Source organism: Diceros bicornis, unplaced genomic scaffold (genome assembly GCF_020826845.1).
Source record: "Diceros bicornis minor isolate mBicDic1 unplaced genomic scaffold, mDicBic1.mat.cur d_74_multi, whole genome shotgun sequence".
NCBI classification, from domain to species: Eukaryota; Metazoa; Chordata; class Mammalia; order Perissodactyla; family Rhinocerotidae; genus Diceros; species Diceros bicornis.
Window position 1 is genome coordinate 1,451,676 of NW_026690930.1, and position 72,089 is coordinate 1,523,764.

A 72,089-nucleotide genomic window follows, 5' to 3' on the forward strand; every position below is an offset into this window, starting at 1 on the left:
AAAGGTAAGGACTAGTTTTCCGCTCTCTATCAGATAGCTCACAAGGACACATCTCTAGTCTTCAGAATGGTCTCATTGTTGACACATTTTGGCTGGACCTGGGTAGGAATCTTAGTATCAGTTGGTACAAAAGGTGAGCAATTCCTCTGGGAACTTAGAAGAGAGATGACTATGAACGGTGCCTGCCTGTGACTAAGATACCGGTGAGCAAGAGGACGTACACTTCAAAAGATTGGACATGCATAGCCAGAAGCACAGACTCATCAGCCAACGTGTTTATCATTTATGGTGACACAAGTAGATTAATAAATGTGAGCATTGCAGGAAACCATTATTTAACCACTCAGAAGGTGTGGATCACTACACCACAGTGGGATGCTTCTTTTATTCCACGTCACCACTTTTTTGATACCTACCATGGGAGTCTTTCCTTTGCACACCAGAACTTTGACATATCTGGATTTAAACACTCTCTATGGACAGTTAGCCCCTCTAAATACCAAGAAGACTTTTTCTTTACCAAATGATGCCTTGAACATTTCAACTGCTCATTTGCAGGAACTGAATGTGGAAATTTTTGGAGTGTCCATTCAATGCCTCCCTGGAGTCTCTGCCAAAGGAAACATTAAACACGACTCTGTCTGGATCCAGCTACTACATCTATGATGCTGTGGATGTGGTGGCCTGAGCCCTCCATGAAATACTTTTTATAAAAGCAGAACAGGGGTCCATAATGGATGCAGGCCAGCTCATGTTTTTCCCTTAGCAGGTAAAATTCTCCCTTAAATAGGATTCTCATTATTGTTCTTTTAGGATCCGAGAGTTATTTTATTTGGGTATCGAATTGTGATTGTCACATTGTCACAGGTCAGCAGTGACTTGTGCATAATGAATTACTGTTCTTTCTTACAGGTTGCAAGTAAACCTCTAATGATTGTAGGGTCTAATTAGCAACAGTGTCAACTCTTTTAACTAGAAATAATTGATTAAAAACTTTCACTGTGAGAGGTAAGTGTTCAAGAGAAAAAAATGACAATTCATCCCAGGGAATTAAAAAATTCAGGGATTTCCAAAATCTAGTCCTGGCCCTATCCCTTGATATCTTAAATGCTTCTGGGGAAAGGACAATTTATTTGAACTTCCTGCATTTTGCTAGAAAGGCTACTGATAGCTAAATAAATATTTCCCCATTGAAATTTAAAATGACTTTTGGAAGCAAGGAGTTTGATCCCCTTTTTACAGATCAGAACCCCAATACTATGAAATATATTTTAATTCCCCAAGTCCTTATCAATTCTATTTAGATGAATTTGTACATGAACCTAGACTTTTATAAATCCAAAACCTATGAATAATGTGTCATGAAACTCTTGCTTTCAGGTATGAGGAAGTGAATGTCATGTCAGATCTAAATACACACATTTGTTGTGAATATATATTTGTTCATGTATATATACAACCATATATATAGTTATGTATTATACAAATATCAGTTGTACATTTATATAGAAATTATATCAATTAATGCGTGAAGATTCTGTACTAGGAGCTTTCATCTCTTCTCTCTCATTTAATAAAATATTTTGTTCAAAGGTAGGAAGAAGCAGGCTGTCTTTCTTTGTCTCTTCTTGAGCTCGAGGAAACTCCCTAGCACCCCTAAAGCAAACCTCATTGCTCAAGGTGCAGCTCAGGTTTAGCCCCACAGCACTCCCTGGACGTGGAATCTTCAGGAATGGTTTAAAACTCACCATGTGCTCTCTGAGGGCAGACAAGAATGCCTGCTTCCTTAAGCGTGCAGAATAGTAAACACTCCCCAAATTGAACTTATTCAGAGGATGACTAATATAGAGGGGAAAAAATCTAATTGCTGGGCAACTCAGTATCCCCACCAGTTCGAATCTGGGTTTTATGCCTTCAATTTCCATGCTCATTTCATTTCCCAATTATGTCTCCCTTTTAGCTCCACCCATTCCTAAGAAACACCCAATTTAAAAAAAGCACTGGAGCTCACGTGTCACTGGATGAGAAAAGAAACTCTGTGTCACAGCATGTAATTCTGAACTATATGATTTTCCTAAAGGTCTTGGACTTCAGGTGAAAGTAAGGGAGTTTGTTCCCCAGGAACCACGTGGTCAAGGTTTCATCATACATGAGGAGCTGATAGACTGGGCCATGCGATTCAAAAAGGTTGCAGACAAGTCAATCTTGGATTAATCATCTACATCACAAGATAGAGAGCATATATGAAAATAATGGTGAAATCATTTAACTCATAACAAAATTCTCATTTGTTGATATAATTTTTCTTACTGTCCAAGAGATATTGAAAGGACACTTGTAATTAAAGAGATATTCCAGAATTTTGAAATGCTTTATACATTACAGCAGGACAGTGAGGCTACCAATTTAATAGGATGAGCTGATAAAAAATTGATTGAATTCCCATTTAAGCTGAAAAAGTATCAATCTCACGTGCTTGCAAATTTATTGCTCTGCATGCATTGTGCCCTGAAGATATAACAGATGCTGACGACCTAGACTTTTGATGATTTAAAGATACAATTCAAATTGTCTTTTGCCATACGCTTTTCTTCCAGAAAACAAATTTTATTCTCTTTAATGAAAATCAAAAGAATTGACATTGAGGGGTTTTTTTAATATTTCAATATTTTATTAATTTTCCTTATATTTCCATCTCTTCATCCCAACTTTATACATTCTTGTAGAAAAATTCACCATCAGAAAAAAAGATTCTTTTGGCTCCCAAGGAACTGCATTCTTCCTCTTCTTCAGATTTCCCTTTAGAACTCAGTCTTGTAAGCTATCCCTCAAGATGCTATATTATATCATTCAAGCCTGTCCCTGTGTCTTTGGTGTATAATCTACCTGACATTAAATACATTACTAAATAAATTCAATAATTACAATTTGTACTAATCAAACAATTCTCATATAAATGCATTGTATGAATTAAAATATTATTTTTTATTAAGGTAAAATCTGCTTATAGTTCAAAAAAGTAATCCTGGAATACCATATTCAGAATCACATTTGTTATTGCCAGATGCCCCATTCCATAAAACAAACAAGTGTCCTAGTCATTGAGATGGAAAATTTTTTAAATCAGTACGTATTTTCGTGTTGGGAACTCTTTTCTGCAGATTGACCTTGATTTTATTTTGCTTTGCCTGGGTGCATCAATCATGTCAAATCTTATAGGTGATCTCTAAGATAAGTTTTGAGATAATTTAAACAATATTATCAATTATTCAATATTATTAAATAAAAAAATATTATCCAATTATATAGTATTGTTCAGTATCATCAATAATTCTCTTCTTTCAAACTCCCCACTCTGGGTGTAGGACGTTCTGTCAGCCAGGATTCAGGAACATCCCTCAGGAAGAGAGAGCTACCTGCTGCTTTGTCTGTGTATTGTGCCCAGAGAGAGAAATATGTAATCAGACAAGTATGAACTGGCAAAATTACACAATCACTTTCTCTCACCTCTTCTTTGTCTCCAAATAAAATGTAAAGGATCTGAGAGTAACCAATAGCATCACATTTCTTCATTATTTTCTATTATTTCATTCACTCATTCAATACATTCATTTAGGAAATCAATACATCGTTTCCATGTTGGGAGTTACCTTGATCTGGCTTCCTTATACTCCAATTGTTAGGTTCTGCTGAAGCAGCTCTTCTCAAGGGAATACAACCCTTAAACCACATGATGTGTTAGGCAAACACTTAGAGATTCCGTAGCACCATATACTCATCTTGATCACAGAATAACACACATGGAATTATGATGGAAGTAAGTGTGGGTGTCTTTAGCACATGCCTCCTATTCATGTGTTTACACCCAAGGTGGCGAGCACTATGCCTTACACATAGTAGGTGTGCAAAAACCAGAACTAAAGATTCAATAAATGAATGGACATATTATATTATTATTACTCTAGTAGAAGACATAAACAATGAACTGAGCATGCAAACTTGATAAAGGCTCTGCTTTCCAAGAAATCATAGTGAGGTACATGTGAAAAAGAATAGCAGGGCAATTTGAAAAGTGCCAAAATAAAGGTAGTTAGAGGTTAGCAGAGTCAACAAGAGTAGATAGTGTTACTTGGATAAATCAGATAATTCTTCATGGAAAGCTTATGTTTGAGTTGAGCTTTTAAAAATATGGGGGGATTTTTCAGTTAAAGATGAAGAGGGCCTCTTGGCAACAGATGTTTGAGCAACAAAAGTTATGCAAGATTAAGAAGTTCTGGAGACCTACCATCCAACATGGGCCGATAGTTCACAATACTGTACTGTAGACTTAAAAATTTACTAGGAGGGTAGATTTATGTTAAGTATTCCTACCTCAAAAGAAAAAAAGTATTTTAAAAAAGGAAGTTAAATAAAAAAATTAAAGAGGACAGGAGGAAACATTTGGGGGTGATGAATAGGTTAAGGACTTGAGTAGTGATGGTTTCACAGGTGTATATTATCTCCGAACACATTAAGTTGTATACATTAAATATGTACAGCTTTTTGTATGTCAGTCATACCTCAATAAAGTTTTTTTTAAATGTTTTCATGTGGCATATTCAGACATTCAGAATATGACTAATATGACTGGAATGAGATGATAAAAGACTGATCATGGATGATGATGGAATAGGTAAATAATGAAAAAAAATCCCATCATATTTAAAGTACAATATTCCAGTCTTACCAAACAAAACAGCAAACAATTCATATATACTTATTACCAAAGTTGTCTCTACATTGCTAAATGTTCTGTCCAGTAAGATAATTCATGAAATAACATATTACAGAAATAATAATGGGCTGGAGGAGAGAGCATGTTTACAAATTATGTTTGTTGTTAGAATGCATCTGGCTATAAATTAAAAAGAAAAAACTCTAAAAGTGTCTTTTAAAAAATATTTATTATATTCCATAAAAAAGACCAGAGTAATTTACTACGATGATTCTTTGTGCCAGAAAAAATAAAAGCACAATTGTTGCATTATAAAGATGGAGAAGGAAATACGTTTCATTCCATTTGTTATTTACTTGATGAATGTTGTCATAGATATCACTTTTTACAAAAAAATAGTGAAAGAATTTATAAAAAGGCCAGAGATAGAATGACTCCAGGTTTAGGGAAAGGAATGAAGAAAAGCTATTCAACATCCAGCTACCTGTACAGTCTAAGGGTGCACGGAAAGCATCGCCTCCAGCCCCGCCCCTGGAGCTCATTTCCTCCCACTGTGAAGTCGGCCAGACTTATTCCAGCCCCACCCCCGCCTCTTCCCGCCCCTGGAACTGGTCTCCGCGGACAACCTCCTGGCCTGGTTCCGCCCGCAGCCTGGTCCCGGCTCATTGCCCCGCCCGCACCCTTGTCCCCCCGACCCCCGGGCCTGGTGTCAATCACACCCTTGTCCCCGCCCACAGCCCGCCCCTAGAACTGGTTCCCGCCCCTAGATTCCGTCCCTGTCCCTGGTGCTGACCCAGCCCGCGGCCCAGCTTCGCACTCACTCTAGACACTGGAGACCTCCCCCGAGGCTGGGGTGCGCGGCCCCGCCCCGCCCGCCGCCTCAACCCGGAGCCCCCAAACGTCCGTCCTCCCCGAACGCCCGCCCGAGACCGGAAGCGGAAGCGCGGGTGGCGCCGTGGATGGAGCGGCGCGTCTGCCCGGTGTGTCCAGTCTTCTCGGCGCGGACGGGATTCCCGTGGACGTTCGGCCTCAGGGGCGGAGCTCGGTGAGCAGCGGGCGGTCCCGGCTCCGGTCGCGGTCGAGGGAGGGGCCTGGGCCGCGAGCAGCCCCGTCACGGCCCGGCGTCCCTCCGTCCCCCCGGAGCCCCGTGTACCCCGGGCTGTTCATCAGGGCGCCCGAGGCTGCTGTTCCTCCCGGCTCCGGGCGCCGCCGGCCCCTCCTCAGAGTCCCCGTCACCGTCCTCCGTGTGATTTTGTCCCCAGGGGGCTTATCCGCGTCTGGAGGCGGTGTTTGGGTTGTTACTAATGGGGGCGCTCCTGGCATCTAGAGGGGGAGGCAGGGATGCTGCTCAGCGTCCTCCGGGGCCCAGGACGGCCCGACAGAGAATCATCCGGCCCCAGATGTCAATGGTGCGGAGGTTGGGAGACCTGCTCCAGGGCCTGAAAATCTCCCGAGCCCTGAATGAAGTGTGGGAATTGTTTACCAGTCAGCGAGCCGCTTACAGGGGCCATAAATGACAAGCTTGTTTAAAGGGTCCGGAGTCACCAAAAAGTCTCTGTCCAGCCAAGTGAGTTGAGCGAGTCAAGTGCACACAGCATGGAGCTGCTTCTCCCATCTTGGGGAGCAGGTGGCTGGACAGGAATCGGGAAAATCCAGTCTCAGCCAACAGTTACAGTTAAATAAGTAAATACGAAAAAGAAAAGTAAGTAGGGTGGGCTTTCCTTCCATCACCTGTATTACTCCCTGTAAAAGGCCTCAAAAGCAATCTTTGTTTTTTTTTTCCGTTAGAAAAGAAAAGTGTCTGGGGGGCTCAAGTTTGAGTTGAAACCAGGCTCAGGGTCCACCTGTCCTCGCTGATCCGTGGATTTCTGTGTGACCAGGTGAGTACCCTGTGGACCTGGTACCAACAGGTTCCAGCAGCCTCCGCTGTGCAGAAGACCTGCCAGTGGGCTTTCCTGGGCTCAGGTTGTCAGCACAAGGACTCACTGAGAGTGACGGTATCATGAGAAAAATTATTTATGTTTGATGGATTATATTCAAGGGAAAGATGGTAAGGTGTGTGAGGCTCTGTGTGTAAATAATTCAGAAAATACAGTTATTTGCAAAGAAGAACACATTAAACAAATATATGTAAATAAGTGTAAATATGTGTAACAGTAAAGAAATATAGACTTACCTGCATTCCGAATTCTCAAAAGTCAGGATTTCATATATAAATATAAATATATAAATGTTTTACATGTATATGTAGTATTACAAGACATCTCATTAAATATTAGCAGGGATGCTCAGCAACATTCCTCAGGCCTATTGAATTTGACTTCTAAAGACCTATAAATGCTCCACAAAGATTCAAAATCTTACAGACACCTGGAGAAAAATATGATTTGAACTTCTTTATGTTAGTAACAGAAATGGAAAGTTAAATTGACCAGCAGCCGGATTTATTTTCAGCATATTGTTGTTTATGAGATTTCAAATCATTTGGAGGAATATTAAGCAACACCTTTTAGATAGAAGGGTAGGGCACTAGTCTCCAAAAAGATTGTCCTCTCCACCTCACATTCTAAAGGGAATTAACTTTGCTTCTTGAGTCCTTTCTGAAATAACAGTCTGGTGATTCAGGTTGAAGACAATCTTGTTAAGTAATTTTATATATAATTGTTGGCCTCTCCTAATTGTGTGTGTATGTCTGTGTGCCTTTTTCATTCTAGCATTCCTGGGACGTTCTTGAGGGAATGTGTGCTTGTCATGCAGTAGATATTCTTTGAGTGCACAATTTATGGTGACCCACCATCCTCATTTATTCAGAACAGAGGGGTTTTCCAGGACACAGGACATTTAGCGTTCAAACCAGGATGGTTCCTCATCTGATGAGCCAGGCCCTGGGCCAGATGCGTGGGGACCTGGAGAACCAAACAGACCTTGTCCCACCTCCATGGGATTTATATTCTGTTAGGGAATTTGGATTGTAGACAGTTAATGATGAGAGTGATGTGGGAGTTTGGCACAAGGGGACTAAACCGGAGGGGGCAGGGAAGCGCTCTTGAGAAGGACTGATATTTAGCTTGAGAGCTGGAGTTGGGACTGGATTTAGGTGGTTGGAGGGTTAGACTGGAGTGAGGGTGTGGGAGTGTGTTCAAGAGAGCGTTTCAGGCAGAGGGACCCGCATGAGGACACCCCTGAAGCAGAGAGCCTGGTGTGTCCATGAACTGAGAAGAGGGATGGCTGAGCCGAGTCAACACAGGGGGAGGGGTGTGAGCCAGACCAGCGAGGGGAACAGGCTGGACCAGGTCAGGCGTGACTTTGAACTCTGTTCTAAGACCAGTGGGAAGACACTGGAGAGGTGCGAGCAGATGGGTGATGTGATTGGCGTTTGGTCTAAGCATGTGGGTTAAAATGGACTTCATGGTTAAGAATGTAGACTTAAGAGGCAGATAGGAGGTGTTGGGAAGAAGGTTACGAATAAGGTGATTGTTCCCTAGGCCTGGATGATGGCTGTGGAGTAGGAAAGAAGTAGAAAGAGAAGACCTTGGAGTGTAGAACCGCGAGAAGGTAACGGTACTTTCTTGCCTGGATGTGTCAGATGGCACAGGGCACTGACTGTGCTCCTCGCTGCTGTCCGTGCAGACCTGCAGGCGCCCCCTCACCCAGGTCTGTGTGTTCACCCCTCTTTGTCACTCACAGGCCTCCCTCCACATCTTAAAGGAAGTCAGGCCTTACTTGTGAGGGGGTTGTCTCAGACGGGAGACACCGAGGAGAGCCCCTCCAGGCATCAGAGCAGCCCCTTCAGCCTCTCGCTCAGGCTCCTCCCCCTCCACTCTCTCGCTTTCCACCCTCAGAAGGACCCCTGCTCAGTATTCCACGTCCCCATGTTCTTCCTCCCTCAGGCTTGAGAAGGGTGGGCAGCCAGTGGGGTGGACATCGTCTGTACCTTCCACTCTGACCCCCGCAGGTCCTGGGCTGGACAGAGAGCAACTCTACTGGGAGCTGAGCCATGAGAGCCAGGGCGTCACCCACCTGGGCTCCTTCATCCTGGATGGGGACAGCCTCTATGTCAGTGTGGAGGGGCTGGGCTACAGCCGTGCTCTCTGTCCCTATCATAGTTCTGTGTTGCCTCCATTGCTCTAAAGTGAGCTGTGATCCATCTCTGTCTCCTTCTGGTCGGGGTGCAGTCTTCTGGGGTGATGACTGAGGCCAGCCACCTTCCATCTCATTTCCTCCCCCCTGAACACCCCTCCACTCTTCCCCTCTGCTTTTCCCTAAGCTTTTCCCACAAAGCTCCCTATATCCTCCCTCTCCCTTAATCCTTTATGTTCACCCCAACTCTTGCTCAGCTCCTCTCACCTTCTCTCCACAGCTGACACCTATGGAGCTGTGGCCCTGACTACTACCAGTGAGTATTCCTGGCCCTCATCTCCTGGGTTCCATCCCCATTTGGGGTTGGGGAGCAGTGGTTCTCCTGCACCCACTGTCCTTGGTGAGAGAAGGACCTGGAAGGGCCCTAACTCATCCCTTCTCTCTCTCCCATGTTCTGGTGGAGAGTTCCAGCCCAGGGTGAGAAAGCCTTAGTGACAGACGTGTTCTCCACCACATTCTGACCCCACGTGGTTTTCACTTTAATTCTCCTGAAGCCCCGCCCTTGGTCCTCCTTTTCCAGGTGTCCCATCCATGTGTCCAGTGTTCTGCCCGTCCATGTGTCTCTCCTCTGTGTTCAGTCTCTCTTGTTCACCTATCTCACTCTCTTGGGCTCCTCTCATCCACAGGCTTGCTCATCCCTCTACTCACACAGTCACCCCTCCCCTCACTCTCATTTATGCTTCACCTGTGAATGGTGGTCCTGGGAAAGCCACTGCTGGAGCCCGGGTGAGCCTGGGGGCTCCTCCCACTCTGTCCCTCCCTGAGACAGCCCTCGCCACAGCTCCCGAGCCGGCCACCACGTCCCTGCATACTTGATCATCAACTGTGCCACCAGAAGCCACCACAAGTGTCTGGGGGCCCCTTTTCCTTCCCAAGAGAAGCTCTCCGGCCCCACTCCTCCACCAGCCAGTTGTGATCCAGGAGCTGGGCAGCCACAGTGTGAGATTCTGGTTTTGAGGAAATGGTGCTGATCACAAAGATTATACCAATGATTCAGTCTGAGGCCAGCCCTCAGAGAGCCCCTAGCCTTGTGAAATTAACACACCAATATAACACTGTGTGGGAGGTTTCGGGAAGAGGCACTGGCATAGTTTGCAGAGGAAGAGCTTGCTAGAGAAAGTTGCACCTGAATAGAGTCTTTAAGAATGAGCAGGAGGGACCCAGGCAGGTAGAGGATGAAGAGTTTTTCTGGCAGAGAGGATTCCATGAGCAAAGGCTTGCGCCAGAAACAATATGCCGAATGGGGAGAATTGAAACGAATTTGGGTTGCGTGAAGCATGAAGTTTAACCCGCAGTACATGGATAAAATGAGACTGAAAGGTCAGCAGCAGCCAGATTGAGTAGAGCCTTGAGTGCCAGGTCAAGAAGGTTGAACTAACACTGAAGGCCATAGGGAGCCACGGGTGGTACTAGAGCAGTGGTGGCCCTAGTGAGGTATTCATTTCAGAAAGATCCTTCTAGTAGTCCATGTAGAACATCCTTTAGACAGAGCATCCAGTGAGCCTGCTGGGGTGTTGGTCCGGGTGAAGGAAGTTAAGTCCCCTGAGCTGGGACAGGGATGGAGAGGGAGTGTATGTGAGGACCAGTGTTCAAGGTGAATGGGTGTTACTGGGAGGGAGGAGGAGCTGAGCAGATGTGCTGGTTCTGACTTGGGTGACCACACGGGTGGGTGGTGGTGCCCCTGAGAGAGAAGACGCCAGATGATAATGAGTGCAGGACTCTGGTGTGGTCTCAGGCCAGCTCTCAGTGATGGCCATCGCTCTCCCTCTCGTCTTGCAGCTCTGGGGCACAACCTGAAGACCCTCACAGTCACCTTCCCCATCTCCACCCTCCAGTATTCATCAGACAGGAGCAATGGCTCAGCCACGTTCCACTCCACTGAGAGGGTCCTGCAGAGCCTGGTGAGACCCTGGTCCCAGCAGCTCCTGTTGGGTTAAATCCCACCCAGCCCCTCCCCCAATCCCTGTCCCTCCTGCTCCTCCTCCTCCTCCTTCCTCCCCAGCTGGATCCTTGTTCAAGAAGAGCAGCCTGGGCCTCTTCTCCTTGAGTTGCAGACTGGTCTCCCTCAGGTGAGACCCTCCCCTGAGTATTTGCCCCTAATGACCACTTTTGTTACCACCCCTCTCTCAGTCTCCCCTCTGACCTCCCATTTCCTCCTTCCTGTTCTGGCCCCCACCCCAGAGGTTTCAGGACCTCTCTCTAGATTCCCCATGTACCTCTCTCCCCAGGCCTGTGAAGGATGGGGGAGCCACCTGTGTGGACGCTGTCTGCACCCACCACCGTGACCCCGTGGGCCACCATGCCTCTGTGCTGGGAGCTGAGAGTCTCCACCTGTCTGCTCTTCCTCTCGGTGGCTCCAGGCTCTGCACCCTGGAGTTTATGCATGCGGAGAGAATACCAGCTGCATTTCCGCAGCATCAGCTGGAACCACAGCAACCCGGAGCCCACATCCTCGGAGTATACCGCCCTGCTGAGAGTCACCCAGGACCAGGTGGGGTCTCCCCTGTCCCGTCTCTCCTTGCCCTGAAGGCACCCTCATTCCTCTGCCTGACTTACATCTGTTACATGGTTGTTTCAATCCTTCACATTCCCTGCGTGTCTGGGTTCTCTCAGTTTCCAGAGGTGATATCCTAGCTGCCTTCCCCATTTCTCACGTGGGTAAACTGAAGCTCAGAAAGGGGAGTATTGTGTCTAAGGTCACACAATGAGTTAGGGGCAGAGCCAGGATTTGAAGTCAGGTCTCCCTTGCCCCAAGGTCTGTGATCTTTCACTGGCTCCAGTGGGGCCCCGCATCCCCAGGAGACCTCCATCTCTCCCACTCTCCCTCCCGTTTGTTCTAGGTCACCAAGCTCTACAGAGGCAGCCAGCTATGAGACATATTCCACTCCTGCCTGGTCACCGACTTGATGTAGGTTGAGGAGATTGGAAGCATTGGCTGAGCTGGTGACTGATGGCTCTGAGCTCCCGTGACACATCCTTGATCTGGAAGTCACTGACATGGTGCCCATTCTCCCCCACATCCCTATCAGCTAATCTTACCATCTCCTTCCATAGGTTTTTCGGGAGTTGAGAAAAGCATTAACATTTGGGGCCACCAACCTCCAGCATCATCCTCCTCCTCCTCTTCTGGAGACTTTCAACAAATATCAGCAGTCTAACTGTGCTCTCCACTAGTGGAGCCGCTAACCACATGGGGCAATTGAAATTTTTTATACACCTGGTGGGATGCGATTCACATATTGTGTGTGTGTGGGGGCTGTATTTTTTAGGTTTTTCTATATACAATATCTTCTCCTCTGCAAAACAAATAGTTTTACCTCTTCTGTTCCAATCTGGGTTTCTTTTATTCCTTTTTCTTGCCTAATTGCCCTCATTAGAAACTCTAGTACCTGTGATTAACATATCAGATGAGGGAAGACATCATGGTCTTGTCCCTGGTCTTAGGGGGAAATTTTTAGTCTTTCAGCATTGAATATGGTGTTAGCTGTGGGTTTTTCATTGAAGCTATTTATAGGTTGGGAAAGTTTTTTATATTCCTAATTTGTTGAGTGTTTTCTTTTTTAGACATGAAGGGCGTTGTATTTTGTGAAATTCTTTTCTATGTATATGGTCGAGATTATGTGGTATTGGCCGTTATTCTATTAATATGGTGTATTACATAATTAGTTTTCAGATATTAAGCCACCGCTCCAACTAGAGGTGAGAGATTCAGACGTTTTCAAGTCTTTTCTGGGCGTGCCACATCCCTGAGCCCTTGTGGCCTTCCAGATGCCTACAAATACACTGGAGCTTTTCAAAGCCCCCTGTGGAGATCTCATTCCCCCAATTTTTCTTCTAAGTTGTCGGCTCACCTCTTGCCTGCCTCTCCTGGTGTCACTCCCTCAGGCAACTACAATAGAAAACAATTAGCGCTGATTGTTTTTAGCTAGTGCCTTGTGGACAGACTTTCCACCTTGGGCAAGCTCTGAGTCTAGTAACGACAAGCCCTGAACATGGGGCGTTTTCGGGGAGCTGCCAGGCAGGTCAGCTAGTTGCAGTTGGGTGGGGAGGGGTCTTTTCAGAGCTCCACACCCATTATGGCTGCTGTGCTGCGGGTTGTCTCAGCCACCATGGTTCTGAGACTGACGGTTTTCACAGTTATGGAGGATGTTGTGAGAGCAGGATGGGAATAGTGCAAGTTATAGTGCCACAAAGTTTCCTCCCTTTATCAAGATTCCACTGTGTGTCTTCACTAAACCCTCCTCAGATTCTTACAAGCCTTTGATTAATTTCTAGACTTCTGAAAAGATGATTTCGACCATTTTTACCAGTGTTCTCATTGTTTTTATGCATTTGCAGAAGTCCTTACTCCAAAGTTTGAAAAATGTTCTCCCTGTAGTTATTTATTTATAAATTAATTACTTGAAATGAAATTACATGAGAAATTCAGTTCCTCACTCACACACACTAGCCACATTTTAAGTGCTCGATAACAACATGGGGCTAATAATGAGTGTATTTGGTAATGCAGACAAATGTTTACATTATTGCAGAAAGTTCTCTTGGACAGGACCCAGAAGCAGGGAATCTAGAATCAGGGTAGAATTCCAGACACCCTTGATCATCCTTTGGGTCCTTCCAGGTCTGTCCCCCACAGTAACCACACTGGAGTGGACTCACTGTGTACCTTGCCGCCTTGGCACAGAGACTGGACAGAGTTGCCATCTATGAGGAATTCCTGTGGCTGACCCAGAATGGTACCCAGCTGCAGAACTTGACCCTGGACAGGAAGAGTGTCCTTGGGGATGGTAAGGCTCCCTGGTCATTGGGAAAGGAAGTGAGGCCATTCTGGGGACTCTGGAGGCCTAGGGCTGAGAGAGCATTGAACTTTCTCAGGCTGGCAGGAGGTGGCATAGTCCCCCAGTCTTTACCCACCGTTGAGAGAGAGAAAAGGACACCAGTGTAGTATGGGAGGCCCTCACCTTCTCCGAGACAGCTCTGTGACCTCAAGCTAGTCACCTCCCCTCTCTGGACTTTTGTTTCCTTATCTCTGCACTGAGAGCCACTGGGCCAGATGGTCAGTGAGGGCCTCCAGCTGTGTGTGAAGCAGACTTACAGGTTTGGGGGTGGTTGTGGTTCCTGGTCCACAGGCTATAGTTTGCCAAGTCCCGCTCTAGATGAGCACCAATGCGCTAGAACTTTCTGCAGTGGTGGAATGCTCTATCTGTGCTGTCCAGTGCATAGCCGCATGTGGCTGTTGAGTGCTTGAAGGATGGTATTGTGACTGGTCTTTATTGTTACTGATTTTTAATGTTACTGAGGTTAGAATTTTTATTTTGTTTAACTAAAATTAATTTTAATTCAAAAAGAGACTTGTTGCTGCTCCATATCAGACAGCACTCCTCTAAGAGGTTGTCTGGGTAGAGGTACAAGTAGGGGGACCTGCACCCTTCCCCCCATGCCCATTGGGTGCTGCGTTTCCTACCCTCCTGGAGTTTATGTTGTAGCTGGCAATAACAAGAATAGAGAATTGAAAATTATCAATTATTTGATGTGAACAAACTCATACTTGCAGGTGGAAATCAGAGAAGACTTCCTGCAGGATATTACATTGTAGGTTAATCCTAGAAAATGAATATTAAGCAAATAGATAAAGGAGAAGGGGATGAATGTGTTTGTAGGCAAGGAAGAACACTTTTGAGTGGGAATTTACAAATTTAGAGAGATCCCATAGGCTTGCCAACTGTGATGACACATTCTCCCCCAAGCCGTCCTAAGAAAGTCCATCTCAAATTCAGTCCTCTGTGCCCAGAGGTATGAATTTGGTTTAATTTATTAAACTTTTGTTCTGTAATAATGGTCTTGGATTTTGTAGCAAAGTGTGCTCACTTTTTAGAGATGGAAACTAAAATGGTGTGAAACATGATGATGTCTACTTGACTTTAATATTTCATTGAAAACATGGGATGAATCAAGGGTGGCAAGTGTTAATAATTTATACATTGATGAAATATTGTTTTAATTGAATGGAATATACATGGTTAAATTAGATGATGGATGTTTATGAGACTCTCCCTTTATTTTTCTGTGTCTAAAAAGTTTTATTAAAAAGAGTGAAACACACTCACATGCATTCTCCATTCCATTCACTTCCAGAATATTCTCCCAACAGAGATGACACCTTGACTGAGAAGCCTGGTAAACCTGCAGGAAGCCCCAGCCCACGGTAGGGGGCGAGTATCTTGATGCTGTGCCTCATCGAAGAGAACCATGCGCACAGGGTCTTGGATGATGAGGAAAGTTGGCCAACCCTTGTCAAGGATGGTTGAGGCACAGTGGGGTCAGCAGGAGCCCTGGGGCAATGACAGGAGGTGGCTCATCCCAGCACTTGTCTCCGCAGACCACCCCGTCTGGGCTCTCATCCTCATCTGCTTGGCGGGAATCCTGGTGCTCATCACAGGCCTCATCTGCTGTCTCCTGGTAAGGCATGACGTGTTGCTTGTCTTCTTACTATTGGGTTGTAAGAGCTCTTTATATATTATAAATACACGTCCTTTTCTAGGGATATGTTTTGCAGATGTTTTCTCCCAGTCTGTGTGTGGCTTGCCTTCTCCTTCACAACATGAGTCATTGGGGAAATGTAAGTGACAGTCATCCTGAGATTCCACCATACTTGAGAATGGCTAAAATTAAAAAGACTGACTATAGCAAGTGTTGTTGAAGATGTCAATTCACTGAAACTCTCATCGAGTGCTGGTGAAAAATAGCTTGGATGTGTCTTTAGTTATTACATACGTCTACCCAGCCATTCCTCCCCTAGGAATCCATCCAAGGGAAATAAACCCGTATGTCTATACACAGACTTGTACACACATGTTGATAACAACCAATTTATAGTAGACAAAAACGGAAAACAACCCAAATGTCCATCTACGGGTGAACGGATACACAAAGTGTGGTCTGTCCCCACAGTAGAATACTATTCAACCATAAAAAAGAATGAATTATTTTTTTTTCATTATTTTATTGAAATTCTAAAGCGTGTTAACATTGTGTAATTTCGGGTGTTCATTATTATTTGTGAATTTTTGTATAGACTGCATCGTGCTCACCACAAGTAGTCTAAATTTTATCCATCACCATGCATATGTGCCCCTTTAACTCTTTCACTCAACCCCCAGCCCCCATCCCCTCTGGTAACCACTAATCTGTTCTCTTTATCCCTGTGTATGTTTATCTACTACATATGAGTGAAATCATGCATATTTGTCTTTGTCTGGCTTATTTCATTTAACATCATACCCTCAAGGTCCATCCAGGTTGTTGCAAACAGAATGATCTTGTCTTTTGTTTCTGGCTTAGTAGTACTCCATTGTATATAATACATAGCACATCTTCTTTATCCATTCATCTGTAGCAGGGCATTTGGGTTGCTTCCATGTCTTGGCTGTTGTGAATAACGCCGCAGTGAACACAGGGGTGCATAAATCTCTTTGAATTGTTGATTTCAATTTCTCTGGATAAATACCCAGTAGTCGGATAGCTGAAAGGTATGGTATTTCTATTTTTAATTTTTTGAGAAATCTCCATACTGTTTTCCCTGGTGGCTGCACCAGTTTGCATCCCCACCAGCAGTGTGTGAGGGTGCCCTTTTCTCCTTATCCTCTCCAACATTTGTTATTTTTTGTCTTGGGAATTATAGCCATTCTGACAGGTGTAAGGTGATCTCTCATTGTAGATTTGATTTGAATATCCCTAATAATTAGTGATGTTATACATCTTTTCATGTGTCTGGCCTTCTGTATATCTTCTTTGGAAAAATGTCTGTTCATATCCTCTGCCCATTTTTAGATTGGATTATCTGTTTTTTTGTTGTTGGGTTGTTTGAGTTGTTTATATATTTTGGAGATTAACCCCTTGTCAGCTATATGATTTGCAAATATTTTCTCCCAGTTGGTGGGTTGTCTTTTCATTTTTTTTTTTTTTGTGAGGAAGATCAGCCCTGAGCTAACATCTGTGCTAATCCTCCTCTTTTTTTCTGAGGAAGACCGGCTCTGAGCTAACATCTATTGCCAATCCTCCTCCTTTTTCTTTTCCCCAAAGTCCCAGTTGGTGGTTGTATATCATAGTTGCAGATCCTTCTAGTTGCTGTATGTGGGACGCAGCCTCAGCATGGCTGGACAAGAGGTGCGTCTATGCGCGTCCGGGAACCGAACCTGGGCCGCCAGTAGCAGAGCGCGCGCGCTTAATCACTAAGCCACTGGGCCGGCCCTATCTTTTCGTTTTGTTCATCGTTTCCTTTGCCTTGCAGAAGTCTTTTAGTCTCATGTAGTCCCATTTGTATATTTTTTCTTTTCTTTCCCTTGCCAGAGTAGACATGGTATTGGAAAAGCTGCTGCTAAGACCGATGTCAAAGCCTGTACTGCGTATATTTTCTTCTAGGAGTTTTATGTTTCAAGTGTTAGATTCAAGTCTTTTATCCAGTTCGTTTTAATTTTGGTGTATGGATGAAGATAATGATCTACTTTTATTCTTTTGCATGTGGCTGTCCAGTTTTCCCAACAGCATTTATTGAAGAGACTTTCCTTTCTCCATTGTATGATCTTGGCTCCTTTGGCAGAGATTAACTGACCACAGATGTGTGGTTGTCTTTCTGGGCTTTCAGTTCTGTTCCATTGATCTATGAGTCTGCTTGTGTGCCAGTACCATGCCATTTTGATTACTATAGCTATGTAATATATTTTCAAGTTAGGATTGTGATGCCTCCAGCTTTGTTCTTTCTTCTCAGGATTGCTTTGGCTATTCGAGATCTTTTGTTATTCCATACATATTTTAGGATTCTGTGTTCTATTTCTATGAAGAATGTCACTGGGATTCTGATTGGGATTGCATTGAATCTGTAGATTACTTTAGGTAATATGGACATTTTAACTGTGTTTATTCTTCCAATCCATGTGCATGGAATATCTTCCCATTACTTCAGGTCATCATTGATTTCTTTTAATAATGTCTTATAGTTTTCACTGTATAGGTCTTTAACCTCTTTGGTTAAATTTATCCCTAGACACTTTTTTCCTTTTGTTGCAGTTGTAAATGGGACTGTATTCTTGAGTTCTCTATCTGTTAGTTCATTATTAGAGTATAGAATTGCAACTGACTGGGGTGAGTTGATTTTGTACGCTGCAACTTTGCTGTAGTTGTTGATTATTTCTAATAGTTTTCTGATGGATTCTTTAGGGTTTTCTATATTTACAATTATGTCATCTGCAAACAGCATGAGTTTCATTTCTTCCTTTCCAATTTGGATTCCTTTTATTTCTTTTTCCAGCCTAATTGCTCTGGCCAAAACCTCCAGTACTATGTTGAATGCGAGTGGCGAGAGTGGGCACCTTTGTCTTCTTCCTGTTCTCAGAGGAATGGCTTTAATTTTTTCACCATTAAGTATGATGTTGGCTGTGGGTTTGTAATATATGGTCTTTACTGTGTTGAGGTACGTTCCTTCTATACCCATTTTATTGAGAGTTTTTATCATAAATGGATGTTGGATCTTGTCAAATCCTTTCTCTGCATCTGTGGAGAGGATCATGTGACTTTTATTCCTCATTTTCTTAATGTGGTGTATCACATTGATTGATTTGTGGATGTTGAACCATCCCGGCATCCCTGGTATAATTTCCACTTGATCATGGTATATGATCCCTTTAATATATTGCTGTGTTCGATTTGCTGATATTTAGTTGAGGATTTTTGCATCTGTGTTCATCAGTGATTTTGGCCTGTAATATTCCTTCTTTGTGCTGTCCTTATCTGCTTTTGCTGTCAGGGTGATGTTGGCCTCATAGAATGAATTAGGAAGTGTTCCATCTTCTTCAACTGTTTGGAATAGTTTGAGAAGCATAGGTATTAAATCTTGTTTGAATATTTGGTAGAATTCTCCAGAGAAGCCATCTGGTCCTGGACTTTTGTTTTTTGGGAGGTTTTTGATGACCATTTTGATCTCTTTACTTGTGATTGGTCTGTTCATTTTCTCTATTTCTTCTTGATTCAGTTTTGGGAGGTTGTATGAATCTAAGAATTTATCTATTTCTTTTAGGTTATTGAAATTGGTGGCATGTAAGTTGTTCAGTGTATTCTCTGATTGTCCTTTTGATTTCTGTGGTATCTGTTGTAATTTCTCCTCTTTCATTTCTAATTTTATGTCTTTGAGCCTTCTCTCTTTTTTTCTTAGTGAGTCTGGCTAAGGGTCTGTCAATTTTGTTTCAATCTTCTCAAAGAACCAGCTCTTTGTTTCATTGATCCTTTCTACTGTTTTTTTAGTCGCTATTTCATTTATTTCTGCTCTAATTTTTATTATTTCCCTCATTCTGCTGACTTTGGGCTTCATTTGTTCTTCATTTTCTGGTTCTATTAGGTGTAGTTTAAGGTTACTTATTTGGTATTTTTCTTGTTTGTTGAGGTGCGCTTGTATCGCTATGAATTTCCTTCTTAGAACTGCTTTTGCTGCATCCCATAAGAGTTGTTTTGTTGTCTTTTCATTTTCATTTGTCTTCAGGTATTTTTTGATTTCTCCTTTGATTTGTTCATTGATCCAATGGTTCTTCAATCGTGTGTTCTTTAGTCTCCACATATTTGTGACTTCCCCATCTTTGTTCTTGTAGTTGATTTCTAGTGTCATAGCATTGTGGTCAGAAAAGAAGCTTGATATGATTTCCATCTTAAATTTATTCAGGCTTGCCTTGTTTCACAACGTATGGTCTATCTTTGAGAATGTTCCATGTGCACTTAAGAAGAATGTGTATTCTGCTGTTTGGGGAGGGTATGCTTTATATATATCGATTAAGTTCATCTGATCATATGTTTCATTTAATTCCACTATTTACTTGTTGTCTTTCTCTGCATGATTTATCCATGGATGTAAGTGGATTGTTCAGGTCCCCTGCTATTATTGTGTTGCTGTTAATTTCTCCCTTTAGGTCTATTAATAGTTGCTTTATATTCTTTTGTGCTGCTGTGTTAGGTGCATATATCTTTATAAGTGTTATGTCCTCTTGGTGGAAAGTCCCCTTTATCATTATATATCCCCCCTCTTTGTATCTCATAGTCTTTTTTATCTTGAAGTCGGCTTTGTCTGATATAAGTATGGCAACACATACTTTCTTTTATTTGCCATTTGCTTGGAGTATTGTCTCCCATCCCTTCATTCTGAGCCTGTTTGTTTTTAGAGCTGATTTGTGTTTCCTGGTGGCAGCATATTGTTGGGTCTTCTTTTCTAATCCACCCCACCACTCTGTGTCTGTTTGGAGAATTCAGTCGATTTACATTTAGACTGATTATTGATACATGAGGACTTAATCCCACCTAATCTATATTTCCATTGTTTCTCTTCCCTTCTGTTTCTGACTACCATTTCATTTTGGGGGTTTTCTGTGGAGGTTTTCTCTTTTTTTATGATCTATGGCTCTGCTCTGATTTTTTGTTTGGTGGTTACTGTGAGGTTTGTATGAAGATCTCATAGATGAGATAGTCCATCTTCTGATAACCTCTTATCTCCATTAATCTAAGCAGGTTCCATCCCCTTCCTCTTCTCTTTCTGAGTTATTGTTGTCACAAGTTATTCATTTTTGTGTTGTGCATTTGTGACTAAGCTGAAGTGTTTATAGTTACTTTTGATGCTTTCCTTCCCTTCTTCTTTTAAGTTATAATTAAGTATTTGCTACCCTGTTGTGAAACAGAGCTGTACCTTTCTGATTTTGTCTGTCTATTTATCTCTTTGCTCAAAGCTTTGTAGACATTTGCCTTCTTTTTGTTTCAGGTATGAGGGCATTCTTCATCATTGCTTGTAGGGGAGATCTAATGGCAATGAACTCCCTCAGACTTTGTTTATCTGGGAAAACTTTTATTTCTCCATTGTATCATAAGGATCGTTTCACTGGATAGAGTATTCTAGACTGAAAGTTTTTGTCTTTCAGTATTTTTAATATATCATTCCATTCTTTCCTTGCCTGTAAAGTTTCTGCCAAGAAATATGCTGAAAGCCTGATAGGGGTTCCTTTGTAGGTTATTTTCTTCTGTCTTGCTTCCCTTAATATTTTTTCTTTGTCATTGGCTTTTGCCAATTTTACTATTATATGCCTTGGAGAAGGTCTTTTAGCATTGATGTAATTAGGCATTCTGTTGGCTTCATGTATTTGTAAGTCTGGTTCTTCCCCAGGTTTGGGAAGTTCTCAGCTATTATTTCTTTGAACAAGCTCTCTGCTCCTTTCTCCCTCTTTTCTCCCTCCAGAATAAGTATAATTCTTATGTTGCTTTTATAATTGAGTCATATATTTCTCCAAGAATTCCTTCATTTTTTAAAAATCTGACTTCTCTCTCCTCGTCCACTGCAAGCATTTCTATATTTCTGTCCTCTAAATCACTAATTCTTTCATCCATAATATCAGATCTATTTTTTAAGGATTCTAGATTCTTTTTTATCTCACTAATTATGTTCTTCATATCCAGAATTACTGTTTTTTTTAATAGTTTTAGTCTCTTTGATGAAGTATTCCTTTTCCTCATTAATTTTATTTCTGAGTTCATCGAACTGTCTGAATATTCCTGAAACTTGGTGAGTTTCTTTATGACAGTTATTTTGAATTCTCTGTCATTTAGATTGTAAATTTCTGTGACTTCAAGGTTGGTTTCTGGAGACTTGTCATTTCCTTCTGCTCTGAATTTTTACTGTAGTTTCTTATGTTGTTTGATGAACTAATCTTTTGCCTCTGTATTTGTGGTAGTATCAGCTCACAGATTCCACCTGCTACTGCTGTGGGGGAAGCATGAGCTGTGTTTCTGATCCCCCCCATATGCTGGAAGTTGTGTGGGTACAGTGGGTGTTCCCACCCGCTGAGAAAGCATTCACACTGGGCTCAGAGCTCCCGCCACACGGAGGCACGTACCCACTTGTGAGAGCGCAGCACTACTATGGGTGTGTGTGCATCTGGGAAAGCATCTGCATGTGCGCGTATCTGCTGCTGCCTTTTCTCATGCTCATGGCAGCCTCTGTGCTTGGTGGGTGGGGCTTCTTCACGGGTCTGAGCATTGGCCGATCATTGGGACTCCAGTGGCATGGTGGGCTTTCCAGCCATCCAGGAAAGCATTCATGTGCGGGTCCAGGGCTGCTGCCAACACCTCCCAGAGTTGCACCAAGGCGCATTCCTACTTTTGGGGATGCAGCAGTACTATTGGCTCTCACGCCAACCTGGGAAGTGCTCGGGTGTGTGCACAGTGCTGCCATGGAAGGGTTGGGGATAGGAATGAATTCATAGTACATGCAATGACAAGCATAAATCTCAGAATAATAATGCTGAGTGAAAGAAGCCAGTAAAAAATGAGTACATAGTATATGATCCCATTTATAAAAGTTCTTGGAAAATACAGGAAAATCTATAGGGACATATACCGGATCACTGGTTGCCTGGGACTGAGAATGTGTTTGCAGACGGCAGGGAAGGAGGAATTAAAATGAGCATGAGGAAATTTGGGGAGGATGGGCATTTCTTTTCTTGATTGTGGTGTTGGTTGAATAAGTTATAATCAAAATGTATCAAATTGTTCACTTTAAATGTATTCAGTTTACAGTATGTCATTAATACCTCAATTAAGCTAGAACATGTAGGGGAAAGAGAGGGAGAGAGAGCCAAAAGAGGGAAAAGGGAAGGAAAAGAAGGACTGAGGGTGAAAATTAAATGGACAAAAGGAAGAAGGAGACACAGGATGTGGCTTTGGCATCTCCTTCCCCTGGAGTCTCCCATACTGGGCAACTGACTGGACCATTCTGATGCACTCTCCTCACCTCACAAGTCACTGTCTGCCAGCGAAAGAAGGAGGGCAACTATGAGGTCCAGTGATGGCGCCTGGGCTATTACCTGCCTCATGGCGACCTATGGAAGCTGCGATGACTAGATCTGACTAGATCTGAGGTCCCCTTTTCCCAGCTGGGGTCCAGAGGAGCTTGGCTGGAACAGAACGCAACCACATTGGATGGATTCAGGCTCCGAGCCTTTCTAGACTTGGGCCCTGACTGGCTCACAGGGGCCTAAGCTGAAAGGTTTCACCTTCCTTAAGTCCTGAAAGTGACTGAAACTTCTGTCCTGTGGTGTCACACCAGTTCATCCCTCAGGGACACCAGAATTGGTGAAACCAGCACAGACATTGCCATCATGTAAAATCGAATTCCCACTTCAGTGCAAGGTTTCCCTTCTTAGGAAACTTTGGAACATCCCTCCCCTTGACTCTGTGTAGCCATCACAACCCTCTCGGTTCCTCCATAATCCTCCCCCACTGAAGGCCTGGCAGTCTCAGGTTCCCCTTTTCTGCTTCATTCTCTGAAGCTCAGATTAGTCAGCTGGGCCCAAGGGTTCAAAAGTCAACGTGTATACACTGGAAAAGAAATATTTCAAGTTTAAACTGAGGCTGGAGAGGTTTAAAGAGTTCCAGAAGGGTTGTCATATATCACTTGTAGGAGTTCTCCTTGCGGTGGAGAAAAGCTGTTAAGTGTTAAACATTTCTTTTTCTCTCTTTTCATAAAAGCCAATGCTATTTATTTATTTAAGCAATGCTGTGGTGGTTCCTTTAAAGTTTTGCTAACCTTCCCGGGCCACCTTCCTGTCATAAGCTGTTTTTTTTTTTTTATCTGAAAACCCAGTGTTTCATTCCTTTTGGTTAAGTTTTAGAATTAGAAGCATGGATTGTGAGATGCAATCCTGAGTTCATGTGAGTTAGTTTGAGGTTGAAACAAGATGAAAGATCAAAAAAGTTTAAGGTGAGGTTTAAGGTGCGCCGAGCCCTCTGTCTTCTGCGAAGCCAGCGCATAGACTGGGTTTTTGCGTTTCTCCCGAGTGTTTTGAATACAGCCCTCTCGAGGCTTTTGTTCCACAAAGCTAAAGTTGAGCATGAGAAGTAGGCTGAGCAACTGTGTTAGGTTCTCTGTTGTATGAAGCAAGTTCTACCAATAAAGAGAGTGCAGTGCAGTTGAGAGAACAAGAAGAAAAAGAGAATGGAATTAGACTCATTGTTCTGAACAGAAATAATGTATACTTATATCTGGCACCATATCAGTGGTTCTAAACCTGATTGCTTGTCAGAATTACCCCAGAGGAGGTTTTAAAAATCTAGACTCTTAGGCCCAAGTCTATACTTGCTGAAGCAAAATTGCTCATGGTAAATTCCCAGGATCTGAATTTTTAAGGAGCTGTCTATGTATTCGGACACACGCAGTCCAAAAGTAGTCCACAGACAGTGGTTTGAGAACTATGTATACAAGCAAAAAGAGAGCAATTCACCAGCATGCCCTGCAGAGTGCTATCTGTCGTTCAGAGCAATCCTTAAAATGGCACAAAGAAAACCTTGAAAGCACTTTTGGCTTTTGAGATTTTTGTAACACCTCATCTTGGCAGTGTGACTACTTTCACATGGACTTTTCCTCGCTTTACTTGGTTCTGGCAAGTGGGCAAGGTACTGGGTGTGACAGCTGGTGCCTGCTCCCCCACTTCCTCCTCCAAAGGAAACTGCTCCACCCGTCTCCCTTCTAGCTAGGGGACTCGACTATCACCCTGAGGTTCTCACCAGAAAGGAAGCCCCTTCAAGGCCGTCCAGCTTCCAACACCAGCAGTATGCAAAGGACACAAGAACTGGGCATTTATTTCCCATCATTTAGAATTTGAACTAGGGACTCGTCCTAGTCTGTTTGGGCTGCTATGACACAATACCACAGACTGGGTGGCCTATAAACAACAGACATTTATTTCTCACAGTCTGCAGGCTGGAAGTCGGACATCAGGGTGCCAGCGTGGTCTGGTCCTGGTGAGAGCCCACTTCCATGTTGCAGATGAACATCTTCTTGCTGTGTCTTCACGTGGCTGAAAGAGAGCAAGCTAGTATCTCTGACCTCTTTCTAGAAGGGCACTAGTCCCATTCACAAGGGCTCCACTGTCATGGCCTAATCACTTTCTAACACCAGCACATTGGAAGTTAGGATTCAACATATGAATTTTGGTGGGACACAAACGTTCAGTCCGTTGCAGAACTGTCAAGAAGGAAACCCTTCTCAGAGAGAAGTATGGACCTGATGTGCAAAGGAAGGTAGACACCTAGAGAACTGGGGGCCTGCGAGGGACAGTAGAGCCACCAGGGTAGACGGTCAAAGTTTACAGATGTGCCTATGGACAGACCTGGAAGAAGTTTTACATCAATGAGATCAGTTACAATATACACTTGAAGATAAGGGGATGAATGTGTTTCCTCCCTAAGTTATCCATCAGGTAATTTGGTTTGCATCCTTCTACACTATTTCGTGTTGTGCCCTCATGACCCGGGGGGATGTGTTGGATGGTAGTTCAGAGTAAGACTCAGAGCTTGGCTGCTCCTGCCGAATCTGGCTGCAGTCTGGACCAGCAGTGCGAGCTTAGTGAGTTACTTTACCTCTCCATTCTTCAGTTTTCTCATCCATAAAAATAAAGAGAAAAATAGCACCCCATATGGTCACTGAGAGAACTAGATGAGTTAGTGCATGTAAGGCTATGGAACAGTGTCTAGCATTTAGTGAGCACCCAATGAATATTAGCCATTTTTATTACAGCGTTCCTTAATTATTTTGATGACAAACTAGTGTCTGAGAGAGACATATTTACCTGAAATGATGTCAACTGATGCTAATTTTGGAAGCTTAGAGAGGTCACTGATGAAATCAGTTTTTAAAAATGCAAAGAATCTTAACATAGACTTAGTAATTATTCCTGGGATTATGGTCTCAAATATTGGATACAGTTGTACATATGCATTTAAAGAACACTCTAAAAAACTATTTAGAAAGAGTTATATTATGAATTTCAAGAAAATATAGTACAAAGAAAAAAGGAAAATAAAAACAAGCTACTTATATGTTATGGAAATAGTACTTGCAACTTGGCATAAATTTTCCAGTGATGGCATCTTACATGCTTTTAACAATTGCTTCAGATCCAACAACTTAGAAGATAATATGCTCTGGAAGAAAGTGGCTCTGATGATTACAGTGTTACTGATTTCGAAGAATACCTGTGACAAGTTTGAATAAACTTACTTTGTGAAATGGAAGAGTAAAAAAAGGTATCTCTAAATAATAAATATATTATTTTTCATGAGGTGTTATTTTAAATTAGTATGTACATCAAAATTAATAAATTGATTACTACAGTAGACATCTGACTAATTTAGCCACATCTTTGTAATTTTATATAATCGGGTTTCTGTCTGAGGATGCAGAAGGAAGGGCTTATACAGGTTTTGGTTTGCCATGTATGCTTTCCAGAATCTTTTTTTTTAATGGTTTTTAACACTGTGAAATGAGTTGTACATTTTTGTTTGTCCTTCACCCCTTGTGCCCACCCCCCACCCCCATAGCCCCTGGTAACCACAATACAGTTTTCTCTGTCCATGTGTTGGTTTATATTCCACATATGAGTGAGATCATACGGTGTTTGTCTTTCTCCTTCTGGCTTACTTCACTTAACATAATACTCTCCAGGCCCATCCATGTTGTTGCAAATGGGACGATTTTGTCTTTTTTTATGGCTGAGTAGTATACCACATCTTCTTGATCCAGTCATCAGTCGAGGGACACTTAGGTTGCTTCCACTTCTTGGCTATGGTGAATAATGCTGCAATGAACATAGGGGTGCATAAGCCTCTTTGAATTGGTGATTTCAGGTTTGTTGAATAGATTCCCAGTAATGGGATGGCTGGGTCATAGGGAATCTCTATTTTTAATTCTTTGAAGAATATGCATACCGTTTTCCATAGAGGCTGCACCAGTTGGCATTCCCACCAGCTGTGTATGAGGGTTCCTGTTGCTCCACATCCTCTCCAACATTTGTTGTTTTTTGTCTTGGTGATTATAGCCATTCTAACGGGCGTGAGGTGATATCTTAGGGTTGTTTTGATTTGCATTTCCCTGATGATTAATGATGTTGAACATCTTTTCATGTGCCTATTGACCATATGTATATCTTCTTTGGAGAAGTGTCTGTTCATTTCCTCTGCCTGTTCTTTGATCGTGTTGTTTGCCTTTTTGTTGTTCAGTTGTGTGAGTTCTTTATATATTATGGAGATCAACCCCTTGTCAGATGTATGTTTTGCAAATATTCTCTCCCAGCTGGTGGGTTGTCTGTTCATCTTGATTCTGGTTTCGTTTGTCTTGTAGAAGCTCTTTAATCTGATAAAGTCCCGCTTGTTTATTTTTTCCTTAGTTTCCCTAGTCTGGGTAGGCATGTCATCCGAAAAGATTCCTTTAGGACCAATGTCAAATAGTGTGTTGCCTATATTTTCTTCTATGAGTTTTATAGTTTCGGGTCTCACCTTCAGGTCGTTGATCCATTTTGAGTTAATTTTTTGAATGGCGATAGCAGATGGTCCACTTTCATTCTTTTGCATGTGGCTGTCCAGTTTTCCCAACACCTTTTATTGAAGAGACTTTCCTTTCTCCATTGTATGTTCTTAGCTCCTTTGTCAAAAATTAGCTGTCCATATATGTGTGGTTTTATTTCTGGGCTTTCAATTCTGTTCCATTGATCTGTGTGTCTGTTTTTGTACCAGCACCATGCTGTTTTGATTACTATTGCTCTGTAGTATGTTTTGAAGTCAGGGATTGTGATGCCTCCTGCTTTGTTCTTTTTTCTTAGGATTTCTTTAGCTATTCGGGGTCTTTTGTTGCCCCATATAAATTTTAGTATTCTTTTTTCTATTTCTGTGAAGAATCTCATTGGGATTCTGATTGGGATTGCATTGAATCTGTAGATTGCTTTAGGTAATACAGATATTTTAATTATGTTTATTCTTCTAATCCACATGCATGAGATATCTTTCCGTTTCTTTATGTCATCATTGATTTCTTTCAATAATGTCTTGTAGTTCTCATTGTATAGGTCATTCATCTCCTTGGTAAGATTTATTCCTAAGTATTTTATTCTTTTTGATGCAATTGTAAATGGTATTATCTTTTTGAGCTCTCTTTCTGTTGGTTCATTATTAGCATACAGAAATGCAACTGATTTTTGTAGATTGATTTTTGTACCCTGCAACTTTGCTGTAGTTGTTGATTATTTCTAATAGTTTTCCAATGGATTCTTTAGGGTTTTCTATATATAAAATCATGTCATCTGCAAATAGTGAAGAATTTCACTTCTTCATTACCTGTTTGAATTCCTTTTTCTTGCCTAATTGCTCTGGCCAAAACCTCCAGTACTATGTTGAACAGGAGTGGTGAGAGTTGGCAGCCCTGCCTCGTTCTTGTTCTCCGAGGAATGACTTTCAGTCTTTCCCCGTTGACCATGATGTTGGCTGTGGGTTTGTCATAAATAGCCTTTATTATGTTGAGGTACTTTCCTTCTATTCCCATTTTGTTGAGAGTTTTTATCACAAATGGATGTTGTGTCTTGTCAAATGCCTTCTCTGCGTCTATTAGATGACCATGTGGTTTTTATTCTTTGTTTTGTTGATGTGATGTATCACGTTGATTGATTTGTGGATGTTGAACCATCCCTGCGTCCCTGGTATAAATCCCACTTGATCATGGTGCATGATCTTTTTAATGTATTGCTGTATTCGGTTTGCCAATATTTTGTTGAGGATTTTTGCATCTATGTTCATCAGCGATATTGGCCTGTAATTTTCTTTCTTTGTATTGTCTTTGTCTGGCTTTGGTATCAGGGTGATGTTGGCCTCATAGAATGATTTAGGAAGTGTTCCACCTTCCTCTATTTTTTGGAATAGTTTGAGAAGGATGGGTATTAAATTTTCCTTGAATGTTTGGTAAACTTCACCGGAGAAGCCATCTGGTCCTGGACTTTTATTTTTTGGGAGGTTTTTGATTACTATTTCAATCTCTTTACTTGTGATTGGTCTATTCAGATTCTCCATTTCTTCTTGGTTCAGTTTTGGGAGATTGTATAAGTCTAAGAATTTATCCATTTCTTCTAGATTTTCCAATTTGTTGGCATATAATTTCTCATAGTATTCTCTTATAATCCTCTGTATTTCCGTGGTATCCGTTGTAATTTCTCCTCTTTCATTTCTAATTTTATTTACTTGAGCCTTTTCTCCTTTTTTCTCAGTAAGCCTGGCTAAGGGTTTGTCGATTTTGTTTATCTTCTCAAAGAACCAACTCTTTGTTTCATTAATCCTTTCTACTGTTTTTTGGTCTCAATTTCCTTTATTTCTGCTCTGATTTTTAGTATTTCTCTCATTCTGCTGACTTTGGGCTTCTTTTTCTAGTTCTGTTAGGTGTAATTTAAGGTTGCTTATTTGGGCTTTTTCTTGTTTGTTAAGGTGGGCTTGTATCGCTATGAGTTTCCCTCTCAGGACTGCTTTTGCTGCATCCCATATGGTTTGGTATGGCATATTTTCATTTTCGTTTGTTTCCAGATAGTTTTTGATTTCTCCTTTAATTTCATCAATGATCCATTAGTTGTTCAGTAGCATGTTGTTTAATCTCCACATTTTTGTCACTTTCCCAGTTTTTTTTTTCATGGTTCATTTCCAGTTTCATAGCATTATGGTCTGAAAAGATGTTTGTTATGATTTCAATCTTCTTAAATTAATTGAGGCTTGCTTTGTTTCCCAACATATGGTCTATCCTTGAGAATGTTCGATGTGCGCTTGAGAAGAATGTGTAGTCAGCTGTTCTTGGATGGAGTGCTCTGTATGTCTACTAGGTCCATCTTGTCCAGTTTTTCATTTAATTCTACTATTTCTTTATTGACTTTTTGTCTGGATGATCTATCCATTGATGTAAGTGGGGTATTAAGATCCCCTACTATTATTGTGTTGTTATTAATGTCTCCTTTTAGGTTTGTTAATAGTTGCTTTATGTACATTGGTGCTCCTATGTTGGGTGCATATATATTTAAAAGTGATATGTCTTCTTGGTGGGGTGTCCCTTTTATCATTATATATTTCCCTGTTTGTCTTTCTTCACCTGTTTTATCTTGAAGTCTACTTTGTCTGATATGAGTATGGCAACACCTGCTTTCTTTTGTTTGCCATTAGCTTGGAGTATTGTCTTCCATTCTTTCACTCTGAGCCTGTGCTTGTCTTTAGAGCTGAGATGTGTTTCCTGGAGGCAGCATATTGTTGGGTCCTGCTTTTTAATCCATCCTGCCACTCTGTATCTTTTGATTGGAGAGTTCAATCCTTTACATTATGGTAATTATTGATATATGAGAGCTTAATGTTACTGTTTTGTCACTTATTTTCTGGTTCTTTTGCATTTCCTTTGTTTCTTGTCCCATTTGTTTTGGACTGCCAATTCAGTTTGGTTGTTCTGTCTCATGTCTCTTCTAGTTTTCTCTTTGATTATCATATGTGATTTTGTTTTGATTATTGTTTAGTGGTTACCTTGAGGTTTGTGTAAAAAATGTTGTGTATGAGATAGTCCATTATCTGATGGCCTTCTATTTCCTTATACTAAGTCAATTCAATCACTTTCCTCTTCCCCTTCTAAGTCGTTCTTGTTATACCTTATTCTATCTTGTGTTGTGGCTATGTATTTTCAGTGATGAGGTTAAATTTATTTTTGTTGAATAACTTCCTTTGATCATTGATTTTGGTATTTAAGTGGTTGCTAACCTATTCTGGTAAAGATCTACTATTTTTCTGAGTTTATCTACCTATTTTTCTCCTTGCTCCAAGCTTTGTATTCCCTTTCTCTTCTTTTTTTCAGTCCGGAGGGCCTTCTTGAGTATTTCTTGTAGTGGGGGTCTCATGGCCATGAACTACCTTAGCTTTTGTTTATGTTTATCTGGGAAAGTTACTACTTCTTCATCATATTTGAAGGATATTTTTGCTGGATAGAGTATTCTTGGCTGAAAGTTTTTGTCTTTCAGTATTTTGACTATATCATTCCCGTCTCTCCTAGCCTGTAAAATTTCTGTTGAGAAATCCGCTGAGACCCTGATGGGAGTTCCTTTGTACGTTATTTTTTGTTTTTCTCTAGCTGCCCTTAATATTGTTTCTTTGTCATTGACTCTGGCTAGCCTTACCACTAGGTGTTATAGTGTGGGCCTTTGCCTGTTGACATGTTTAGGTGACCTGTTGGCTTCGCTTACTGGTATTTCCTGCTCCTTCCCCAGATTTGGGAAATTCTCAGCTATTATTTCCTTGAATAGGCTCTCTCTTCCTCTTTCCCTCTCTTCTCCCTCAGGAATACCTATAATTCTTATGTTACATTTCCTAATAGAGTCAGATATTTCTCGGAGACTTTCTTCATTTCTTTTTAGTCTTAGTTCTCTCTCCTCTTCTATCTGGAGCATATCTGTATTGCTATCCTCTAAAATGCTAATTCTTTCCTCCATATTGTCAGCTCTGTTCTTTAAAGACTCCAGATTCTCCTTTATCTCCTCCATTGTGTTCTTCATCTCCATCAGCACTGATTGGTTTTTGTTTATGATTTCAATCTCTTTTGTGAAGAAACTCCTAATCTCATTGAATTGTTTGTCTGTGTTGTCTCGTATTTTGTTGAGTGTTTTTATGATAGCTATTTTGAAATCTCTGTCATTTAGGTTATGGATTTCTCTGTCTTCAGGATTGGTTTCTGGGTGCTTGTCATTTTCCTTCTGGTCTGGGGATTTCATGTATCTTTGCATTGCGGTTCCTGCGTTGGCTTTGTTTTTCCTCATCCTGGAAATCTCTGGTTGTAATTTCCACCCACCGCCACTGTGTGGGGGTAAAGGGCTGTTTAATCTGAGGCCCCTGTCCTCTGCCCCGGCTGTTCACTGCCATCCTCGATCCACAGGTCACTTGGTCTGGTTTGGTCGGCTGAGCTGCAGGGTCCGGTTTGCGGGAAGGGGGGTGCTCTCTCTTTTGCCCGCTGGGCCCCTGGCGTGGGGGGCTTCTCATTCGCCCCTCGTTATCCGCTCTCTGGGGTGCTCAGATATTGATGGTACCCTGTAGCAATTCTGAGTCCTCTGTGTGGGAGTTTGCCACTGGCTGAGAGAGCCCAAAGAGCTATGGTTTCCCTGCAGAGGGCCGCCCCTCCCCCCTCTCTGGGAGCCGAGCAGACCAGGATCGCTGGTCTGATGGGGAGGGAGAAAAGTTCTCCTTACCTCTCCCCACTTCCTCCAGGGGCCCAGCACGTTCCACTCTCAGATGTGCGGCAGTGTGGATCTTCCCGATCCTGCTTTTCACTGTCTAGCATTCCATTGTTGGTCTGTGACTGTTCCTTTTGTTGTATCTTATCAGGGGAAGAGTTTACGGGAAAGCTCGCTCCGCCATGACGCTGATGTCACTTTTACAGAATCTTTTTGACGAGCTCAGATTCTAAATACATTCCTTAAAAAAAGGGAGATGACTAAAACAATGACAAAAGTACACTTGTTATGCTACTGGAAGACATTAAGTGAAATACATCACTTTCGCCTTGTGCTACTATTGTGCTTATACAGGACTTGCCATTTAGTATTGCAGTTACATTTTGTATGTGTAATCTATTAAATAGTCTATATATGGCTAGATATATAATATATGCACAAATGTGTATCATAGAGTGTGTATTAGTAGAATATTTATATATGACTCATATTACCCATGTCTTACTTAGAAGACTGTGAGATCCTTTATCTTCATACATCTTGGTCCCCAAATAATGTTTGATAAATTAGTAGATACTCTCTTATGTGTTAGTCAAATGAATTTATAAAACAAAGAGTAAAGTCCATATTGAACCTAGTGTTGTAAATACTACTAAGAACAACAAAAATAGTTTCTCTGGCTAACTTTTTTGGATAATTACTACCTGCTAGTGAAACACACATTTTATTTCATTAAACCTCAGAATGACCATATTGAGTAGATGCTATTATTCTTATATTAGACGAAGAATCTTAGCCTTAGAGGTTCTGTCACTCACTCAGGTCACAGTAAGTTAAGGTCAAGCTCCGGGTAGACTATCTAACCCTAAAAGCCATGCTCATTTCTCTCCATTTTGTGAAGGCGGAAGTTCTATTGATAAAATATCATCTGAGAATTTTCTAAGTGTCAGAGACACATCTAAACTGAGTGATCAGTAGGAAACAACTTACTGTAGTGGAAGAAGATGGACAGTAAAGCCAGGTACTCAGGTACCATGAAGGAAATAAATAAAGGGGATGTGGAAGAGAGCCAGGGTGGGGTATGGGGTGAGTCTGGGACTCTGAGAAGGTAACTTTGGTGTAAACAATCGAACAATGAAGAGGCAGCTCTAAGAAGATCTGAAGGCAGATCATCCCAAGAAGAGAGATTAACTCCTGCAAATGTGCTGAGATGAGATTGCATTTAGAGTATTTGGGGGACATAAAGAACGGCTGTGCATCTGGAGCCTGGAGAATAAAGAGGAAGAGAGGAGGGGGTGAAATCTGAGCAGAAGGAGAGCACATCACATAGAGCATTAGAGACCAGGGTACACATGGTTTATACCTCACATGAAATGGGAAATCACTAAAAAATTTTCAGCAGAGAGTAACATGATCAGACTGGTAATTTTGAAAGACAGTATGGCTACCAGACGGCAGGAAAATGAGGAAAAAAAGGAATAAATTGAGCTCCAAATTTTTGTCCCAAGTAACTGAGGTGAGGAAAGCTTGAAAGAACAGTGAGTAGATTTAAGAATGAGGTGTTAAGAAAGGTTGAATCACATTTTTGGTTTGGGCCTAGCTAAAGTTGAGCTGTCCCTTATGATACACACGGACTCTTGGAATAGGCAGTTGGATACTCCATTTTAAAGCTCAGGAGAAAAGGCCAGGCTGGAGATACAAATCCAAAATTATAAGCATAGAGATGATATATAGAGCCATGGAAATAGTTGGGATCAATTAGTAAAAACGAAAAGGAACTAGGACAAGACTTTATATTCTAAAAATTTAGAAGTTAAGAAGAGAAGGTTAAAAACTAGGAGAGTGTGGCATATTGAAAACATAGAGGAAGAGATGTTTCAAGTGGTCAAAATTATCAAATACTAGTAAAAGTTCATGTAAAAGAAGTATATAGAAAAGACATCAGCAAATTGTACCTAAATCTAATTTTTTAAAAGAAAAATTAAAAATAACATTAGTTATGAGATTTTTTTAATATAGAAGAAAATTATCAAGGATGATGCCTTCAGTCTTTTTTTCAAAGCTGTTTGCATATGTTTTGTAAGAAAACTTTTTATGTATAACAGTCTCATGTATCTTGCTATTTCTTCTACTATTTGTAGAATTGAACACTGCATTTCACAATCAATCAGATTATTAAAAGTTGTATTAAAAAGATGAAAAAAAAAATACATGGCCTTCATAATGGCTCTTTAGTGGGTTATTGGAAAGAAAGTAAATTGGAATGAATTGAAAGGAGAATGGAAGATGAGAATGGGACATGGCAAGTTTAGTCCTTTCCTTGAAGGAAGAGTGCTGAGAAGGAGAGAAGAAAATTCGGGTTCTTGTTGGAGGGGACAAGGGTTGGGAAGTTTTTTTGTTTGTTTGTTTGCTTTCTTTAAAATGGGGGACAGTAAAGCGTGTTTATGCACTGATCAAGTAGAAAATGTGAAAATGATGAGGCAGATAAGAAATATGACATTTGCAGAAGTGAAGTCCTTTAAATATTACTATTGTGGTAATAAATGATAAATAATATAGAGAAGGCATCTGTTCAACTTATAGTATGCTTCTATTTTTTTATCATACATAACAATAATTTACTGAAAAAATAAAGAAAATTACATAGTATGAGACTTAAGTCCAATTTATATCAGGAAATGAACACTATTTTAAATAAATTCAAATATTAGAAAATATATAAAAGGTTGGAACAACAGCATGAACCAACTTAAACTACTTATATTTCTAGAACACTAGACTCGAATGCAGAAAATATATTTCTTCCAGGTGCACATGAAAATTTACAAGGATAAATTATATTTTTAACCATAAAATAAATCTCAGTAAATTTGAAAGACTGAAACAATTAAGAAAAAAAATTGTCTACAACAGAATTAAATTAGGAAATAATAAAAATAAGATATCTCAAAATTTCTCAAATATTTAGAAATTAAACAAAATTATTCAGAATAAAAATGGGCAAGGAAGAAAATAAAATAGACATTAGAATATATTTTTAATTAAAATGTAATGAAAACATAGGATATTGAAATTTGTGGGATGTACCAAATGCAGTACATAGAGGGAAATTTATAGGTTTAAATAATTATATTAGGGAAAAAGAAAGTTGTAATATCATTGATTTTTGCTTCAACTTAAGAAGCTAGGAAAAAAAAGAACAAATTAAATTCAGAATATTTAAAAGAAAGCAAATTATAAAATAAAGAGAATAACTCAATAGAATAGAAAATGTATAAATAATAGGAAAATCAAAAAGTATGAAAAATTAATAAACTCCTAGTAAAACTGGCCAAGACAAAAGAGAAATTGCAAACTACTAATATCAGTAACAGAAGAGGAGGCATTACTACAGAAAATAAAAGGTTAATAATGGGATATTGTGAAGAACTTGTTAGCATAAATTTGACAACTTAAGGGAAAGGAATACATTTCTTGAAAGACCTGCGTTTTCAAGATTGACATAAAAGCATACAATTTAATTAGGCCATATCTACTAAAGATATTGTATGTTTAATCAAAAACCTTTCCATGAATATAACTCCAGGTTTGGATGACTTCACTAAGTGAAATCTGTCAAATATATACGAGGGAAATAACACCATTTTAACATAAACTCTTTTGAAAAATAGAGGAGAAGAGAACAGGATGCAATTTGTTTTATGAAGCCAGCATATCCCTGATATCAAAAGCTAAGAAAGATAGCTAAAGAAAAAAGACCAATATTCTTCACGAACATAGAAGCAAAAATTCTTGACCAAGTTATCAAATCAAATTCAACAATATATTAACAACATGGCTAAGTTGGTTTAAAATTTGGAAAGCAAGCAATGTTAATTGCCACATTTTCCCATAATTGAGGAAAAACATCATATGATCATCTTAATAGACGAAGACAAAGCATTTGACAAAATTTAATGTCCATTCATAGTAAAAACCCTCAGCAAACAAGAAATAGAAGTGAATTTCCTCTATCTCAAAAAGTGCATTTAGAAAATATTGTACAGAAAATATCACATTTAATGGTGTGGTATACATCCTAAACCCACGGGATCCTACAGAAACATTGAACTAGTAAGTGAACTTAGCAAAGTTGCAGAATACAAGGCCAATTTGCAGAAATTAATTGCATTTCTATATACTGTAACAAAACATTACCATGGCACTATATAATTCAAGTACCTAGTAAAAATCTAGCAAAAAAATATGCAGTTTTATAAACTGAAGACTAAAAATCTTTGTTGAGAGAAATTGAAACAGACCTAAATAAATGGAGATATGCCATAAATAGTTGTTTAAAGAGAGTTAAATCTGCAGAGCCACTAATCATGTTTGAGAATACTTATTGAAATTAAAAATATGATTTCACAACTATTATCAGTAATGTTTGAGGAAGTATGTAGCATATATGGGAGGCTAGGAAAATAGCAATGGGCTAGTTTTGTTCCTCTAATTGAAAAAGAATTCAAGATGGAAACTGGAAACTCTGAAAGCATGACCTTGTCACTGATTCAACAGTGATATGAAGTGACACAGAGGTTTTCTAGGTAGGTCATGCTATGTCTAACAATATCCTTAAATGTCCCTTTGTGAGTAGAGTTGCTAGACTGATCATAATGGAAGTATTCTTCCCTGAGGCATTAATACCAGCTGCTGTGATCTCCGAGGGCCCAACATGAGGAAGGAAGGGTCGAAGATTGGAGAGGGAAAGTTGGTTGCCTGAACATCTGTATCCACAGGCAGTTGATTGATAGATGATGTGAGAGCTCCTGGGAGACGTCAGGCAGGCTGTTATAAATGAAGTTCTTTTGTGTGTGTGTGTGTGAGGAAGATCAGCCCTGAGCTAACATCCACGCCAATCCTCCTCTATTTGCTGAGCAAGACTGGCCCTGAGATAACATCTATTGCCAATCCTCCTCCTTTTTTTCCCCCACCTTTTCTCCCCAAAGCCCCAGTAGATAGTTATATGTCATAGTTGCATATCCCTCTAGTTGCTGTATGTGGGACGCTGCCTCACCATGGCCGGACAAGCGGTGCGTTGGTGCACGCCTAGGATCCGAACCCAGGCGGCCAGTAGCGGAGCACGGAAACTTAACCGCTAAGCCAGGGGACTGGCCCCTAAATGAAGTTCTTCACACTTTAACTACAATGTTGTCTTAAAATTACAGGGAAGGAGAAAAAAATGGAATGAATTGAGGAAGAGAATGTAGAAGAGAGTTTTAAGAGAGTATGAGAAAGAGTAGAGAGAAAATGCAGAAAAGAAAGGAGAAAAATGTTGAACGAAGAGACAGAAAGAGAAAGAAAGGAAAAGAGGAAGAGTAGAAAGGCAGAAGGACTATGGTGGAAACATCCTTATGAGGCTATAACATGCTGGCAAACAGAAGTAGTAAGTTTAACAACATGTTAACAAAAGGAACCTCTGTGCTGATGAGAGCACAGCTGATCATCGTTCTCAGGGCACCAGAGATTAAATAGGTTACCGAGGCAGGAGACGAAAAAATAGAAAATGTGGTCACAGAGATGGAAGATTTCAGATACTAGAACTAGGGAATAAAGTGGAAGCCAGGCTCATCGCAAAGTCGTGACCCAGATAATCTCTTCCTTGTAAAGAATGTAGAAGTTTATGTTGTTTACTGATTAAATGACGAATAATGTTATAGGGAAAAAACAGAAAAGAAAAAAGTTTAGGAAGAAACTTCTATATTTACGGAAATAAAAAACTACAATATGAATTCAAATAAAAGATACCATTATGTCACAAACTGTTATTTGTCCCTCAGTTCTTCTCGTTTCACCAGACGTTTGCTGGATCCATAGCCCGCAGAATAACGATTAGGTTTACCACCTCTCTCTCGCTCTGTCTCGCCATTGTAACCATGTGTCAGGTATGGCTGTTGGGACAAGAGAGGAAGCGAGACCAGCAGCTTCCAGGATCTGCTCTTACCAACAGGCAAACCTGGTACCCAGACTGACAGGGACAGAGTGAGTGGATGTCTCGGGTGAGCAGTCCCACATAGCCATCGGCCTTGACCACGAGAGTCCCAGGAATCCCAACCTCATTTCCTTGTTAGGGGCCTGCGCTGTGCAGGAGGAGCCTTGAGAATTTGGGTGGAGACAGCAGAAGGGGCAGGGCTAGAACATCTCCATCAATTTACTGTTGCCTCCGAGGAAGCCTCACCAGGAGACCCTAAGAGGACGAGTTTCCTCTTTCTTTCAAACATTGTATCATATCAAGTATTGACGTTGGCCGGTGTGCAGGGGCGTCTTTGTCAGCTTTCCCCAACTATACTCTTTGCAGTTGAAATAAACCTGAAACGACTTCAATCTGACTGGAAACATTTGCCCCTGCCCAGAACAAAGCAGTCTCTATCATGATTTGAAAAAGGGGCCTCAAAAAACGCTTGGCTGATTCTAGCATCTGGTCGTCAAGGAGGCAATTGACCATCACCAGCCAATGTCAGCTCTACCGCTGACTCTTCCCAAGTGTCCTCCCAATAGGTGAGAAGAGCTAGGAGTCCACCCAGCAGGAAAGCCATCCTGCTGGCTGTGGGACCCAAATGCAAATTAAAAAACCATGCCCCTGTGGAGCACCTACTTTCCTCCCTTTGGATGGGTCACTCATAATGCTCTCAACCACTCCCCACACTTTCCACAGGGTATGGCTAAAATCCAGCCCAATCTTGACTGTCTTCTTCAGGGTCATATCCCAAGACTGGATCCATATCGACATGGATGGTAGTTTATTCTTTGGTTTTCCTCTGGAATAATGGACTGTTGATGGGTCTCATTCTGTTGGATTAAAGAAGAGCATGTAGCCATTTCTTTAAACAGCGACATGTGACTACAAATGAAAATGATTAGCCTATTTTATTTTTTTTTATTTTCAAATCTGTGTCATGGGCCAAATACATAAAAGCATAGAGATTTTTGACACTTCTTCATGACTATCACGAGCCAAACTCCCTCAAACAATACGCTCTTCACACTCCCATTGCGGTCGGTAACTGACAGTCGTCTCCAGCTGAGAAGTAGTGAGGCTTAGTGGAATCACTGTTGAGTATCCAGACACGCCCTCTGCCCAAATCTTCATTTTCTTTTCCTTTTTTTTAAAAAACCAGCTCCTCGTGATATGCTAGCACGTTATTTTGCTTCTGAGCAAATGACCTCAGTTTTGTTCACAACCTAAATGAAAATTTCCTTTCATCCCTGTATACCTGTGAATATGTCATTCACTATGAAGGTCAGACCTCTGCAGCTTCATTTACTAAGAACCCAGGTCTGTGCACATCTTCTCCAGGAAGGTAGCTCAGTGGGAATACCCAGTAACGGTGACTTATTCACTTCCAGAGAGAGTTGTGTTAGCTAGATGCATGTTCTTTCTGCCGTAAACCATGAGTCATGACAGGGTTGGGATATAGATAGTTTTGGTGCTTATGGTGAGTTTTGGGTTCTACTTGGCTGACTTTTATTTTTGTGGTAAGGAGAGAAGAAGTGGTTACGTTTTGCTATGCAATTTATCTTGGAAGTGAGGATTTCCTATGACCCCTCTTTAAAGCCCCAGATCTAGTTTAATTTGGACGTATCCCAGGATTGTAAGGCATGCTTTAAAAATCACTATTTGCAACTATATTTCTGATTCTGTGTAAATCAGAACTTTTTGTTATAGTGTCACCAAAACAAAATATAGCAATAACTTGGATCCTGAGGCTATGTAAAACAGCCACAGCAATCTATTCTCCAGAATTTCAACTTTTAAATGTCTATCAAAACAGAGCCACCATTTTCTAAATTATAGCAAATAAATATGAGAAAGTTAAACAAACAAAATAATTTTATAGCAATGGAAAAGTATTTCTGTCAGTTTTTATTTTAGAGTTTCACGCATGACTCCATTTGAAAAGTAGACTCTGCCTTTGAAAAATGTTTAAAAACAAGTGCTCTAGACAAGAAATTGCAAACTGGCACACTGGGGGCCATCTTTGGTGAATCATAGGTTGTTTTGTCTAAATAAGGTTTTGGAAATCAGGTCTTTTATGTAAAATACACATTTCATGCTCCTATTAGAAATCAGAAGATTTTACACTCTTGTCCCATAGTGACAATGACCAACTGGCTGGAAGCAAGTAGAGGCTGCCTCTTAAGACAGGTCATGAGTTTCCATAGTGACTAATTCCACATCAGTCCCTGTTGTCTTCCACCTCAACTCTCTTACTCACATACTTGACCCACATGGACACCCACACTCCACAGCTGTGTCTTTTCCTGTTTCTCATCTCTCAGCTGCACTTTCAATATCTCAACCAGCACATTTCACATACACTTTTGCAGACTCTGATGCTGCATGGTCTGTGTCTTTGTATTTATACTGCATAATCTTACACTGAAGGAAAATGCAGTTCATCTTCAGAAAACTCTCTGAGATCATTAGCAACAGAGTGGAGCTTGGCGAAATGACGATCAGGAGTGAGCACATCATCTTGAGACTTGGTCAGCGAGAGTTGAATGTTCACGCTATCACAATGCCGTAGGCCCCAGAGAGTACAAAAGAAATCAAAGGAATGGAACTATTTATCCACACATGAAAGGGGATGCATTTTCTCACATACCCCTAGCTCGAGTGACGGGTGTGTGGAGCACCTGCCCTTCAGCTGCCGTCTGCCCCTCAGGCAGAACTCTGCCACTCAGGGTGTTTGAAAGACATTGTCCAGACTAATCCATTGAGAAACGGCTGCCCAGATGTTCAGATGCCTTGGAGCAAAACAGACGTGTTCTAAGGTTTATAAAAGTCCAAGACGTTTCCTCTTCTCCTAGAGTCCGTTTCATGTACTTCATCCCAGTGCAGCGAGGGCCCTGTGAACAGACACATGCAGCCTCAGATTTAACACACCCCCTGCTGCCTCACAAGCAGCTGATGCCTGGGGATGCCTGTTCAGTGGAATAAAGATCAGGCATGTGCCCATTATCCTTACTCTTTCTCCCCAACACCTCTTCAATATACTCAGACATGGTGAGAGTAAATCTGTGTCAAATTCAAAAAAAAACCCTAAAAACCAATGATTGCTCATTTTAGTGTAAAGTAAAATGAAATTCTCGATGTTAATTAGACCTTTATTTGAAATCTCAAGAACCAGTTAAATGAATTCTTATTCACTGCCGTAAAACAATGTTTTAATGTTTTTTGCAAGACACGATAGGGCCTCCTACTGCCCGATTTGTTGAACGTGATCATTCAAGGAGAAAGATCTGCTTTTAGGCAAGAACTATTTACATATGGCTCTTTTCTTTCCAGGAAAACATTTTAACCCTGCTGTTCCCATGATGTCACAAGGACTAGAGTGTTGGGGAGGACTGAGAGCACACTCTTCCTCTGGAGTATGTTAGACTCTAAGGGTCCATGACACAGGAGTGGGGAACATTTCATTCATCGAGGATTGAGCCTCTCGTGCTGGGTGTTGAAAGAAACACCAGTGACGTCCCCGTGTATTCACGTGGAGTATCTGACAGTCAGTCATTGCAGGATTACAGAAGGAAGGGCAGTTCAGAGGGGAGGCCCCGTGGAGGCAGGCATGGAGGAGCGCGTGGTGACTGACACCGAGAGCTTGTGACCCGGGCAGGTGGCAGACTCTGTTCGGTCAGAAGACTCTGCCGACTGCAGTGCATAGAAATCCACGTCCGTCCACGGGAAGTCGCAGGACGAGAACACCGCTGACAGGAAGTCACCTGTCAGAGCGTGCGGCACGAGTGGTGAGAATGTTGAGTCTGAACCAAGGTCGTGGTGTCACAGTGGTGGAAAGGCCACTGGAGGTGAAAGAAGCAGACCCAGAGTCATTTCCAAGAACAAACTGGAAGGTTTATGGGACCAATTAGGCAGAGATCCTGAGGAGGAGAGGTGAAGATGTGCAGTGGTTTCCGGCCAGGAAGAAGAGTGTTCCATGGACGGTGAGGACAGATGCGTGCTGGGCTTCTCTGAGGGCTGGGAAGACGCACGGGGAGCTTGATTTTAGACATGACACAAGTTCAGTGATGGTGCTCAACACACATGCGCCAAGGCGTGTCTCTCACACACACACAGCCTAAGAACAGAGTCCATGATCATGGCACAGCCAGAGTGGGCACGACACTGTCGCCACTGACACAGGCAGGGTGAGGGGGTTGGGCCTGTCAGGTGTTCTGAGGAGAAGTCGGCCGGCCTGAGAGTGCTGGAAGGTGCTCAATTCTCATCAAGAGGAGGGCCGGTTTCAGAGATGAGAAGAGAGAGCTGGAGAGGGGAGAGCAGAGTCAGGAAAGGGCGGTGAACCATGAAGCCGAGCAAGGAGGGTCCCTGTGGGGCCACACGTTTCCCAGAGGCCTGATAGGGTCAGAACGTTAGGGGCTTCCTCGGAGATCTCACTCTCCACGGAATGGTGAGCGCAGAGGTCAAGGGCAGGATGGAATAAGGGATGCACGGCGAGGCCTTAGTGACTGCTGCCCTGATGTACGGGAAGAAAGGCTTCCAGGTCACGCCCAGGCCCCACCAGATGTGTGCCGGCTGTGTGACAGGAGGCGGCAGGAGGAAGAGAGGGGTGAGCACTGATATGGCAGTCAGAACTCCAAGGCTCAGCGAACAGGTGGCCCCAGAGAAGAGGAGAGGAGACTTCCTCCTGGAAGGACGTGCACAGGGAGAAGCTAAGGCCTGTCCTTGCAGGGGCTGGGCGTTAGTGTGCAATCTCATCGGTTTTGGGGAGTGAATGTGTGTTTCTGGAGCACGCACAACATGCCGGGTGCTGTGTGGCATCTGGATGAAAACACTGAACTGACGCAGGCGCAGGTCCTCACAGGGGCTGGCAGGGGAGACAGACCTGCCGGGAGGCACGGGCAGCAGGCCCAGGCGGGGGGAGGGCAGGCCTCCACTGCAGGCCGGGAGGTAGCAGGAGGAGCCCACAGAGCCAGCCTCACCCACACAAGGACCGGGAGATGAGAAGAATATAGGAGAAGACAGAAGAGGGTGGAGATAGGGGAATGTGAAGAAGTGGGGGCGTCCTGGGGGAGGGGAGACAGCAGGACAGCAGGGCGTGAAGCTGGTGAGGAAAGCGAGCCCCTCAAGGGTCGGGGGAGCCCCAGGAAAGCCCTTAGCTGGGCGGTCAGAAAACCAGTTTGTCAGAAGGATCAAGGAGAGATTGATGGAGCCAGTGCTGAGAGCAGGGAGCTCAGTTAGGCGGCTGTTGTAAGAAGCATGTGCTTTCCACCCGCGAGGTGCTGGGACAGAGGACGTAGATGCATATTGTAGAGAAGGTCTGAAGGATTGAGAAAACACGGGATGGGTTTCCTCCCAATCAAGGGAGAAGGTTGGATGAAGGCTGGACACGCTGGGCGGCTGCTCCGCAGGTGACCACATCCGACCCCTGAGCTGCTGACACTCATCTGCAGAAAAGCGTGTCAGTGCTGGGTGCATATTTACTTATTTTACCAGCATTAAACAACGCTAAACAGAATCCTTGAACCTCTGAATTAACCAGACTCCAGACATTCCTGTAGAAATATCTACAGCTTTCTGGTGGACTGGACTTTGATTAAAATAACAACAACAATACACAAATCCATGTGCCGTGTCGGTGCCTCTGGGAGCCTGGAACCATCCAAGGAGACTTGGGGAAGCCTGGTGTGTAGATGGCAAGATGGGAGCCCGTGCGTCCCTGCTGCACGTCGGCCTGAGTTTGTGTCAACACCACCACAGAAGCACAGTGTGAAGACAGCATGGCTATGTGAATTTATAGGTGGGAAAATGAGGCTCGGCGTGCTTAAACCTTCCTGAGATCATGAGATTTTATACAGAAGAGGGTTGAAGGAGGCAATCTCATTGAAGGAGGTGCTTATGACACCCGGCTCAAAGGTGTGCCAGCAAACGGGGAGTTTCATTTGGATTGTGGGTCGTTCCAGGCTGCCGTGAGAGATGCTAACTGGGACGCAGGACCTGACGCACCACGTGGGGCCTCGAAGCCTGACATCCAGTGACTGAGACTGGGTGTCCATCGCACTAGATGGTCCCATTTCAGTGCTGGATTTCAATGACTCTCTGTTTCACTGACTTGCCGTCAGTTCAAAGACTCGCCATTATTTATGAAAATGCACTGCCGATTAAACTAAAAAAATACCCTTTTATGACTTAGATGTTTTATACATATTGAAAGTGTTCCTCAATGTGTTTATTGAAATATCTCTACTTATACCCACGTAAATCCATATATTTAGACAAAGACTAGTATGATACATCGTTATTTGGAAAGCATGAAGAGGACAGTGTAAGTGAGCTGGTGAAGGCATCATAAAACATATTCACATTCAGAGCACAGTTGTTCCAACCATGCTTGACTGAGCCACAAATGCCCATGTTTTCCACTTAACCATGGCTGCCCACTGTGGCTACAGTGCCTGTGAAAGCATTTCGTAGAAGAGACTCTAATCACGGCCACGGTGTTTTCCCAGCCGCTGACACCGCTCGGCAAGTTTTGATGCTGTGGCTTCCTTGAGCTCCCAGACATGAATGGAGTACATTTAAGCAATGGTGGGGGACCACATGCCTTTCTCAGATGGGCCTTTCCATGTTTGTTGCTTGAAACACCCAGAGGTCGCCCTTGGTCAGCCACACCTGCAGAGATGACCCCCAATTTTCTCCATGCAGTGGAGGTGACACCTCTCACAACTGTCCCTGGACAAGCACCATAGGATGCCGGGTTTGCCAAATCATCCTAACATCTGAGATGGTAAACTATGGGAGACTGAGCATCGTGGGACTGATGGCCTATGGCATCCAGGACTTCTTAAAGATGATATTTTATAAGGCGTGGAACTAGAAAAGGAAACATTATTCCAATTGCTTTTGATATCCTACAGATTGCAGGGAGCATAGCCCTGATAACTCTCCCCTTTAGGATCTCGTCTGCCAGGACACCATCTTTCTTTTCTGACATGCATGTGCAGAATCTAGGTCATGATTGTTGAGGCCTCGGACACCTCAGCATCTGTTTATGTTGTCAAGAGAGCTATGCAAGAGGTGAGAACTCAGGGTTTGAAGGGCTTTCGGGGTTTGATGAGTGAGGTCTAAATGAGGTGGCCCATGGACAAGGCGGATGTATTTAAGAAACTCACGGACCCTCATCCTTCAGCAGAGCAGTGACGCGCTGCCCTGTTTTCTCCAGGGGAGAGTCCCCTGCCTGCTGTTCAAGTGGTCAGCATTGCCTCAGAGAACGTTCAACTCAGCCCAGACCAAGTCTAGAAACAAGAACCTTGTTACCTTTTTGTTTTTAAATGCTTTTAAAAGACAAAGGTGAAATCAAGCAGAGCTTGATGATCTTATGAGTCCAGCAGCAGAAAGCACAGGCCACGTGGAGCCAGGAAAGAAGCATGTGAGGGTGAGACACGCTTAGTCTCAGGAAGCAGACCCGAGGCAGACCCACGTCTCTCACAGCTAGCACTCCAGGCGGAAAGAAGACAGGGTCTCAGATGACAAAGGACATCTTTGCAGTTTCAGTTTTCAGAAACTTATGTCACCTTAGAGCTGAGGACAAATTTATATCTGAGCCAGCAGGACATTGTCTGCCTTCACATGCAGGAGGTACAAAGGGCAGACTGAATCATTGAAGCCACTTAGGAGCCTTTCTCTGGGAAATGATAAAACTGGTCTATTCAGCGTCTGCCAGTTGATAGTCGATCTGGAGAGAAAATGCATCTGCAGCTGTAGTGTGCTGCATGATGCCGCCAGCACGGCCTTGCAGGGAACGCTGTTGACTGACCGGTCAGAGCATCCGACACAGATGTTACTGCAGACATCACGCCTGGTGGCCCATTCCCCCTCCTTCCTCGGATACGATACCTGCAGACCTTTTAGATTCGTTCTTTCAGGAGACGAGAGATCACCTTAGGGAGAGTCCCAATTGTGAAAAGCACACCTGCCATTGCATACCATAGAGTATCTCAATTCACACCGAGGAGTCCATGATGATTCAGTACAGATGGGTGCACTGATAAATAATCGCTACGGTAAGATCCCTTTACACTGCACTGTGATTGGGGGTCCTAACCATGGGGACCTAGCATTTACATAGGAGATTAAAATTTAGGATGTCAAGAGTTTGGATTTGAGAAGGTGGGTTGTGCAGGATGGTGGGCTCCCTCCAGTGGAATTAATTTTTAAAATGCACTTTTGCAGGAAATTTAATATGTAAATCTGACATGTGGGGGTGTGGTAGAAGAAACCATGCTCTCAGCTTCCTCTTTTCTCCCTGGAAGGTCCCAGACTCTGTTCGGTTACTCAGGGTGCAGCAGAGAGCTTGAAAGCCAGTGGTGTCCCGTAAAGAGTGTGGTAACTTTGTTTCTGGTGCCTTAATCAAGAACGTTTCAGAGATCACTACCTCAAGTGTCCTTCCAACTCTAAACTCTTAAAGACAGACTTTTTCAGAAGACAAAGAACAAACGTCTGGAAACAAAAGATGGAAATGAGGGGCGGTGACGATGATTATTGTTTCTTATACTTTATTTAATCTGACAAACAGAAGTAAACACTGGGTAAGAAACGATTTCTCTAGACTTCTGTAAATATGAGATTTCACATTTGACAAACGACCTCACGTGCCTTTGTAGATCAATGGAGTGAACTCAGCACATTTTCCCTGGAAGAAGATTCAAGAATAAAGCGCCCTTGGTCTGTTCCAGGTGCCCGGTCGGGACAGGCTGTTTCTGTGGACAGGGAGCTCCTAACCTCATCGATTCCCCAGGATTCCCCATGTACCGACACCTGGTGCAGTTGCCTGCAGCTGTCAGTCTTCAGACCTATTCAGAAACAGCTGTCTTTTACAGCACGGAATTTACTTTTTTATTTGAATGTTTCAACGGCTGGTTTTTAATTTTCAAAATAAAAATTTAGGTTTCATATTGTTCAAAGGAATTCATGCAACAGGTTACCTTTGATTCTCATGTAGAAATATCTTTTTAAGGGTAAAAGGACTGGGGTCTCCATGGCCGTTACCCATTAACCCAACACTGGATTGAAGAACTGCTTGCTTAGGAAAACATCTTTTGTGAGAGGTACCTGTCTCTTGATTAACATAGTGGTTCAATGAAAATATCCTTTGTTTCAAGGGCAGAACTGGAAATTCTGGAGGGAATAGAGCCCAGAAATATGCGTACTTTCACTGATACAGAGAGCGTGACGACTGACCGGACAGGGAGCTGGCCAATTTGGGTGCGAGGACAGGGAGGAGATTACATCACAGATCTCAGTGGAACCACATCAGTTCTGCCTAAACATGAGTGATCTTGGTATAATTACCAATTACCTTGGATAATTGTTAAACCTACCTGATTCAGGACTTCCGAATAGGCCCAGGGATTCTTAATTTATAACAAATGCTCTCAGGTATTTAGATAGCTGGGCAACATTTGGAAACATTAAACTATGTGACTTTCAAGCATTCATTCATCTCAGACGCTGTACAGTTTGCCTCTTCAAAGTACATAAAATGGGATAAATAATGTATCCTAAGAAAGTTCTGGGTTTTGAGCGGATCTCTCAAATTAATGCTTATAAGAATGAAATTTCACTAAGATCTTTCGAGGTTTCCATTTTTTGACACAGAACTTCAGACAAGCCAGATATAAGATAAAGTTTCCACAATTCTTTGGGCTTCTGCTCCCACATAGGAGTGAGCCTCCGCCATGTAAATGTGCCCAGATTCATCTGTTATCCTGAGCCAACATGTTCAAGTGTGGCAAATGTAATGTTCATTTCCTGAAAAATCTTATTAGATACAAGAATTGGGTCTCCTCTATGGAATTGGGCGAGTGACTGAACAGCACACATGCAATGCTACATTTCACTTTTTGGAAAGTCTTTGGAGTAAAGGCTTCCCTTGCCTCCCCCTCCACCTGCCAGATGTAGGAGGTAGTGCAGTGGATGAGGGGCCCCAGGTTCCTCCCATTCTCGAGGTGACATGATCTTGCTTTGCCCCTTACCAAGATTCACCCAAGGAGCCTGTTGCTTCAACACGTTGACATCACTTCAGACAAATTGTATATGTTAACACTGAGCATCTGAGGCTTCCTGGGCCACCAGCATGTGCTGCCCATCCTCTGTTCTCTTGAGATGCCTCCAAGGCCCCACAGAGCAGGCTCTGAGGCCACAGGCCCCTCACATCGTGGTGTGCATGCACCCTCAAGGGCCAACTTTTGTTTCTGTTTTCCAGTTGTTTTCCCTTACATGAAACTGAGATCTTTTACTTTTTGTTTTGATTTAAGTCAATTTCCTCTTTTTTTAAATCTTTGAGGATAGAAAAATTACTTCTTAACATGTCTTTATCAAAAACATTCCCATCGTCAAAAACAACAACAGGCTAATTCCGACTCTAATCTTCTCTTCTCCCCACCTCAATCCCTTCACCTTTATGCACAGATTTAAACTCATTTTACTGAGTCTGTTTCGTAGTTAACTATAAACAGCAGTATGAAAAAAAGAACAAAAAGTGATTGTCCCAAGTAGATCTTTGGAAGCATTGTTGCCTTTGGAGAGCCAGGAGCACACTTTCCGTTCATACAGTGCTGCTTAGCAAGGGATGGCGGTTGAAGGATGATGATTAATAACAGACATTTGTAGAACTGTGTGAACATGTGGACAATCTTTCTTATTCAGTCATGAGGAATATTTACAACTGAGTGCCCTATTGGAATTTTCAGGAAAAACAACCTCAAAGCTTTGGCTTTGATTTACAGATATTTCATTTTGTCCTAGAGGAAGACTGTAGCTGTTCCTCTTAGAATTTACCTTCCTATAGACAGGAGATGAATCAGAATCAATGTCCCCAATGTTACTGTTTCTAGGGTGAGGTGTGGGTAGTGTTATCAACTGTAGAATGACATCAGCTGTGAGACTGTCCCAAGAGATGAAGGAGAAAGAATATGCAATCCTTCTCCATCTAAGCAGAGGAATCAGGTTTTTTAATTTCCAGAGGTGTTTTTAGGGATCTGGACTGGAAAAATAAGGATGAAGCTGAAGGTTGTATTTCTGTGGGTAGTCTTCCACCTCACTCCTTGGGTCTCAGTGATGCTCCATCCCAGGTGGATGTGAGCAATGACAGTTGCTCACTTCTTAAGATGATGCCGCCAGGACAAAGCTGGTCGTCACCTTAGAGTGGGCAGGGTCTGGCCGTGGGATGGGGCAGAGAAAGGATACTTTCTTCTTCACAGTTCAAGAGGGACTTTGTTCTATTTTTCCATTTAATGTTCTTTGAATTTGATATATTTCTGTCTGATCCAAAGCTACAGTCCTCCAGTGCAGCTCACAGACTGTAAATCTGAGACCTTCTAGGTACTCTCATTGGGCAGTTCTGACGCTGGTGTGATTACAGAAAGGTCACTTCTGAGAGAGAAAATGAAAGTGAAAGTAATCTGAGGGAAGGAAAGATAAATTTCATTTACAAAATGTTCAGGGATTCTTCCTAGAAGATCCAAGTGGGGGGAAGATTTCAATTTAGAATCTTATGGATCACAGCTCACCTGTTTTATTACTAAGCATAACTACTCACTAGATCCATTTGCTGCTGAGCAAGGTCTGTTCTGAATTCAGACTTGGCTAGTAAAAGCTCTATAATAAAAGCAATTCTTTGATGTCCAATCCCAGCACATAAAATCCCAAAATATGCTTTTACTAAGGTGAGTGAGTGAGTGGTTTGGGTTAACGTGAACAGTTACAAATGTCAGAGGCTTGGAGGGATAGAAATTAATTGGAAATTTCACTCAAGCCAGGTATCTGGTTTAAATTTGAAGAAATGAATATATTAAATATGCTTTATTGAACTGTCATGCATGAAATTGCATCCTTACATATCTGAAAAAAATGGGATCATTTTCCCAGAAGTTGGTAAGATTCCAGTGGTCTTTTCAGGGGATAGAGAAGCCCACGTCTCAGCACCCCATCATATACAGCCTGAAAGCCTTGCCCAGCCTGCAGAAATTGGGTTCCAGGCTGATGGCAGGCTGATGTGGCTGTCAACACACTAGGCCAGGGAGGCCGTTTCTCAGTGTGTGAGTACTGACAACCATCACTGGCCGGACATGGTCTGGGTCAAGACTACACAAAGTGGCAGTCAAGGCAACGGAACAGCTACTCTTCTCATGTAAAGAGAGAGAAGCGATGCTCACTATCTCTGCAAAGGAAATCAGGTGGATTTCCCGCAGCACCTGTCATACCTCTATTCCCTGAACGGGAAGCCCAGGAAGTTTAAATAAACAAATGCATGTGTTGTGAGTAAGGGCACAATGGACATAATCCAAGGATGTACAGTGTGATTATGACATTTTTGCCTTTTAGGATAGATTTTTTTGAAAAATTAAGCTGTAGAAGAAAAAATGAAATATTTGAGAAACAGCATTATAAATAAAGTCATCTATTTGATATAATTTATGGAATTCCATAGAAATCATCTTTTCTACACATTCTCTCCTACCGCTCTCAATATATGTGCACAGACATAGGAAAACAGTTGTATATTCATTCAACAGAATGGTATACTGCACATGCTATCATAGACTGGATCCATTTAACATCTCCAAGCTTTGATTTCCATGTCTGTAAATAGGAATAATGATAGCACGTACCTCCCAGGAAAGCAGTGAAGATTACCTCCTATGACACATGTAAATTACTTCAAGAGATAGAAAAAGTTGCTAGCTATTATCATCATCATTAATAAAGCTTAACACTGTTCTGACATTTTATGTGTTAGAAAAGCGACAGAAAACAGATTGAATTCCCAGAGAATATACTAAAGACAATGGGCAGCATGTCAGTTTTAGTTATTCATTTGCATGCATGCATGTGCATGAAGGAAGTGTTTCTTCTAGTTGAGAAATAACAGTTCTTTTAATAAGCTTCTGTGCTATGGAATTCCTTTGTCTCCTACTCCTCTCTCACACCTCCAATTTGAAATCATAGCAGAAAACAGATTTCCTGTTACGCAAAGAGTTTGCCAGGGAACTTTCAGAGAGCTCAATGGCAGTCCCCAACGTAATAACCTCTTTCTAATAAGTTTCACGCAGGTGTTTAAATGCTTCCCATTCTAAGAACAGCTCAAGCGAGGCAAATGCCAGTCCTAGAATCCAGGCTCCACTCTTTCCCTTCGAGAGGGCTGTGCCTCTGGCTGCCACATGTAGAGGCAACCACAGCTCAGGGAGAGCTCCTACCAGGCATGTGAACTCTGCAGCAGCTGTAAACCTGCAAAGGTGACAGTCTTAGCCAAGAGGCTAAATTGCCACTTGAACTTCAAGCACGTGGGGCATTGTGTGTATATTTTGAGGCTTTTTAACACTTAAAAGCTGCAATTCACAAGGACACTTAAGCCTGTCTCTTTCATAGAGGAGCAGAGAACCAGAGTCAAACTAGGCAATGACTGTTCATGACTGCAATTCAGTGAAGGAAACAAATCACATGCGAGTTTATGTATTCCAATAAATATCATATTAAATATCATCAAGCTGTTTTAAGGTAAATTTTACATTAAAATGGGAAAGAATGGTGTTATGTGTGAGAAAAAGCAGACAACGCCCTAAGTATCATATCCTTGTCTACTGCAGCATGTCCCCTACAGAATTCCCTGGATCATGGTTCTTACAACTTTTTCTGTAAAGAGTCAGTTGACAATTATTTTAGGCTTTGCAGGACATGTGGCCTCTGTTGCAGCTCCTCAGCTCTGTCACTGTAGCTCACAAGAATTCATAGACAACACATAAATGAGTGAGTGTGGCTGTGTTCCAATAAATTTTTATTAAAAAAAAAAAAAAACAGGCAGCCAGCCCAAGAGCATGTTTTGCTACACCTTTTGTAGTTAAATACTATTATGGTGTCCTGAACTTAGCTGCAAAATTTTATCTATTCTCCAACCCTATACAAATGAGTTTGACCATATGTTTTCCTAAAACAGATTAGTGAATTTACAGAAATAGCAGTAGAATATATCTCAAATGATGCAACAGAGAAAAATAGCTGGGAAAAAACTCATAGTCTCAGCAACCTGTAGAATAATATCAAGGGGTATAAGACACTTATAGTTGGAATTTCCGAAAGAGTGAGACAAGAATATTTGAGAAAATAGTGGTCAAATACATTTCTAAATTTGACGAAAACTCTAAATCAGCAGATCCAGGAAACTCAATAAATCCTAAGCAGAAGAAACAATACATACACAAATACACAGACACACAAAGAATGTCTACTAAGGCATATTAACAAACAAATTGCTGAAATCCGGTGATAAAGAGAGTATCTTAAAAGTAGCCCATCACATATGGGCACACAAATGAAAGAACGGCAGCAGACTTTTTGACCAATACTGTGAAGCCAGAAGATAATGAAATGACAGCATAAGTGCTGAAAGAAAAAAATCTGTCAGCCAAGAATTCTATACCTAGCAAATCTATCCATTGAAAACAAACACCAACCACATGAGATACCACCACACACTCGTGGAACGGCTGTAACCCAAAAGTGTAACATTACCAAGTGTTGGCGAAGAAACTAGGACCGTCATACATTGTTGGTGGGGATGTAAAATGGTACAGCCATTTTGGAAAAGAGTTTGGCAGTTTCTTAAAAAGATAAGCATCTATTTACTATATGATCCAGCAACTCAATCTTATGAAGATATCCCCAGATAAATAAAAGCATATGTCCACACAAAGACTTGCGCCTGAATGTTCACAGCTCCGTTATTTATAATAGCCCAAAATAGAAACAACCTAAATGTCCATCAAGAGATAAATGAATAAACAAATTGTGGTGGTGTAGCCATGCTGTGGGATTTTATTCACCAATTAAGAAAGAACAAACTACTGATGTATTCAACAACCTGGATGAATCACAAAAACACTATTCAGAAACAAGAAGGCAGACACAAAAGACTACAGATCATAGGATATCATTTACAGGAAATTTAGAGAAAAATCAAGTGTGTAGAGAGAGCAGATCAATGGCTTCTGGGGCTAGGGTTGTGTATTGGTCAGGGTTCTGCAGAGAAACAGACCCAGTCGGGGAGACCAGGAAACAGAGATTGCGGCCTTACCCAGTTGGGTGGTCACTGCACCAAGAGATCCCCATGTTCCTCCCAATACATTCTGTCTGCCCCACAGCAGTGCTCCACAAGGGGTCTTAGTATATTCTTAATGCCAAGATTAAAGCCATATTTATTCCACTACAAAAAAAGTTACCAAAAATTGTCATCCATTACCACCATTTCTTTTATTTCAGTACAAAGAAAATAAGGCTTTTTAGATGACGAAGAGTTAAAAAAGCAAAAATTTTGAGGGACTTTAAAATGATCTATCTTTGCTTATTCTTCTTGACAGCTCTCCTATTATTTATGGGAATCGGGGAATTGTGGCATTCTCTCAAGTCACCTGTAAAGCATCTGGCCTTCATTTGGGGGAACCTGGTTCATGAAAGGACCACTTCTGGCACTGGTCGGGAAGCACTAGGTTGTCAATATTCTAGGCAGATCTGTGGGTGGGTAAACAGCAGGGAACGCTCTTCAGAAGAAGAGCCCCTCGTTTTAAAAGGAAGGCTGGGTCCATACTGCCGACATAGGGATTTCTCTACTCTGAAGGGACCCCACATTGGGGATCTGAATTTGTAATAAATGCCAATTTCTTTGTTTACGATATTGTTACATTCTTACTAATCACAACATATGTACTAAAACCTAATCAGCAATCTATCAAAGAACAAAGCAACATACAGAAAACATCCTCAGGACGTAAACACCTGCCTGCAAAGAGTAATTGTGCTGTTTAATTGACTATCGGTAAAGGTTTACAAAATGGCCATTGCAAATGCTGTCAAGAGCTGACGTTTCTGTCATATGTAAAATTGGGGGCAGCTAGAGAACTAACTGAGAATCTTACCGACCAGGAAAGGCTACGACAAAGGTGGCTTTCCTACGGCCATTCTAAATCAGACCCTTAGCCAGGAAAAACACATTTTTTCACCAAGGGGATTGAAAGGGCTGTGTTAATTTCATGACAGGAAATTATGGAGAGTAAAACGTAGGCTAGAAGACAGATCTGGTTTTTCCAACATGGTTAGATGGTGCATGGGCCAGGCCCCCAAGGAATATTTTACCTGCAATGCTTTATGATTGACAGGGGGTTGTGGATTTCTTTTTTTTTTTTCTAGTTTGATTATGAAGATAAAAATAAAATTTGACTGAGATCTTTGATGATAATTTACAACATGTGGGAAAATATTTCCTATAATTTCCACGAACAAAAGCCAAGAATTTGAAATGGTGTACCAAGGAGCCGAAAATCTCATAAAAGTTGCTTTTCTACATCTGAAAGAAAGAGAAAGTTTTCCATATCTGGGTTTCTTAGAACTGAGTAAAGTTGTCTGGGAATTTTGGTTGAAGATAAATACACTCTCTTACAATGAGAGGAGATGGGTGGGGGTTTAGGGAAAGAGAGAGACAGAGTCATAGACAGAGAGAGAGAAATAGAGAGAGAGAGACCGAGGAGGGTGGAGAGAGAGAGAGAGAGAGAGAGAGAGGGACAGAGGGAAAGAGCGAGAGAGAAGCTTAAGAGAAAAAGACGCTATTTGTTGGTTTGTCTGTCTTTTGGGGTTCGGGGATTGATTTTGGGTCCCAGGAGAGGGAAGTAGGAATGAGAAGAATCTATTAATCTTACAACTATGTGTTTTGTTTCTTCAGTGGTCAACTTTTGTTCAGTTTACTTTATTAAAAATTGAAATGGAACACAGAATTTGAATAATTTCTTCAGGATGAGAACAGTTGTTGTGACAAAATATTTCAACTAAAGAAAAACAAAACAAATCTTCCAGGGAATGGAAATTCATTTTGGGGAAAATCATCATTGATTAGCCATGCCCGTCCTGGGTGTGAAAGTATACAGCAGTGACATCTGCTTTGACCCGGCCTTGACAGGCCTGGGACCGTCCTGCTCACGTGTGGTGGTCAAGTTGCAAAATAGCGGATCACCATATCAGGAGCCCAGGGAAATTCACTTATACAGAAATTTGGTTCAAGATACATCATTTGATATTAAGTTTGTATGTTTAATTTAAATACAAAATAAAATTTATCCTGGGGTTGAAAATATTAACTCCAGGGCTAGGCCTATATTTCTTTTTATTTTTTATTTTTGTGGTCTTTTCAAGGTGTACTTTTTAAAAGTTGAGGGAAAAAGAAGATATGAATAAATTACTCTGTCGCAGGAAAATGAAATGAGTTGATAAAGTCGGTTACATCTATTGATATTAACCCTATTAGAAATTAAAACTGAAGAGATTTTAAAATATTTTTATTAATTCAGTAAAAACGGGGAAGAGGAGAGGGAGGAGCATGAAACGGGTGACAGGGTACATGTGTATGGTGATGGATGGTAACTAGTCTTTGGGTGGAGAACATGATATACTCTATGCAGAAACCAAAATATGATGTACATCTGAAATTTATATAATGTTATAAACCAACGTTACCTCAATAAAAAATTAAAAAATATACAATAATAAACTGATCAAATGTTAGCATAAATAACATTTAATAAAAAAATAAATATAATTTTCAAGCCAAACAATTTTTACTGACAAGAGTTGGTGTTACTTTACGTTTTTGAAAATCTAACGTGTGGCCTAAGGGAAGGCAGCTAGCTACTCCCGGGTTGAATCTGTGTTGATATGATGTTTTGGTTGCAGTATACAAAGCAGATCCAGTGTTGTCAGATACATAGTTAGAAAAGAGAGGGCTTTTCACAGCCTCTCCAGAGAAGTGTGGCAGTTCTTTGACACTATGCCACGGTGGTAGCTTCTTAAAGGGGAGTTGCGATGTGGACTCTGATACCACATGTGTGGAAGCCTTGTGTTGTTTGACGTCAGCATCCATTGACCCATCGCACCCTGTAAATGGATCTTTTGCCTCTGCATCATTTTATTTATTTATTTTTTTGTGAGGAAGATCAGCCCTGAGCTAACATCCGTGCTAATCCTCCTCTTTTTGCTGAGGAACACTGGCTCTGAGCTAACATCTATTGCCAATCCTCCTCTTTTTCTTTCCCCCAAAGCCCCAGTAGATAGTTGTGTGTCATAGTTGCACATCCTTCTAGTTGCTGTATGTGGGACGCGGCCTCAGCATGGCTGGAGAAGCGGTGCGTTGCTGCGTGCCCGCGATCTGAACCCGGGCTGCCAGTAGCGGAGCGCGCACACCCAACCGCTAAGCCACGGGGCCGGCCCACCTCTGCATCATTTTATATAGCATCATGCATTGTCATTTGGAAAGTGTCGGTTTCTTTGAGTTATATACAGGTGTTCCAAATGCTGACGCTTTTCATTAAACAATACATAAGCATCACTTTTGTCAACGTCACCACTGCTAACAGAAAACTCCTGTGGACTGGCAGCTGGCGGGCTCACAGCGGCAGATACGAGATCTCCAAAATTCTTATTTTCACATGGACGCTCAGATTGTATCATGGCAACAAAAACTGGCAGTTGCGGTCCTTGCAAGAACAGGTTCATCTGCTCACTGCTGAGATGTCTGTCCAGTTCCCCAGACTGACGGATCAGAGTCTGACCGTCAGTCACTCTCTCCAGTAAGCGCGGGATCCCATGACAAGGATGCAGCTGGTCTTCCTGACAACTCCACCGATGGCACATATGCTTTTCTTCAAGACTATCCTCATATTTCTGGATGCGACAGAAGCACTTCCTGCCTGCTTCCCATTTTGACAAAGAAAATATTAAAAAGATGCACACTCAAAGGTCGAGATTTGGTAAAATTAATAGTTTCACTGCTTGATCAGAGACATTCTGAAGTCAGACTGGCGTTGTGTCCAGCTGCCAGTTCCTGATGGAATAATGCAGTGGCTACCCGCAAGCTTGGGGCCATCATCCTGATTTATCCTCAGGTGCCTGTAGGATTCCCAGCACTGTAGTTCCAGGACAAATGATGAGATTCACAACAGTTACGTAACGCTTTGGGTGTTTCAGCACCACTTTTGTTTGTCATGAAGCATTTACACAAAAGATTTTCTTTGATGGCGCTGGGTCCAAACACATCTGTAGAAGGAGAAAAAAAAACTGAGTATACTTTTGAAAGCATACATATTTATAGTCTAAACCTAAAATATTCTAGACAACACAAGGAATATACAAGGGTGCATTCCCTTAGTCTCAGAGAGATGCTGTTCTCGTGTGTCACATGACGTCTGGTCAACTCCACGGGACGCTCGTGAGAGAACAGAGCGACAAGGAGCAGCCCATTGTGGGCATTTCTAGGGCGACTCTAACAGAGCACCACCCCGGGCGGCTCAAAAAACAGAAAATTGGCTCCTCGAGTTCTGGAGGCCAGAAGTCCGAGATCAAGGTGTGGGCAGGGTCGGTGCCTTCTGGGGCCATGAGGGAGATCTGCCCAGTCCTCCCTCCTGCTTCTGGCGGTTTGTGGCGTCTCTGACATTCCTTGGCTTGGATCTCTCCAGCTCTGCTTTCTTCTTCACGTGGCGTTCTCCCCGTGTGTGTGCCCGTGTCCAAACCTCCCCCTTCTAGAAGGACACCGGTCATATTCAACTAGAGCCACCCTAGTGATTTCATCTTTATTCCTTACATCTGCAAGGACCCTGTTTCAATAAGGGCACATTCTGACGTACGGGGGATTAGGACTTCAAGATATGAATCTTGCGGGGACACAATTCAACCCATAACATATGTTTCAGTGTTATTAGGAAAATAGCTTGCTCTCTAGGATCCCCCCGTAAGGGTCTCAGGTAACCTCAAGGGTCCACACTCCATAGCTTGAGAATATTCACTTACATTTTTCTATTGTGCTATTACTCCCTTATTAACTTCTTTTTTAGATGAATCTTTTAAATTCATTTCTAATTAGTTAGTTGGGTGAGGGTCATGGGGTAGCAATCTTTCTTCCCAATTAACCAGCCTGTTTGTTATCACTGTTTAGTGTGATGACCCCTCTTTCCTGGATTTCATCTGTGTTGTTAACCCCAGAGAGTTTTTCCACATTTTAACTGGGTGTTTCTGATGCACAGGTAGAAAGTTGTGGACGTTTATTTTCTCATCAGCTTGTGATCATTTTACTATTTCTGATCATTTTGTTTATGGGTGATCATTTTACTTCCATTTCTTCAGGGATGTTTTCAGGGGCGTCCTCGAGAGAGGGTGCAGGGCTGTGTGTTCTGGCTCAGCCCCCAGTGATTAGTGAATGAGACCAGGAAAGGGGCTCTTCCTGCCAAGTCTCAGGTTAAAAGATGCTGACATCTTTCCATTACTCACAGGGAGAAAGAAGTCAGAGTCTTTAGCACACAGACCCCCCAAATGGACCACCAGCTCGTGTTTCCACTTTCACTTCCGGAGCTGCTCGTGGTCCCTCTTTGTTCTAATCACCCCAAGTAGTTTCCTGTGCACCCAGCACACAGAGCCCACTCTCCTCTCGTGCTGTGTCGTCTGCCAGGAATGCTCCTCTGCACTCCCAGGCCTAGGGAGCAACCTGACCCCTGGCAAATATCTGCACTTTTTAAGAGCCTGTTTAAATGCCATCCCTTCTCTCGACCTTTCTGACACTTTCTCAGAGCAGAATGTTCTTTTCCATCATCTGCATTTCTAGAATCCCACAGCTTGTTTTCAACATAACCACCTCATGTGACATTCAGTGTCACCTTGTTCCATCTCAGGCTCAGCCAGGAGCCCCAGCCCCACAGCACGGAGCACCTGTGGGCACTCAGTAGAGCTCAGCTGGGTTTAACTTGAGATATCATGGGGGGGGCGCGACTCTAGGCAAAGGGGCCAAGTCCCCTTGCATGGTGTCCACCAACTCATCTGCTCAGGATCAGGCTTGCCCTCACTCCTCCACATGTTGCCAGATTTATAGGGCCTAATTTACATCCCGGCCAGCCTCCCCTGAAAGGTGTCTGATGGTTTTCCTGCCTGTTGTCCTCCTTTACAATCAGGAAAGTGGAGGCTCAGGACAATATATTCCACAGTGTTCGTGTTTTCCAGAGCCACAATGCTACCTTCAGCCTCCATCCCTCTGCCTCCAGCCTCAGCCTCCAGCCTCCAGACTCAGCCTTCAGTCTCCAGACTCGGCCTCAGCCTCCAACATCCGGTACCCAGCCTCTTGCCTCCAGCCTTGAGCATGCAATCTCAGCCTCCAGTCTCAGCCTCTAGCCCCTAGCCTCAGCCTCCAGCCTTCAGCCTCAGTCTCCAACCTGCAGCCTCCAGCCTCCAGGTGCCCGCAAACCAGCACCAAGGAAGTGTGATGTCAACATCCGAAACCTTTTCCCCACATTAGCTGGCAGCGAACTTTTATCTAAGACTTTAGGCCCTGAGCTTTAAGAAGAAAAATGCTATTTTATTCTAATTATTTACAAATGAGTTTAGGCAAATGGAAGTAAGTCTGCCATGTTTCTCAAGTAGGGCATTTTGGCAAGAGCTTTCTAACCAATATCATATTTACAGATTCCCCCATGGGCTTGCATTTGATTCTGCATACATGCTGTAAAGAGGATAATGAGGATAATGATCTGACCATTTTTGCTTTGCTTTGATTAATTGTAAATGAGTGGAATTCCCAGAGAGAAATAACCTCTATTTTTAGATTTTCATTTAAAATAGATTATGGTGTTCTAGCTATAGTTGGAGGAATAACCAGATCTATATTCTGTTTTGTTTCTTAAGATGCTCCTGATATTTTTACGAGATTTTGTATTCTGGAAGGCTTCTTGCACGTGGTTTTGACACGAGATTTCTGATTAGTGCAGTTTATTTGGTTTTTGAAATGCTTCTCTAATGTGCATTAAGAGGATTTGCGTAACTACTGTTTGCTGATCTCTGTCAAAGATTCACATTGTTAAGAGCTACAGAATACTCCTAACAGCGGGCACAGGAGGCTGGTACGGGGCCTTTCATCAGATGAGAGCTCCTGCTGCCCGAGGTGAAGAGTTGGTGCTCAGGATCATTAGGTGCTGGGGCCCGCAGGACAACAGAGGAGATTACAGGGCTGCGGGTCAAGTGCAAACACCTTTTCCACATGCTGTAAGCTGATCAGACAGCGCCTTCGCAGCCAGCCTCACTGCTCACTGTTACCACCGGGTTCCTCTCTGCACAGATCCCCTGTGCACAGACCTTTTGTACATCTTAAGTCGCTTACCTAGCGTCCTGGTAATCCTTCTCACTTCCAACCTATGACTCTCAGGAAGAATGTATAACAATAACTATAGCAATGTCGTGTCCTGGACCCCTCCCTGTGCTGGGCAGTGACTTAGATGATTTTACACATGATTTCTAATTTCTAAGACCACTTACGAAGTAAGTGATTTATGACACTGTTTGGTTTTCCTCTTTCTTACGAAGCATCAGGTGTTCAGGAACATTGGTGACTTTCCTAAGGCTGTGAAGTTAGTGAACCGTGAGAGTTCCGCTCTGCCACCATCTTCCAAAACCTAATTAGAAATTCTGAGTGAACATTTCACTCTCCTTTTTCTTTCCATCCTCTATTTTCCTCCAAAATTCCATTGCAGAATAAGCTTTCTAAAAGTTAAGATTAATGATAAATATGCTGTGATAAACATACTTGAATATTTAAGGATACAACTTTGTAGCCTCATATGGATTCATAGCACTGTCCAATATAATTTATACTATACAATTTCCATTAAAATTAAATTAGATTTTGAATATTATCTCTTTATAATCTAAGCAACACTATCATCTTCATTCTAAAATAACCTTAATCCCCACCAAGTGCAGGTTGAGTGTTTCTTCACGAGAAGAGCATCCTAAATGACTGTGGGGATGTCATCCCCGTAACCGACTGTTCTGTGGCTTCTAGAAACAGAAAAATGAAAGGAAAGCACAGTCCTGCTGAACATGAACAGGGCAGGAGCTTGTCCAGGAGAACTCCCAAAGCGTTTCTGATGCTCTGCCTGTGCCCTTTGCTTTCTCCTGACATTGACACTAAATCAACTTCCCTTTCTTATCTACATGGGGCCATTTTCTCAGAGGGAAAAAAACCAAATGCCCTGGCTGTTGCCGAGGACAGGATTGGAGCATTTATGTCCCCTCAGTCTATGTGGGGCTGGTCAAGACTCTGCCACAAAAGCCATTTCCAATTCCATGGCTTTCTGTGTCTGGGTGTTGAATTTGGGCTTCTTATTTCTAGACCAAAGAGAAAACAGACAGAGCTGAGCCTGTGCAGGAACTTCAGTCGTCTCTTCCGCATTGGCCAGGAGGTCAAACGGTCTTACCAGAGGGCAGCTCTGCAGACAGACCACAAACACACATGGAGAGGCTGCCCTCGTCCTTCTGGCACTGCCCCTGATGTCTCACACAAGACAAGACAGCTGGGTCCTGAAGAGAAGGGTCTGGACGCTCAAAAGCACGAGAAGCTTGGTCAGAAATGATGCTACTGTTTCAGGTGGGACCCTCCAGCCCCGATGCTGCTTGCAAGACCTGTCACCCGTCCTTGCTCTGTTCCCTCTTTTCCCCGAGAGGTGATATAATCATGAGTCTTATCTGCTTCAGTCGGCTGGTATGTGCTCTAAACATTCATTACTCTTTCCCCATTTTTAACGATTCCACGCTGCCAAGTGGAACAAACCATCTGTCCTTCCGACCCTCCTCCTGGCTCCAGTGGGAGACGTGTTTACTCCTCTGTGTGCGTCTAATCCCGCCCCCCCAGTAGTTCAGCTCCGTGAAGGCGTGAAGTGAGGTGGATCTGCTTTACTGAGCCCTCCCTGAGAACAGTGTCTGCCCCTCAGTCAGTGCTGGCCGACTGGATGAATGCCTGTGCGTGAGGGCACGTGAGGAAAGGTGCAGAAGGACGAGTCCCTCGTGTCCTTGGAGGCTATTGCTCGTGTCCTCTCTCCGCATGTTCAGCTCCTCCATCTCTATTGATATCTACTTATCACCCCATAAAATCGTTTCTAGCCCCATCTTTGTGAAAACAGAAAACTTCCCTCTATTTTGTATTCCTCTCACACTACTTTTGCCCCATCCTTTTCACAACCCAAATGCTTGAAAGAGTCATCTACTCTCCTCTCAGCTCCTCTCACCCCTCACTCAAATCTGCATCACTATTTCTGCCACTGTTGCTCTGGAAACTCTGTTCGCTGGGTCTTTCCGGCGTCAGCATCTGGACCTCAGGGCAGTGTCTGGGAGTCGACCTGGATCTTCTTCTTGGTGTTGGAGTTACTGTTCTCTCCGAGATTTCCTCCTTCTCTACCTGTTCTTTTCCAGGCTTCTTGGCGGATGTGAGTGTTGTGTGTATGTATGTGTTTCCTCTGCCCGCCCATCAAATGTTGCCATCCTCTAGGAGGTCTGTGTTTGGCCTCCTCCTCCACCGTCCACATCTCCCTGAGAATCTCACTGCTTTAGTGGCCGTCCATATGCAGATAACTCCTGCATAACTTCAGCTCAAGACTCTCTACTGAGTTCCAGACTCATTTGCAAAGGTCTCAATACTGCTCCCTTTGGATGAGATGCAGGACTTCAAAAAGAACAAGCCCAAAACTGTTAAACAGCTGTGTTCCTTCTCCATCATTTCCCAGCTCAGCGGGTCTTCAGCATCCGCCTCTGTGCTCGGATGTAAATCTGGGAGTCAGCTTGCTTCTGTCCTCCACTTGTCCTCGCCCAACTTCCATTCAGTCGCCAAGAACCCATGGTTCCATTGGTTCTTGAATTTCACCGTAAAATGCTCTACATGTTTTACTTAAAATTTAACTGTAAGACCCATGGACTGAAGGGAAGCCGGCATTCCATGTGGGGTCAGCTACACAGGCATTTCTACCCCAGCCCCACACTAAGGAGACCACTCTCTCATGCAAATTGGGAAGGCCCTGTGTGAGGAACCACCTTTGATGCACAAGTTCTGTTTTCATAACCCTAAATTATAGTAATGGTGACATCCACAAAGGAGCTGTGAAATTACAATAGTGGACTGTATCGTGATGTCCAAGAGAGCTCACTCTTAGATAAGCACAGCAGAGAGATGAAATCAGACCCAACCATCTGGCCTCCCCAGGGCTTCCTTTCCTAATGAGAAAGGCAGACGGAGGCAGGCAGGAACTTGAAATTACCCTTCACTCTACCTAGCCTACATGAGTAATATGTCAAAAATGTAAATAATGAAGGATCAGCATTTAATTTGCCGCCACAATATGTTTACTTCAATTAATTTTGGGTGATATGTATTCTAATTTGGATTTAAAAATGTGATCTGAAATGAAAAGAACAGTATGATATTTCCATCCGACACCTTTCTCTTGGGCGATTTGCTTAATTTTTAACTTGCATTGGTTCTCTCAAGGGACCTTAATACAGATTTCTCTCTAAATCTCTCAGCTTTAGTTCTTACTTGGCCTTAATTGTATAATCTTTAGGAGGTTTTTAGGTGAACTTTATCCAGAAGAGGAATATAAATTTAGATATTAACAAATATGGGAAATGAATCAGTCCAGTCATCATTAGGGAAAATGAATTGTTCCAGAGCCCAGGATCCCATAAAGTTAAATCACATTTATCTTCTAATTGATAAGGAGTTTAAAAACATCCACACCATCACGCCTGTTAGCCTAATTCCAAGCCTTCAGCTACCACTGGGTGAAATAACCTAGAGTCAGTGTTTTATTCGGGAGCCCAGAGATTCACAGTCATCATCACTGCTCATCTCCCCTCACCCCACAGCCACATCTATATCTATAGTCAATATTCCCTAATACCTTCCTTTCCCAAGCACAACAGAGAATACGGCACAGAATCTGACACAGTGATGGATGTTGGCAAAAATTGAATACATTGTCCCTGACCCCACGGGACGGCCTGATACGCTAGTGTCGCTCGTGGGTGGCTGAGCAGACTGTCTACAGACACAGGGGGCCTTAGGTCAAATTCCAGTCCCATTATGCTCTGTGGAATAATGCAGAGTATATAACCTTCTTGTGTATAACATTCTTTTATAGAGGATTTAAAATTTAATATTCTGAGTTGGAATTAATTTAACGTGAAACAGCTGTCAGCACAAACAACTCTCGTTTACTTCTGATATTTCAATACACATGAAAATCATCGTAAATACTTCTCCTCAAACTTTTTCTCCACGTACGTAATATAATTAATTACCTTTGTCTTGTTTTCTTCCTTGGTGATCACAAATTACATTACATTCAAATCCAACTTAGTGGAAAAGGATGTTAATTTTTCCGAATCCCATTATTCTGGAATGGAAACACTTATGTGGGTATTATTTCAAGATTTCATGATCAGCAACAAGGGATTTTCCTAAAGAATGACTTGGCAGGGGTATTCGTCATTGCTTTTCTTCATGAATGCTTTAAACAGTGTGAGGGACAATGTACAGAATAGAATAGACTCTCTTTCTCTTCTCTCAGAATTTATGTACTAAAGCAACAACATACACAACTGCATTCTCAGGATGCCAACTAACATGCCTGTCATAGACATGGTGGGGAAGTGGGGAGTTTTGTCCTCCAGTTATAGAAGCTGAATTACTGATTTCCCGATTGTGCTACCTACAGGGTGTGAATATATATTTGTATTGTATATGTAAATATATATTTGTATGTGTCTATGTACATATATAATTTTTAAATTTTGGAAAGAAAGTCTTACCTAAAAAATAATTTGAATGTGCATTGCTAGCTATTTAAAGGCAATCTATACCTCTGAAACAATTTATTCACTCATTCACTCATTCATTCATTCATCCAAGGAACATTAATTCATTACCTGCCATAACCAGGCACAGTGAGTGCAAATATGGGGAGGTGGTTTCTGAGCTCAACATTTCTGCACTTTCTTCTGACATGTCCGTAGAATGGCAAATCATTGCGAATGGACCCAGAGTATTCAGAGTTTCGCGTGCACCTCAGATTCCTTTCTTAGGAGGATGCAGTGGTGATGACGGAAATATCTATCATCATGACCCGTGGCCCTGTGAAATTGCTGATAAGACCTAAGACGCCTCCCAATACGGACTTTCTGTAAAGGGTGGTGCTATTTAACTAAATGGAAGAAAAATGTCACCAACTGGCTACTGGTCTCAAGGAATGAGAGCACTCGGGCACACTGGTGCCACCTGTAATAAAGTTTGGCATCACCAATTAGGGATCAGAGGGTTTTATTTAGAAAGCTGATTGACATCATGACAAGTAATGGAACAACAGGGAAGCGTGTTTGTTGGTTTCTTTTTGCATTGTCTGAAATGACTCCGTGAAAGTGTCAGTTCAAACAGCCGGTGTTAAGACTTTCACGCAATGACTACTATTTTGTGTGGGAACTTCGCCTCCAGAAGCCAAGGTGTAAGATATGATGCCAAGCACCACTTAATTTCTATTTTTCTGCTTACCCTCCAGGCCCTGATCTGGATCGCTGGACCAGAGGGAGACTGGGAAACTCTGGAGTGAATTTCTGAGGCGTCATCCTATCAGATGAGTCAGGAGGATGCCCCATGGCAGCTCAAGACACAGGAGAGGAGGCCTGGGCTCCTTCCAGTGCCGAGCGTGAGTGAGAGATGACAAAATCTAGAGCAAACTGTCAGATTTCTCTAGTTTCCTAAGTAGCTGCAACACGTGGAGAACGTAAACCGGAAATCGATCACGTGTGTCAGGAAGCTTGTTACCAGAGCAGGTGAACTGAAAAAATTAAGGTATTGTCACAATTTGGATAAAGAATCAAGATTCCAATGAAGTTATATACTATTGTTCCATCCACTGAAAAATAATTAATGATTTGTACTGTGAGGGGTGGGTGTTACACGTCGTGTTTCATATAATGATAACAGTTACTCTTGACTGCTTTCGTGTGCCTGAGGTCTGTGTACTGCGCTGCTAATCTTCCCTGACCTGTAAGGAGCATTGGCATCTGGCAGGTAGACATCTAATAAGAGGTTCTCGATAAATACTCATTGAGGGAACAACTGAATGGCCCATGCATGGCATGGTAGCAGAAAACGGAAGATTGTAATATGGTCAAAACTAACTTATATGGTGTATTAGTCAGTTCTCCAGAGAAACAGAACCAGTAGGAGGGAGGGAGAGACAGAGAGATTGAATTTAAGGAGTGGGCTCACACCATCATGGTGCTGGCAATCCAAGACCCAAGAAGAGTTGATGCTGCAGCTCGAGTCCAAAGGCTGTCAGGAGGCAGAATTCCTTCTTCTTGGGGAACCTCAGTTGTTTTCTCTTAAGGTCTTCAACTGATTGGATGAGGCCCACCCACATTATGGAGGGTCTGCTTTACTCAAAGTCTACCAATTCCAATGTTAATCACATCTAAAAAATACATTGAGAAAAACATCTAGACTGATGTTTGACCAAATAAGTGGGTTCTGTGGCCTAGTCAAGCTGACACATAAAATTAACCATCACACATGGTGTATACTGTAATGTGCACACCAATGAGATTAGGAACAGATAGGTCTGCTTCCCCTGGCTAACAGCCCAGCATCATAGCCGGACAGTGTGCTGCCATGCGCCTCACCTGCTGCAATGGGAGGCCCAGGAGCGGAAGGGCCTGGCCCTGCAGGAGAAGCACAGCTCACGGCGGGGCTGAGAGCATTTCCTGAGTGCTCACTGCTCGCCAGAAAGCACAGCACGTGCGTCCCGTGTATTTTCTTACTCAGTCTTCGCCACAGCTCTCAAAGGAAGAGACGGCTTCTATCGCCATCTCCCGGAGGAGGAGCTGGACTTTAGAAGGCTCAATGATTGTCGGGTCACGACGGAGAGTGAGCAAGCTGAGGTGGAGACTTGTCTGTGTCCCAAGGGACGTCCTCGGCCACGGTGACACAACCCGGCCTGTGTGCAGAGCCACTGGGTGTTAACATCATTAACACTTCTCGTCGGCCTAACACTTGCCTTTGCCACTGATGTGAGCCACACGTTGGGCGGATTAGTTTCACAAATATGCGTGGGGAACATTTTCTAACCGTTCCGGATGTGGGGAGAGCTCTGCTGGTTCCGTTTACCCCATTCCTAGCACACGTCGGGCCTGTCCCTTCAACCCCACACCTGCTACATCTCCGCGAGCGAGATGGCCCCGTGCTCCTCCACTGAGGTGTGAGCTTGCCCAGCGCACCGTGCTCCCCCACTCCTGCTCCTGGCTAGGATGGGACGATCAGGCTGGGGGCAAGGAGAAAGGCAGAAAGTTGTCAAGGAGAACGTAAATCCCGCGGGTTCCCCCCGCCCCGGGCTCCCTAGCTCAGGAAGGAGGGTCAGTAAGTCATCGAGATTCTGTTGCGGGGGTCTCATGAAAGGACAGCCCACGGCTGCTCCATCATCAGAGGAGGCTCCAGGGACAGCGCAGGACTCGAGAATAGACGACTAAGGCCGTGTCCAGAAACAGGGCTTCAGTCAGCATCCTGTACACCCCCGCGGTTTCAGTATGAGCGGGAGCAGCAGACGAGTCCCGTCCCGGGTGAGCGCAGACATGTAGGTGAGCTGAAGGGGCACAGTGCAAGCTGAGCCAGTGTCTTCCTTTGAGCAAGAACAGTCTGCAGAACCCCGTGACCAGGGCCTGGGGCTGGACCTTGGGTCAGATACGTGGACCCTCCAGGGCCTCATGTGTCTCCAGGTGCCTCACCTGCCCGCACCCAGGAGCTGTGCCTGACATCCCTCTCAGGACCACCTGTGGTCTCGGGGAGCCCCACTGTCTGTGCCCCAGTGTGGCTCCACCTGGGGGGCTCCTTGGAAGCATCTTCCTTGCCCTCCCTGCCCAGGCGTGGCTGACGGGAAGGATGGCCTGGGGCTGTGTGCTGTGCGGTGCCCACACCTCGCTCATCCCCTGATCACTGTGACAAGGCCAGGTCCCAGGATTTCAGAAACAGAGCTCTTGGCTCTACCTCTCCTCTTTCTGTAATTTGTGTCTTCATAAACCTTTCCAAAATGAAGTCAGAGGAACTTGTATGATATAATTTTTAATAAATAAGAAAGATTGCTTAAAGTTGTCGTCACTTGAATTAGTAAAGAATCACAATTAGTTGGTCCAGTTACCTCAAATATCAATTTTCATGTTTCTGAGTGTGTATTTTTAGAATTTAAAGGAAAGTGAGCAAAAAAATGGATGGTTTCTCAGGTTTTCTCATTTATATTTAGAGACTTTCCTTGTGCTACTGAAATGCTTGTGCATTTGAAAAATGTGCAGCATTAAAAAACTGAAAGTAGAGCAATGTTTAAAAAGCACTGTTTTCTCAAGGGGTTCTCTCGAATTTTCACATTCAGTTCATCACAAAGTTGCCAGGTAGACCACATTGGATTGGGAGATCCACACAATGACAAACGCTCTTAAGATGGAGAAAGTATATTTTTTAATAAACAAAACCATAAGGAATAAGGATGATGTAAATATATATGTACTTCTAAATAAATTTGAATATATGTACATAAAATACATACACCTGTAAATATATGCAAACATATGCATATAGGTGTGAATATAATATCCGAAGAAATGCTCGTTTATTTAAATCCTTCAAAACAGCGTCTTCCATTCAGTGTAGAAGCCACAAGGGCCACTGTTTCTCTAAGAACTGGCTACACCTGTCGGTGAGATGATGCAAACCCAACGCTCAGGACTTGGGGCATCTTGAAACATTCACTACTTTAAGAGAATTTGTGAATCCCTGCGGACTCTCACAGCCTTCCTAGAAACTGCGTGGGAAAGGACGCGCATGTGCACTCCCATGTCCACGTCTCTCCGAGCACAAGGCTGCATTCCGCAGGTGGGCAGCACTGCTCTCTGCCAGTCCAGCAGGACGTGATGGGGGTCATGAGCTTTCCAGCCCCCACACAGGAAAAGGGCAAAAATAGTCAAGACCATTTCCTTCTTATGAATGTCCTTGCTATTTGTCTTTATTTTCCGGACCTTCCTTTATCGGGGCTTATCTGTAGGGCCTCCTGAGGATTGGCAGTGTGACATGACAATTGTGACATTGGTGGCCGCAGACACTGGGTCCAGGACTCACCGCCCACTCTCACTGTGTCTTTATGTCAGGTAAGCATTTGCTTTTCCCGACAAGTATTGCCTTATTCAGAAGCACCTCTTTTCCCCTGAGGAGTCTGACCTCTTTGTGAGCAGAGTTTTGTTCTCATATCCCTGCTGTGGAAGCCTGGGTACCAGCCTGGAGGCGACTGGACCACTCCTGGAAATAGAGTCAGCCAGACCCGAGAGAAAAACCGTTGGTGCAAACTGGCTCTCTCTTGCCATAAGTCAAATCTCGCATGTGGGAGCAATGTTAGAGTGTCAGGAATTAATCAACGTTGGATTTTTAAAAATGATGTGTGTACTTTTTAAATTTTAGAGACGTTGAGAGGCCTCTTCCTGAGCTACGCTGCTCTCACCAGAATGCAATGATACTCGATAGCTGGGTGTGTCTTAGTTTTTAAAGATTCTCACCTACAGCGGCCTTTTAAAATTCAGGCGTAGGGGCCATACCAAAGGATAGATGCTTTCTTAACCCAGCTGTCTCAGCAAACCAAAAACGTGAAACCCAGCTCTTCAGTCGAGCACCAAGACCCCGGGAAGGACACAGAAATTGTTCCCGAAACCGCAGACAGTTAAAGCTTTCGCGGAGCATCTGATGGGCTCTGTCAGGGGTCGTGGCGGGTGATGAACTGCCCCCCGAGGATTCAGCCGGGCCCCCCGAGAGGGGTTGTGTTCTCAGCGTGGTCACGGCAGCGCCGCCGCCGCAGTTCTCCGCTTCCCTCCGCGAGGACGAAGCTCGGGGCTCGCGCGCGGCCGGCAGCCCCGCGCCGTGTTCCGCGAGGACAGACGTGAGGACCCTCGACGGCGGCCCGCCCCACGTCGTGTGCGTGGGCTTCACGCACGCGGCCGGCGTTTCGAAAGGACCCTTCCCGTCCGCTCACAGGCGCCGGCGCAGAGGGAGCGGTGTCGGCCGCTTCCTGTGACCCCTGTGATCGCAGCGCCGCCCTGGCTGCCTGCAGAGCGGCGCAGAGCAGAGCGCCCTCTGTTGGAGGGAGAACATCTCCACGTGTCAGGAGAGAGAGGAGACGGACAGGGACGCCGACGCGGGGGAGAGCTGACACGCTCCTCTGCTGTCTTAAACAAAAGCCCGGCTCAACCGGGAATCCTCTTCGAGCACTGAGGGACGATGAGCAGGGCGTGTTTAAGGTGTTGCTTTTACTTTCTGATTCTCAGAGTAGCCGTATCTGCTCTCTGTCTAATTCTCACAGCGGGGCTGTGTGAGGCAGAGGGCGCTGTGTTCCGACACGCCTCCCTCGCTGCTGGCGGTCGGCGCGGGCCGCGCGGGGTCTGTGCTCCGCCCGCGGGAGCCGCCGGGACGCCGGGACCAGCCTCCGGGAGCTCGTGCCGCCATCTGACCGTCGGCTACATACAGAGATTAAAACATTAGGCGAATATTTTGTAATATCTTTATTTTTGTTATCTTTCATTTTTCTTGTAATTCATTTTTCTTGTCTTTTTCCCAAGTATTGGTCTGTGATACATTGTAAATTAGAATATAGATGGAAGCTGCTCCCTTGCACAGCTCCTTCGAGCAGGAGCGCGCCTCTAGGCTCCTGAGAAATGCTCCGTATTTGTGAGATCGCTGTTTCACACCCTGTGACTGGCGCCCGCCTCCCTCCTGAGGGCCACCCGCCTAGTGTATGGGGTTTCCTTAGGGCACCCCTTCAATGCAGGGGCTGAGAGTGTAGGATTGCTGCACCCGACCTGTGCGTCTTACATCTCAGAGGCCTCATCTCTAAAGGGGGGATAAAACTCCCAAATTTGGGATTGTTTGAAGTCCTCAGTGAGATAAATAGGTAACCTAGCCAGCTTTAGCACAGTTAACACTCAATAAAAAGGCAGCTATTGTTATCATGCTCACTTTCAAAAATGACGTGCTTTGGTTTCAAATCTGTCAATCGGCTTCCTTACCTCTGTCTTCACTGTGTCTGCTGGGAACAACACCAGCTGTCACACCAGCCGTGACACTGTCACAGCATCAGTGGAGAAGGGAGGAGCAGCACTCCCCTCCTCACTGAGTCACCTACCATGATTCTGTGCCATCCGGTTTTTCAACACTGCAAAGCAGACCCCGGATCAGAGAGGTGAGCGTGCCCAGGGCTGGGCTTCAGCTCAAGCAGTAATCTGATGCGGCTCCTTGGGCAGGCCTTTTAAAAGCTTTAGGCCTCAGTTCCCCCAATTGAAAAATGAGGGGGTTAGATTTAAAATGTTTCCCGCTTGAGCTCTAAAACTTGTGTGATTCAAGTAGAGGGGTGATTATGATGAGATGGTGTTTATGAGAGGAAAGTTAAATTTCTTATCAACTTTGAACTGGGGGGAAGAACAGGCGTCTGCCTCTAGCGCCTCCAAGATATGGTGCACACATTTGCAAATCCCCTCCCGCCTACTGATCAGCTGCTTCTAGCAAATGAAGGGGCTTGGATAGGTGTCTGTTAACATTTCTTCCGGGGCCTGAGAGACTTTGAAATTTTCAACAGAACTAATGGGCAATTGCAAGCCCTTCCCAGGGCCTCAGGCGTCCCTGGCCTGTGGACTGGCACAGCATTAGTGACAAGCCCCTGTCATCAAGATGGCAGTCGAATCCCAGCCTTAGCAGGAATGTTTGGATTTGATATAAAAGAGACTCGCTTATGATGCATTTCCAGCTCTTGTTTGTGCCCATGTGAAGGATCACATGGTCCATGCCAAGAAACAGTGATCACCACTCTCCCCAGAGGGGAGGAAAAGTGAATTGCCCACTGTGGGCCCACGGCATGGATTACACAATCAGCTCAGGAGGGTGCAAAGAAAGATATGCAATAATCGGATGGCAGGAGGGGTGTTTTGAGGAAGGGAGATAATGAGCGTCTTCGGTAAACTTTCTGTTTAAATTCACTCTTGATTGATTGCTAAAAAAAGAGAAAGATTCCATTGCCTACAGCTAAGAGTCAATCTGATGGGTTCATCAGAGTCCCTCCTCCCCAATCACTCCATCTTTCATCTACCCTGTGTTCATGGATTTTAATAACTTGCAGATGATCCATTCAAATGCAGCAGCATGAAGGTCAACATGTGCAAAGTTTAGAAAGGGGGCGTTTCAGGGAGA

General features: G+C 43.0%; 4 long non-coding RNA genes across 4 annotated transcripts in view; all 4 read left to right on the plus strand.

The window, feature by feature from the left end:
* The window catches only part of LOC131402346 (uncharacterized), a 1,538-nt gene extending 917 nt beyond the window's left edge, over window positions 1-621 (plus strand). The window contains exons 2-3 of the long non-coding RNA XR_009218567.1: window positions 1-4; window positions 559-621. The exon at window positions 1-4 is cut by the window's left edge and continues 68 nt beyond it. This is a non-coding gene — a long non-coding RNA (uncharacterized LOC131402346). The remainder of the gene's footprint in view (window positions 5-558) is intronic.
* Window positions 622-6,481: 5,860 nt separating this feature from the next.
* Window positions 6,482-9,693, plus strand: LOC131402347 (uncharacterized). Its single transcript, XR_009218568.1, has 3 exons — window positions 6,482-6,594; window positions 9,075-9,110; window positions 9,481-9,693. It is a non-coding gene; the product is annotated as an uncharacterized LOC131402347 (long non-coding RNA).
* A 951-nt stretch (window positions 9,694-10,644) lies between these two features.
* LOC131402338 (uncharacterized) lies at window positions 10,645-11,236 on the plus strand. Its single transcript, XR_009218565.1, has 3 exons — window positions 10,645-10,755; window positions 10,857-10,923; window positions 11,083-11,236. It is a non-coding gene; the product is annotated as an uncharacterized LOC131402338 (long non-coding RNA).
* A 2,111-nt stretch (window positions 11,237-13,347) lies between these two features.
* LOC131402339 (uncharacterized) lies at window positions 13,348-42,952 on the plus strand. Its single transcript, XR_009218566.1, has 3 exons — window positions 13,348-13,641; window positions 14,990-15,313; window positions 41,264-42,952. It is a non-coding gene; the product is annotated as an uncharacterized LOC131402339 (long non-coding RNA).
* The last annotated feature ends 29,137 nt before the right edge of the window (window positions 42,953-72,089 follow it).